The sequence below is a fragment of the Choloepus didactylus genome, chromosome 4 (assembly GCF_015220235.1).
Source record: "Choloepus didactylus isolate mChoDid1 chromosome 4, mChoDid1.pri, whole genome shotgun sequence".
Classification (NCBI taxonomy): domain Eukaryota; kingdom Metazoa; phylum Chordata; class Mammalia; order Pilosa; family Megalonychidae; genus Choloepus; species Choloepus didactylus.
Window position 1 is genome coordinate 65,498,113 of NC_051310.1, and position 72,089 is coordinate 65,570,201.

The 72,089-nt window shown below is 37.9% G+C and overlaps 2 pseudogenes; both read left to right on the forward strand.

Annotated features, from left to right (window-relative positions):
* The first annotated feature begins 31,115 nt into the window (after nucleotides 1-31,115).
* Nucleotides 31,116-32,897, forward strand: LOC119532670 (annotated as a pseudogene).
* Nucleotides 32,898-52,314: 19,417 nt separating this feature from the next.
* LOC119532671 lies at nucleotides 52,315-53,854 on the forward strand (annotated as a pseudogene).
* Nucleotides 53,855-72,089: the final 18,235 nt, after the last annotated feature.

Below are 72,089 nucleotides of genomic sequence, written 5' to 3' on the forward strand. Positions count from 1 at the left end.
GGGGAGAACAACCTCGATGCGGCCGTCAGGTACGGCTCCTTGTGGGCTGTCTCTTCGAGCTTTGCCCGGGAACTTTCTTATAAACCTTGCGTGTATCCAATGGGCTAACGCCACGCACACAAGCATGATTGGTGAATACAGCGGGTGGTTACATACATCAGAAGCCGGAAGCAGGATGTGGGCGCCATCTTGGCACCACTCGATGGGCGGGGGGACTTTGGAGCAGGTTTACAGCGCATGCGCTATGCCCGTCCCGGGAGACGGCTCTCCACAATATATGGGATGTGGTCTTTGTAGGTTGCTGGTCCTGGTTCAGACTGTTCATGAATATCATGTACTTTGTTAAGGTTCAAAAAGTGATTTTGATGACTGTGCTGGTTTGGATGTATTATGTCCCCCAAAACACCATGTTCTTTGATGCACTCTTGTATTAGGGTTGATTTGGTTGGAACCTAATAATTGAGTGTTTCCATGGAAATTGACTCAAATGTGGGCCAGACCTCTGATTGGATCATTTCCATGATGGTATTTACCCCTCCCATTCATGGTGGGTCTTAATTAAATCACAGGAGCAATATAAAAGAGCTGACAAACAGAAGGAATTCAATGTATCTGCAGCCAAGTGACATACTTTGAAGATGTATCTTAAAGAACATACAGGAGCCAATAGCGGAGCTGGAACACAACCTGGGATCAGCAGATGCCAGCCCCATGCCTTTCCAGCTAACAAGGATTTCCTGATGCCATTTGCCTTCTTTTGGTGAAAGTATACTTGCATTGATTGCTTCATTTGGACACTTTCATGACCTTTAGACTGTAACTTTGTAACCATATAATCCCCTTTTATAAAAACCGGCCCATTTCTGGTATTTTTCATAATGGCAGCATAAGCAAACTGGAACAATGACATTCTTGACTACAGTACTTGGTATTAACCCACTGGGCCTGCCTGGGTTGTCACTCTACAATTATGTACCAATTCAAACACCAAGGCTTCCAGCATGGAGTGTCTGTTGTCTGTTTTCACAGATACTGATGGAGAACCATTGCTGTCATTAGCTTTTGGATTTAACTAACACCTTCTCAATTTTAAGTTGATTGATGTTTAAAACAAGGCTGAGACATTGGGCTCCTCCATGCACTAGTATGATAAGTGCTGAAGGGGACCTCAGCAAATTCCGGCAGTGCAGCCCTTAATATGACACTGGAGAATGTTTTTAAAGTAAAGAATAAAATAAAAGGAAACTTTTTTACAAAGGAATTAATTAGGTGAGTATTCTAGTTTACTAATGCTGATGGAAAGCAAAACACAAGAAATGGATTGGCTTTTATAAAATGGATTTATTTGGTTACACAGTTACAGTCTTAAGGTCATAAAGTGCCCAAGATAACACATCAACAGTTGGGTACCTTCACGAGAGGATGGCCAATAGTGTCCAGAAAACCTCTGTTATCTGGGAAGGCACATGGGTGGCATCTGCTCCAGAGTTCTGGTTTCAAAATGGCTTTCTTCCAGGATGTAACTCTCTAGGCTTCAGCTTCTCTCCAAAATGTCACTCTCAGTTGCTCTTGGGGCATTTGTCCTCTGTTAGCTTCTCTGGAGCAAAAGTCACTTTCAAAGGCCATCTCCAAAATGTCTCTGGTAAGCTGAATGAAGCTCCTCTCTCAGATCCAGTGTGTTCTTCAAAGTGTCCCTCTTGGCTGTAGCAAGCTTGCTTCTTCTGTCTGAGCTTATATACCGCTCCAGTTTTCAAGGTCCGCACTGAATGGTTGGGGCCACACTTCCATGGAAATTATCTCATCAGAGTTTTCACCTACAGTTGGATGGTTCACATCTCCATGGAAACACTCAAAGGATTTCAATCTAATTAGCACTAAAACATCTGCCCCACAAGATTGCATCAAAGAATATAGCTTTTTCTGGGGGACATAATACATTCAAACCAGCACAGTGAGTGATTAAAAAAGACAGTGACTGTGAGTTATTTGAAGTTTTGTTTAATAGACAGTTTCAGGCCAAGTGGTTGAGGCAGTGTCATTACTTTGAGCATTAACAGGCTCTTTCCTATGCCTGAGATAATGATTTTTGTTCTGCTTTAAGCTCATAATGACTGTGTTGTCTTAGCACAGTTAAATAAAGCTAGAAATCAATGACAAATTTAAGTGGCATTTCTAAGAACCATGGAAGAGCTTTTGATTTCCTGAAGCCATCTGGAGCCAATTGTCTATCTGAAATTTCACCTGTGCTCCATTTTTTTTATGCCAAGGGTTTTCTCTCATGTCACTGCTTCCATACATTTTAAACTAAAACTGAACAAAGGAGGTGGGGCAAGATGGCAGAGTGGTGAGGAGCCGAATTTCATATCTCCCCTAGAGCAGCTGGCAATTACCCAAGAACTATATGAAACAGTGTTTTCGGGGTCTCCAGTAACCAGTCATGCATTGGACACAAGTTTGGAATTGGAGGAAAAGCTGAGATCGCAGCGAACATTGTAAGTTCCCTGGACCAGGGGTCTGGCGCCCCTCCCCACCCAGACCTCACAGACTGTCTTGCTGCCAGTTCCCTGAAAGGGGGGAAAAAGAAAACAAAAAACAGCAATCTGCTGAGGGCAAGAAGGGAGGCTCAATCCAGCCTCAACTGCAGAATTAATTAACAAATTAATTAAGAAATTTTGGGAGCTGGGGTGCTAAAGACGGGCTGGGCTCCGAGAAGTGAGGGCACGTAAAAGCGGGCACCCATTCCCAGATTCCAAAAAAGCCATCTTTTCCCCCCTACATTTTGTCCCTCCTGGGTTCTCACTGATCCCTTATCTTTTTGCATTTCAATAGCCCCCGGCAGGGGTGGAACTGAAGTGGTTGGAGAGTAATTATCAGACAATAGCCCAAAGCATATCTTTAAATGCTCTATTCTGACACTGACAAAACTTCCAGGATGGGGAAAGACTTTTAAAAGAAACTCTTTTTTTTTTTTTCCTTTTTTCTTTTCCTTGATTTCTTTTCTATTTTTTTGTTTTTTTTTAAATCTCAAAGTAATATATGTGGTTATTTTCTATCGGAAAGCCCAGGTTGAGGGACTAGGCTGGGCTTGGGGGAGACAGAGTACCCACAGTGTCTTTGAATTCTGTATTCACTACTGAAGGCCTCCACCCCCATCTTTAATTGGCAACTCAGGCTGACCAAGGAATCTACCTGGAGAGGCCCCAAAGAGGAGAAGGGAGAAGGGAATAGTGCCCCTGAGAGACAACTGGAGTTCTGAGGATTGGGAGAGTGGAGGGAGGTCAAGCTCAAATGGCAGTCTTCCTTCTGGGAATTCAGACCCCAGGGGCTGGAATTCAGATTCCGGCTTCAGTCAGCCACGCCCCCGACAGGATCAGAGTCACCAGGAGAACTGAAGTCTCCACACCTCCTTACACTGGTGAGGGAGCTGCAGGCTGAACAGTGCCACCTATTGGACAGGAGAGGAAAAGCACCAATTCTAAAGACCTCATAGGAGGGTCTCATTCTCAGGAAAGCTCCATACCCTCCCAATGAGACCTGGGCCTCACTAGACTGGGAAAATCTGACTAGGGTCGACCAAATCTGAGGAGACCCACTCACAAAAAGGTTACATAGAGGCAGAGCAAGAAACAGAAAAAACAAGAGGGGAAAATTTCTGATCAACTAAATAGAACCTAAGTTAGAGGTCTACAATAAGTTGAACTGAATAACAGAGGCCAGAGAACAAAGCCAACCAACAAGAAAACCACTAGGTAAAAGACAGAAAACAAGCTCCAAAATAAACTAATCAAGAGAATTAGATGCCTAGACAACTTAAGATAACAAGCCATACCAGGAAACACGAAACATGGACCAGCCAAAGGAACAAACTAATAGCTCAGCTGAGACACAGGAGTGGATGCAACTAATGCTAAATAAATTTGATGAAATGAAGGAAGATATAGCAAAAGAGCTGAAAGATATAAAGAAGACACTGGCTGACCATAAAGAATATTTCATAAACTTAAAAAAACAAATGGCAGAACTCATGGGAATGAAGACCACAATGGAGGAGATGAAAAACACAATGGAGGGACACAACAGTAGATTTGAACAGGCAGAAGAAAGGATCAGTGAACTGGAATACAGGTCATTCAAATTCATACACACAAAAGAACAGATGGTGAAAAAAATGGAAAAATATGAGCAGGGTCTTAGGGAGCTGAGTGACAACATGAAATGCACAAATATACATGTTATGGGTATCCCAGAAGGAGAAGAGAGGGTAAAAGGGGCAGAAAGAGTAATAGAAGACATATTCACTGAAAATTTCCCAACTCTTATAAAAGACAGAAAAGTAGAGATTCAAGAAGTACAATGTACCCCAAATAGAATAGATCCCAATAGACCTACTCCAAGACACTTACCGGTCAGATTGTCCAATGTCAAAGGCAAAGAGAGGATTCTGAAAGCAGCAAGAGAAAAGCAATCCATCACATACAAGGGAAGGTCAATAAGACTATGTACAGATTTCTCTGCAGAAACCATGGAGGCAAGAAGACAGTGGCATGATATATTTAAGATACTGAAAGAGAAAAACTGCCAACCAAGAATTCTACATCCAGCAAAACTTTCCTTCAAAAATGAGGGGGAGATTAAAACATTTTCAGACAAACAGACACTGAGAGAGCTTGTGAAAAAGAGACCAGCGGTACAAGAAATACTAAAGGGAGTGCTACAGGCTGATAGGAAAAGACAGGAGAGAGAGAGTTGGAGAAGAGTGCAGAAATGAAGATTATCAGGAAAGGTAAAAGGAGAGGAAAAAATAAGATATGATATATAAATTCCAAAAAACAAAACGGCAGTAGAAAGTACTGACCTTACAGTAATAACACTAAATGTAAATGGATTAAACTCCCCAATAAAAAGACACAGACTGGCAGAATGGATTAAAAAACAGGACCCATCTATATGCTGTCTACAAGAAACTCACTTTAAACACAAGGACAAACATAGACTGAAAGTGAAAGGTTGGAAAAAGATATTTCATGCAAACAACAACCAGAAAAAAGCAGGAGTAGCTATATTAATATCAGACAAGTTAGACTTCAAAAGCGAAACAATTAAAAGAGACAAAGAAGGACACTATATATTAATAAAACAGTCAATTCATCAAGAAAACATAACAGTCATAAATATTTATGCACGAAGCCAGAATGCCCCCAAATTCATGAGGCAAACACTTCGATCACTGAAAGGAGAAATAGACTCCTCTACAATAATAGTTGGAGACTTCAATACACCACTCTCATCAATGGATAGAACATCTAGACAGAGGATCACTAAAGAAACAGAGATGTTGAATTGTATGATAAATGAACTAGACTTGACAGACATTTATAGAACACTACATCCAACAACAGCAGGATACACTTTTTTCTCAAGTGCTCATGGAACATTCTCTAGGATAGACCACATGTTGGGTCACAAAGCAAGTCTCAACAAATTTAAAAATATTGATATTATACAAAACACTTTCTCAGACCACAATGGAATGAAGTTGGAAATAAATAAAAGGCAGAAGGTCATAAAATTCACAAACACATGGAGGGTAAACAACACCCTCTTAGAAAACTAGTGGGTAAAGGAAGAAATTACAAGAGAAATTAGTAAATACCTTGAGGCAAATAACAATGAAAACACAACTTATCAAAACTTATGGGATGCAGCAAAGGCGGTGCTGAGAGGGAAATTTATTGCCCTAAATGCCTATATTAAAAGAGAAGAGAGAGCAAAAATTGAAGAGTTAACTGCTCACCTGGAGGAATTAAAGAACAGCAAAATAACCCCAAAGCAAGCAGAAGGGAAGAAATAACAAAGATTAGAGCAGAAATAAATGCAATTGAGAACAGGAAAACAATAGAGAGAATCAACAAAACTAGAAGTTGGTTCTTTGAGAAAATCAATAAATTCAATGGACCACTGGCTAGGCTAATGAAAAAAAAAAAAGAGAGAGAGCAGATGCAAATGAATGCAATCAGAATTGGGAAAGGAAATATAACTACTGACCCTGCAGAAATTAAGGAGATAATGAGAAGATACTATGAGCAACTATATGCTAATAAACTAGACAACTTAGATGAAATGGACAACTTCCTAGAAAAGCATAAACAACCAACATTAACTCAAGAAGAAATAGATGACCTCAGCAAACCAATCACAAGTAAAGAGATTGAGTCAGTCATCAAAAAGCTCCCAAATATGAAAAGCCCGGGACCAGATGGTTTCACATTGTGAATTCTACCAAGCATTCAAGAACGAATTAGTACCAATCTTGCTCAATCTCTTTAACAAAATTGAAGAAGAGGGAAAGCTACCTAACTCTTTCTATGAAGCCATCATCACCCTAATACCAAAACCAGGCAAAGATACTACAAAAAAAGAAAATTATAGACCAATTTCTTTCATGAATATAGATTCAAAAATTCTCAACAAAATACTCGCAAATCGAATCCAGCAGCACACCATGACCAGGTGTGATTTATTCCAGGTATGCAAGGCTGGTTCAACACAAGAAAATCAATTAATGTAATACACCACATCAATAAATCAAAGCAGAAGAACCACATGATCATCTCGATTGATGCAGAAAAGGCATTTGACAAAATTCAACATCCTTTCCTGAAGAAAACACTTCAAAGGATAGGAAAAGAAGGGAACTTTTTCAATATGGTAAAGGGAATATATGAAAAACCCACAGCTAACATCACACTCAATGGGGAGAGACTGAAAGCTTTTCCTCTAAGATCAGGAACAAGACAGGGATGCCCACTATCACCATTGCTATTCAACATTGTGCTGGAAGTTCTAGCTAGAGCAATTAGGCAAGAAAAAGAAATAAAAGGCATCCAAATTGGAGAGGAAGAAGTAAAACTTTCACTATTTGCAGATGACATGATTCTATATGTAGGAAATCCAGAAAAATCTACAGCAAAGCTACTAGAACTAGTCAATGAATACAGCAAAGTAGCAGGCTACAAGATCACGCAAAAATCTGTAGTGTTCCTATACACAAGTAATGTGCAACAAGAGGAGGAAATCAAGAAAAAAATCCCATTTGCAATAGCAACCAAAAGAATCAAGCATTTAGGAAAAAACTTAACCAAGGACACAAAAGACCTTTACATAGAAAACTATAAGAAACTGCTAAAAGAAATTGAAGACTTGAAAAAATGGAAGAACATACCATGTTCATGGATTGGAAGACTAAATATAGTTAAGATGGCAATTTTACCTAAACTGATTTACAGATTCAATGCAGTACCTATTCAAATCCCAACAACTTATTTTACAGAAATAGAAAAACCAATAACTAAATTTATTTGGAAGGGTAAGGTGCCCCAAATAGCCAAAAATGTCTTGAGAAAGAGGAATGAAGTGGGAGGTCTCACACTACGTGACTTTGAAGCATATTACAAAGCTACAGTGCTCAAAACAGCATGGTACTGGCAAAAGGACACATATACTGATCAACGGAATTGAATTGAGTGTTCACAAGTAGACCCTTACATCTATGGACAACTGATCTTTGATAAGTCAGTGAAGCCAAAGCAACTGGGAAAGAGCAGCCTGTTCAATAAATGGTGTTTGGAGAACTGGATATCCATTTCCAAAAGAATGAAAGAGGATGTCCATCTCACACCTTATACCAAAATTAACTCAAAGTGGATCAAAGACCTAAATATTAACACCAAGACCATAAAACTCTTAGAAGAAAATGTAGGGCAATATCTTAAAGATCTTGTGAAAGGAGGTGGTTTCTTAGACCTCACACCCAAGGCAGGAGCAACCAAAGAACAAATAGACAAATGGGATCTCCTCAAAATTAAACATTTTTGTACATCAAAGGAGTTTGTCAGAAAAGTAAAAAGGCAACCTACACAATGGGAGATGATATTTGGAAACCACATATCAGATAAGGGTTTAATATCCCAAATATATAAAGGAATCCTGCATCTCAATAACAGAAAGACAAACAATCCAATAAAAAAAAATGGGCACCAGCAACCATGGAGGTGGGGCAGGCGAACACCCCTGCATTCCCCACAAGCTCCTCCAGGGGGCACTACATCTTTTTTTTTTTTTTCCTTGTTTTTCTTTTTTTTTTTTTTTTTTAACTTTCCCTTCTTTTTTAAATCAACTGTATGAAAAAAAAAAGTTAAAAAGAAAACAAACATACAATAAAAGAACATTTCAAAGAGACCATAACAAGGGAGTAAGAAAAAGACAACCAACCCAAGACAACTGCTTAACTTCCAACATGTTCCCACTTTACCCCAAGAAAGCTAAACAACACAGCAACATTTCAGTGAACTTGCCCCTACTACATCCATCAGAAATTAACAGACCAAAGTCATTTCTGGCCATCCCCAGAACGTCAAACAGCCTATCTGTTCTTCTTGGACTACCGCTCCCCCCTCCTTAACCGCTCTCTACTGCCAGTTCTCCCACAATCCACACCACAAACCATCTGTTATACATTTCTCAAAGTTCACATTAGTGGCAGCATACAATATTTCTCCCTCTGTGCCTGGCCCACCTCGCTCAGCATTATGTCCTCAAGGTCCACCCATGCCGTCATATGTTTCACCAGATCGTTCCTTCCCACTGCCGCGCAGCACCCCATCGTGTGTACACACCACATTCTATTTATCCACTCACCTGCCGAAGGACACCCGGGCTGCCTCCATCTCCCGGCAACCGCGAACAATGCCGCCACGAACATTGGCGTGCAGACATCCGTCCGCGTCACTGCCCTCCGATCCTCCGGGTATACACCGAGAAGTGAATGCCAATGTTCATAGCAGCATTATTCACAATTGCCAAGAGATGGAAACAACCCAAATGTCCTTCAACAGATGAGTGGATAAATAAAATGTGGTATATACACACGATGCAATACTACGTGGCAGTAAGAAGGAACGATCTTGTGAAACATATGACAACATGGATGAACCTTGAAGACATAATGCTGAGCGAAATAAGCCAGGCACAAAAAGAGAAATATTATATGCTACCACTAATGTGAACTTTGAAAAATGTAAAACAAATGGTTTATAATGTAGAATGTAGGGGAATTAGCAGTAGAGAGCAATTAAGGAAGGAGGAACAATAATCCAAGAAGAACAGATAAGCTAACGTTCTGGGGATGCCCAGAAATGACTACGGTCTGTTAATTTCTGATGGATATAGTAGGAACAAGTTCACAGAAATGTTGCTATATTATGTAACTTTCTTGGGGTAAAGTAGGAACATGTTGGAAGTTAAGCAGTTATCTTAGGTTAGTTGTCTTTTTCTTACTCCCTTGTTATGGTCTCTTTGAAATGTTCTTTTATTGTATGTTTGTTTTCTTTTTAACTTTTTTTTCATACAGTTGATTTAAAAAAGAAGGGAAAGTTAAAAAGAAAAAAAAAAGACAAACAAGGAAAAAAAAAAAAGATGTAGTGCCCCCTTGAGGAGCCTGTGGAGAATGCAGGGGTATTCGCCTACCCCACCTCCATGGTTGCTAACATGACCACAGACATAGGGGCCTGGTGGTTTGATGGGTTGAGCCCTCTACCATAAGTTTTACCCTTGGGAAGACGGTTGCTGCAAAGGAGAGGCTAGGCCTCCCTATATTTGTGCCTAAGAGTCTCCTCCTGAATGCCTCTTTGTTGCTCAGATGTGGCCCTCTCTCTCTGGCTGAGCTGGCTTGGGGGGTGGGGTCACTGCCTTCCCCCCTACGTGGGGTCAGGCGCCCGGGGGGGTGAGTCTCCCTGGCAACGTGGAATATGGCTCCCGGGGAGGAGTGTAGACCCGGCATCGTGGGATGGAGAACATCTTCTTGACCAAAGGGGGGATGTGAAAGGAAATGAAATGGGCTTCGGTGGCAGAGAGATTCCAAAACGAGCCGAGAGATCACTCTGGTGGGCACTCTTACGCACACTTTAGACAACCCTTTTTAGGTTCTAAAGAATTGGGGTACTTGGTGGTGGATACCTGGAAATATCAAACTACAACCCAGAACCCATGAATCTCGAAGACAGTTGTATGGAAATGTAGCTTGTGGGGGGTGACAGTGGGATTGGGAAGGCCATGAGGACCAGACTCCACTTTGTCTAGTTTATGGATGGATGTGTAGAAGGGTAGGGGAAGGAAACAGGCAGACGGGGGTACCCAGTGTTCTTTTTTACTTCAATTGCTCTTTTTCACTCTAATTGTTATTCTTGTTGTTTTTGTGTGTGTGCTGATGAAGGTGTCGGGGATTGATTTGGGTGGTGGGTGTACAACTATGTAATGGTACTGTAAACAATCGAAAGTACGATTTGTCTTGTATGTCTGCGTGGTATGTGAATATATCTCAATAAAATGATGATTAAAAAAAAATTAAAAAAAAAAAAAAAGATTGTATAACCCGTGGCTGTGGCTGTGGCTGAGCAGGCACTTCCTAAGTGTTCATTATTACATTATTATTACCTTGGGCATGCTATCTCTTGTTCTAAATCCTTACTCAGGTACAATTGCAAGATACAGAATTTTAAGAAATGATTTGTAACCATGTTTTGTTTCTGGACAGCAATTTTAAAAAAAAAAAAATGGGCAAAAGACATGAACAGACATTTTTCTGAAGAGGAAATACAAATGGCTCAAAAGCATATGAAAAAATGCTCAACTTCACTGGCTAGTAAGGAAATGCAAATCAAAACCACAATGAGATATCATCTCACACCTACCAGAATGGCCATTATCCAAAAAACAGAAAATGACAAGTGCTGGAGAGGATGTGGAGAAAGAGGAACACTTATTCATTGTTGGTGGGAATGTAGAATGGTGTAACCACTGTGGAAGACGGTATGCATGTTCCTCAGGAAGCTAAATATAGATTTGCCATATGACCCAGCTATTCCATTGCAGGGTATATACTCAGAGGAACTGAAACTTAAGACACAAACAGACATTTGCAAACCAATGTTTATTGCAGCATTATTCACAATTGCCAAGAGATGGAAACAGCCCAAATGTCCATCAAAGGACGAGTGGATAAACAAACTGTGGTATATACACATGATGGAATATTATGCACCTGTAATACAGAACAATGACATGGATCATGTAATAATGTGGATGAACCTTGAGGACATTATGTTGAGTGAAGTTAGCCAGAAACAAAAGGACAGATTCTGTATGGTCTCACTAATATGAACAGACATTAATGAACAAACTTTGGGAGTTAAAAGCTGACAACACAGTTGACCAGGAGATAGAAAGAGGGCAGAGATCAGCCATTTGATGCTGAAGGACTACAGATTGTTTAGGACTGATTGCATAGATCCAGAAATAGATAGCATAATACTGTGTGATGGTAGCACAGTATTGTAAGTACACTGAACAAAGATGTCTGTGAGTAAAGCTGAAAGAGGTGGGATAGGAGAATGTATGACACCAGAGGTAAAGATAGATGATAAAGACTGGGACTGTATAACGTGGCAAAAACTGGAGTGGCCAATGACTGTTACTAAATATACAAATATAAAAATGTTTTTGCATGTGGGAAAGCAAATGAATGTCAACCATGTATAAATTTGAAAAAGGGATGTTATTGAGGAAAAAACATAATCAAAGCAAACTGGAGTCTATGGTCAACAGCAACATTGTAATATACCTCCATTAAATGTAGCAAAGGCAATATGCCAATACTAAATGTGTATGAGAGGGGGATATAGGGGAGTAATATGGGATTCTTGGTAGTGGTGTTATTTGCTGTCCTTAGTAGTATATTGTATTGTATGACATGTTATTTTTCTTTTTATCATTTTTTCTTATTGCCAAAAAAAAAACAATTTTTCTTGTAATAAACAGTATGTTCAAGTGCTGATTGTGGTGATAAATGTACAACTTTATGATGATACCATGAACAACTGATTGTACACTGTGGATAAATGTATGGTATGTGAACATAACTCTATAAAATTGTAGGAAAATATATATATAGGAGTAAAAGTGTTGGAGAAAACATGGTGAGAGGGATGATGCCTCACCAATATGGACTAACTACAATGTGTAAACTCAGAATTGAATCTTAGAACATAGCCTAACGTGGACACAATAATTGTAATAGTCCCTAGATTGTAAGCTCTTACAGCAGTTAACTCTATCCCTGAATTGTAAGGCCTATCTCTAAACTTTGAGATGCTGATACCCTAGTGTATAACCTGATTCATCTCTGGAACAATGCATATCTCTGAGACACCTGAAACTCAGAGCTAGAGCTTGGCAGATATGAATGTCAGTATTAGTGCATACAGCCACTGTCAAAAAAAAAAAAAAAGAAAAAGCTGAAAAAGAGCCCAGACTTCAATTAGTGATATGAATGAAGCAGGTTTGGTTAAGCCCAGGGCAAGCCCAGCCAAAGGGTAAAGGTTGAAACTGATTGTGTTCTAAAACTTCAACTTTCATATGAGACCAAGGGAATAGATATCTATTTGGTAAAGGATCTAAATTTTCTAAATGGTACAACTCTGCAGTCGATTTTTTCAAACACCACAATTGCATGGAACTTTGAATAGGAAGTGAGATACGGTAGGTTAGTATAGGCTAGAGTGAAATAGTGACACATCCTAGAGTAATTTGGGCAGATAATAAAAAATATATTTACAGCCTCCCCCTTCCCAGCCCCGAGGATCTGGGGGAAGGTGCGGATGTGTTGGACATCCTCACCTGGACTGGTGTTGATGTTGTCACAAACATTGGGACTGGTGGTTTGATGTGCTGAGCCCTCAAGCATGAGACTTGCCCTTATGAAGCTCATTACCACAAAGGAGAGTCTAAACTTGTATATAATGGTGCCTAAGAGTCTCCCCCTGAGTACCTCTTTGTTGTTCAGATGTGACCCTCTCTCTCTCTAACTGAGCCATCTTGACAGGTGAACTTGCTGCCCTCCCCCCTACGTGGGACCTGACTCCCAGGGGTGTAAATCTCCCTGACAACACATGGTCTGAGTCCCGGGGATGAATGTGGACCCAGCATCGTGGGACTGAGAGTATCTTCTTGACTGAAAGGGGGATGCAAAATGAGACAAAATGGTTTCAGTGACTGAGAGATTCCAAATGGAGTTGAGAGGTCACCCTGGTGGACATTCTTATGCACTATATAGATAACACCTCTTAGGCTTTAATTTAATGGGATAGCTAGAAGTAAATACCTGAAACTACCAAACTCCAACCCAGCAGTCTGGACTCCTGAAGACAAATATATAATAATGTAGATTACAAGGGGTGACAGTGTGATTGTGAAGATGTTGTGGATCACACCCCCTTTATCTAGTGTATGGATGAGTGGAGGAATGGGGATAAAAACTAAAGGACAAATGGGGTGGGATGGGGGGATGATTTGGGTGTTCTTTTTTCACTTTTATTTTTTATTCTTGTTCTGGTTCTTTCTGATGTAAGGAAAATGTTCAGAGATAGATTGTGGCAATGAATGCGTAACTATGTTATACTGTGGACAGTGGATTGTATATCATGGATGATTGTATGGTGTGTGAATGTATTTCAATAAAACTCAATTTAATAAAAAAATAAATAAATGATTAACTCAATTAAAATTAAAAAAAAATGAACAAAGATGGCCTGGTTATAGAACAGAATGATACCTGCCATGGTCTTCATCATCCCAGGTGCCCACTCATCCTTGTCTGCACCTGAAATATGACTGGATCTTTAACAGAAGTCCTGCCTTGCCCCTCCAGAGTAACAAAAACAGTATTGTGAGTGTTTTATGTCATTCTTTTCTTTTGTTCCTACTCTTCATCCCCCTCCATGAATCACCCCACTTCTCTCCTTCTCCATTTTTTTTTTAAAATAGTTATTGAAAACACTGATGGGATGGTATTCAAAAAATGAGACCAATGTATTCCTTATTATTCACTGAACTGAAAAACTCACTCCCTGAAGTTTTAAGCAGAAGGGATAATTGTTAATGAAAGTACAGACTGATTGTATAACAGTACTTAGTGAAACTGGTGCTAGCCAAAAAGGGAGGGACAGGAGGGCTCTCCTTGCATCAAAAGTTTCAATATACAGAATACTAATTTAAATGATTTAAACAATTGAATTATGATGGATTCTGTTTATCTTAAGAATTGGATATTTTATTACCTATTGATATTTCATTAGTAATTGAACAAATATCTACCTATTAACTTCTCTTTGCTAACTTCTGTGCTATATATTCAAGTGATATAAAGTAAATATATGAATCCTTTTCATAAAAATAAAATATGTACTTGATCCCCTTATACTTTGGGTGTAATTCCAGTGATTTCTCATAGCATAAATGAAAGAGTATACAAGCATTTGTTTATGATTCGTCCGCACACCATATACTTCACACCTGAATATTTTGAAACATTGATTAACTTTATTTTAAATATTATATGGAAGTATGGGTGAAAAAAATTAAAAATTACCATAATGATTCTTCAGTCTGAAAATTGCCTCCTTCAAGTTTATGAATTAAAGTGAATAAAATTTGATTTTATATTGTGTGGGGTGACAGCACCTATGCAATATTCCAGATACACCAGGAAAACTTTACTGTGCAGTGATCCTCCTGCTACCTGACAATCTGCAAATAAAGAAATGGTCTAAGTTTTACAATCTCCATTTAAAACAATTCAGAACATTTCATAATGTCACAGTCTTTTTTGGGGGGCTTTTGTAAAGGAGGTTTATTTGGTTACAAAGTTACAGCCTTAAGTCCATAAATTATCCAGAGTAAGGCATCAACAGCAGGGTACCTTCACTGAAGGCTGACCATGGTGTCTGAACACCTCTGTTAGCTGGGAAGGCATGTGGCTGGCATCTGCTTGCACCCAGGTTGCATTTCAAAATGGCATTCCCCAAAATGTCAGTGTAAGATCCCAGTGGCTCTTCTTTTTCCTTTTTAATTTAATTTTATTGTGATTGTTCACATACTGTACAATTATCCAAGGAGCCAAAGTGCAAAATCAATTGCCCATGGTACCATAATAAAGCTGTGCATCCTTCACCACAATTACAGTTTTTTCAATTTTTAGTACATTTTCATTACTCCAGAAAAGAAATAAAGACACAAAAAATAAAACCCAAATCCTCCCATACCCCTAAACATCCCCTTCCATTACTGACTCATAGTGTTGGTACAGTACATTTGTTACTGTTGATGAAGGAATGTTAAAATACCAGTGTGTAAATGTCCATCCATCCCTGCTCTCAACTCTTCCAAGTACACACTCCATAATGAGGCTGCAGGACCTCATGGCTCCCACACACCCAGCTTCCTGTGGAACCACCACACTGACCTCCAGAAAGGCTGCACCATTCTGCCTCGCCATCAACAGTAAATGGGCACATCCCACCCTCCATGTTTTCTCCAGCACTTTTACGCATATTTATATTTTTTCCTATAATTTTATAGAGATATATTCACATACCATACAATTATCCACAGTGTAGTGTCAGTTGTTCATGGTATCATCATATATTTGTACATTTATCACCACAATCAGCAACTGAGCATATTGATTACTAAGAAAAAGCTTTTCTTGGTGAATAATATAAAGAGTAAAAAGAAAAATAAAATGTCATACAATACAATATAATAGTAAGGACAGAAAACAACACTATGATCAAGAATCCCATATACCTCCCCCACATGTCACTCTCATATACACTCAACTTTGGAACATTGCACTTGCCAGATCCATTGGAAGCACATTACAATGTCACTGACAACCACAGACTCCAGTGTGCTTTGGCTATGCTTTATTCCCAAATACCATCCCTTGTACAACACTCTGCAAGGTTGACCTTCATTTGTTCTACCAAAGGTAAAAACATTTTTATATTTCTACATTTAGCAACAGTCATTGGCCAATCCAGTTTTTGCCAGGTTACACAGTCCATCTCCATCATCCATCCTTACCTCTGGTGTCATACACTCCCCTGTCTCACCTCCTTCAGCTTCACTCACAGATATTTTTGTTCAGTGTACATAAAAAATTGTGCTACCTTCACACAGTATTATGATATCTATTTCTGGATCTATACAGTCAATCCTGCTGAATATTCTGTAGTCCTTCAGCATCAAATGCACAATCTCTACACTCTTTCTAGTTCCTTGTAGCCTGTGTTATCAGCTTTTAACTCTCAAAATTTGCCCCTGAATGTTAGTTCATATTAGTGACACCATACAGTATTTGTCCCTTTGTTTCTGGCTAACTTCACTCAACATAATGTCTTCAAGGTTTATCCACCTTATTATATGTTTCATGTCTTTGTTCTATCTTACAGCTGCATAATAGTCCATCATATGTATATACTACAGTTTGTTTATCCACTCATCTGTTGGACATTTGGGCTGTTTCCATCTCTTGGCAATCATGAATAATGCCATAGTAAACATCTATTTACAAATGTCCATTTGTGTCTTAACTTTCAGTTCTTTTGAGTATATACCTAGCAATGGAATAGCTGGGTCATATGGCAGATCTATACTTAGCTTCCTGAGGAAACCCCAAACTGTCCCCCAGAGTGGTTGCACCATTCTACATTCCCACCAGGAATGAATAAGCCTGCCTCTTTCTCCACATCCTTTCCAGCACTTGTAATTTTCTGTTGTTTGGATAATGGCCACACAGGTAGGTATGAGATGATATCTCATTGTGGTTTTTATTTGCATTTCCCTAATAGCCAGTGCAGTTGAGCATTTTTTCATATGTTTTTCAGCCACTTGTATTTCCTCTTTGGAAAAGAGTCTGTCCATGTCTTTTGCTTATTCTTTAATTGGGTTGTTTGTCTTTCTGTTGTTGAGCTCTAGGCCTGCTTTATATATTCTGGATATTAAAGCCTTATCTGATATATGGTTTTCAAATATTGTCTACCATTGTGTAGGCTTCCTTTTTACTTTTCTAACAAAGTCCTTTGATGTACAAAAGTGTATGATTTTGAGAAGATCCCATTTGTCTATTTGTTCTTTGGTTACTTGTCCTTTGGGATTAAGGTCTAGGAAACCACCTCCTTTCACAATATCTTTAAGATATTGCCCTACATTTTCTTCTAAGAGTCTTATGGTCTTAGCACTTATGTTTAGGTCTTTGATCCAATTAAAGTTAATTTTCATATATTTTCCGTTCTCTTGGAAATAGATATCCAGTTCTCCCAACACCACTTATTGAAGAGACTGTTCTGCTCATTTGCTTTGGCATGGCTGCCTTATCAAAGATCAATTGTCTGTAGATGTGAGGGTCTATTTCTGAACACTCAATTTGATTCCATTGGTTGGTACTTTTGTCCTTATGCCAGTTCCATGCTTTTTTGAGCACTGTAGCTTTGTAATATGTTTGAAAGTCAGTAGTGTGACGCTTCCCACTTCATTCCTCTTTCTCAAGATATTTTTGGCTATTCAGGACACATTGCCCTTCCAAATAAATTTGGTTATTAGTTTTTCTATTTCAGAAAGGTAAGTTGTTGAGATTTTAATTGGTATTGCATTGAATCAATAGATCAGTTTTGGTAGAGTTGACATCTCAATTATTTTTAGTCTTCCAATCCATGGACATGGTATGTTCTTCCATTTTTTAGGTCCTGTTCAATTTCTTTTAGCAGTTTACTGTAGTTTTCAGTAAACAGGTCTTTTTTGTCCTTGGGTAAGTTTATTCTTAAATACTTGATTCTCCACCAGGCTGATTGCTCCAGTGTCTGGTCTCAGTCTCTCTATGGTTGGAGAATTTTTTCCGGAGTCTGAGCTCAAGCAGAGCTGCAAATACAGTTCTCCATCCTGGTTCCCAGCATTGAAGGCCTCTCCTCCCTTGGGACTGTGCCTGGACAGGAGGGGTGCAGGATCCCTCTCCACAAGAACTCACAGATTTTGCTGATCTCAGCTGCTCTGCATATCTGTGTGTTCTATGAAGCATGCCCAAGCTCAAATTCCTCTGTGGTGTCTGTTCCAGGTAGTTCCTGGTTTCTACCAACTGTCCCAGAGGAGTAACTAAAAACACCTCACCACTCTGCCATCTTGCCCCTCCTGTATTTACTTATTTTTACTCAAAGTTGTAAGTTTCTGTGATGTGATAGGATGAATGCATTTGGTGTATGGAAAGATCATGTTTTTCTGGGGTCCATGGTGTGGAATGTCACAGTTTGGATACATTATGTTCCCTGAGAAGCCATGTTTAATGCAATCTTGTGGGGGGCTGATCTATTCATGTTGACTAAGTGGGAAAATATGGATTTGGTTGTTTCCATGGAGTTGTGACCCACCCTACTCTAGGTGATAACTCTGATTAGATTATTTCCATGAATGTGTGGTCCCACCCATATAGTAGCAGTGTTGATTAGTTTCCTGGAGCCATATAAGAGCTCAGAGAGAAAGAGCTCTGTGCTGTAGTTGAGAGACATTTTAGGGACAGCTGTTGACTGCATATTTTGCTGATGCTTAGAAGGTAGCAGACCAGAGTTTGTGCCAAGAACCTAAGACCAGAGACATTTTGGAGAACCCCATTTTAAATGGAAAATGGGATAAAGCACATGCTGAACACATGTCTTCTGAGCAAAGAGAGGTTTTACAGATGCCAGCAGCCTTTCTTCAGGGAAGGTACAGCTTTGTGGACACATTTGCATGGACACTGTTATGGTCTTTGAACTGGTAATTTGCAGCCAAATAAACCCCCTTTATAAAAGCCAATCCACTTCTGGTATTTTGCATAACAGCTGCATTAGCAAACTGGAATAGACTGTTACCAGAGAAGAGGGGTTTTTCTGACTTTGCAAATGCCAAACATTTTAGAATGGCTTTTTACATGGATAAGGGGAAGATTCTGGAAGAATTGTGAGGCATTTGATAGAAAAGGCCTAGATGGCTTCAAAGAAACTGAGGATAGGAATATAGACTTTGAAGAAAACTCTGATAAGACTTTGAACAGAAATGTTGAATATGATGTTGCATTCTGGCAGAATGGTGATCCTTGTTTCAAAACTTGTTTCAAAACTTGTTTCAAAAGTGAATTTGGCAGGACTGAAGCCTGGTGTCAGATAGAAAGCAGAATTTGAAAGTGGCAACCTGGGATACATAGCACAGGAGAGTTCAACCTACTTTTGTAAGATGTAGCCTGATTTCCTCTTGTAGCTTATAGTAAAATGCAGGAGGAGAGTAATACATTGAAAAAATGAACTCTCTGGTACATAGAAAACAGAAACTGATAGCTTGGCATATTCTGGCTTCATAAAGTTAGATCACAGAAGCTGCAGCCCTACATAAGGATTTAACCAAACATGGAACCCAACCATCATTTCAGCACAATCCAGAATTGGATATGTTATCCAGATAAGATTTTTGGAAAATCCTATTGTCTAATTGTTTTTTACCCTTGTATGCTTCAAGCCTAGCCTACACTTTGTTTTTTGAGAACTGTGTTACTGGAATCACTGCCAGTCTGCCCTGGAGAGAATTTAGTTGGGACAAATTGAAGGAAAATATTCTTGAAGGAAATTCATGGAAGTTGAGGTATGGAGTCAAGAAATCTCATGCAAGATGGTTAGGAGGGTAACAAATTCATATGGAAAGGGTAAGTGTGCCCAAGAATTAGTGTGTAGGTTTTCCACCTCAGAGCTCAGGAAATGCACTGCTACCTAAGGTCTCAGAGAGGGAGGAGCATATTCCACAGGGATTTGGGAGAAACTGGCCACCACCCCACTATTTGGAGAGAGCAGAATATTTGCCCTGGAGAGGCAGATTCCATGCTGCACCCTGATGTTTTTGGAAGGTGGGGCCATGTAGAAGGTGGTCTTTCCAGTGCATGGGTATGTTTGAGCACTCTTTCTTGTGTTTAGAGAAATAAGACTTCTGCATAAGTCTTTGGAATAGGTTGGACTCCTGTTCTGTCAAGCCCCAAGGATGTAACATCATTACTTAAATTACTCTCAGACTTTGTAATCTAATGAAGATTTCCCTGAGGGTTTTAGAAACTGTTTTGTTCCTGTGAACCCTGTTTTCCTTTCAGTTTCTACCTATGGCAATGTGAATCTCTTTCCTATGACTGTTCCTCATTTGTATATTGGCAGCAGATAACTTGTTCTAAGTTTCACAGGTCCACAACTAGAGGGGAATTTTGCTTTAGAACAAGAAAACACCTGTGACTGAATTTGATGGGATCTTGTACTTGCCTATTATTACTGAAAGGATTTAAGTTTCTGTGATGTGATGGGATGAATGTATTTTGTGTATGGATAGATGATGCATTTCTGGGGTCCAGGGTGTGAAATGTGCCAGTATGAATATATTGTGTCCCCCAGAGAAGCCATGTTCCATGTAATCTTGCTGGGGCTGAACTATTAATTTTGATTCAGTGAGAAAATTTGGCTTTGGTTGTTTCCATGGAAATGTGACCCACCCAGCTCTAGGCAATAACTCTCTTTAGATTATTTCCTTGGGGGTGTGGGCCCATCCAGATAGCACTGGTCTTTATTAGTTTCCTGGATCCATCCCTATAAGATCTCAGACAGAAGGAGCTCAGTGTTGCTGATGAGAGAATTTTAGACACAGCCACTGAAAGCAGAATTTTGCTGATGCTTTGGAGACACTAGCCCAGAGTTTTCCATGAGAAGTTAAGCCAATTGATATTTTGGAGGATGCCATTTAGAAATGCAACCTGGGAATGAGCAGTTGCCATCCATATGTCTTTGGAGCTAACAGAGATTTTTGGATGCTAACAGCCTTTCTTCAGTGAAGTTACACCCTTGTTGATATGATTGCATAGGTACATTTTTGGCTTTAGAATTGGAAATTTGTAGCCAAATAAACCCCCTTATAAAAGACAATCCACTTTTGGCATTTTGCCAAGCAGCAGGTTTAGCATACTGGAATATAATTTTTTACTAGATGAGAGGGATTTTGCTGCCTTTGCAAATACCAAACATTTTGAAATGGCTTTTTACATGGGTAAGGGGAAGATTCTGGAAGAATTGTGAGGATCTTGATAGAAAAGACCTAGAAGGCTTTGAAGAAACTGATGGCAGGTATATGGACTCTAGAGATAGCTCTGATGAGACTTTGAACAGAAATGTTGAATATGATGTTGCATTCTGGCAGAAAGGTGATCCTTGTTCCAAAGTGACAGAGAATTTGGCAAGATTGGGTCCTGGTGTCAGATAGAAAGCAGAATTTGAAAGTGACATCCTGGAATATCTCCAAACTACATGTGGAAGATGTAGCCCAGCTTCTCTTTGTAGCATGTAGTAAAATGCAAGAGAGGAGTAAGCTGAGAAATGTACTCCTAGGTTCAAAGAAAACAGAAACTGATAGTTTGGAAAATTCTGGCTTCCAAAAGGTTAGATCCAAGAAGCTACAGCCCTACATGAGGATTTAACCAAATATGGAACCCAACCATTATTTCAGTTCAAGCCAGGATTGGAGATGTGGTTATCAGATAGGATTTGTGGAAATCCATATTGTCTAATACAGTTTTTGTGAGATCTGTATAACTGTAATCACTCACAGTCTGGACTGGAGGGAATGGAATTGGGACAAATTGAAGGAAGATATTCTTGTAGGAAAAATCATGGAAATTGTGGTATGGAGTCACAAAATCTCAGACAAGGAGAGTGAGAAATCAATGCATATGCAAATGGTCAGTTTGCCCAAGAATTAGGAAGTAGCCTCTCTGCCTTGTTGCTCAGGAGCTGGGCTGCCACCTAAGGTTCAGAGTTGGGGGAGCACATTCCATGCAGATTGGGGAGAACCTGGCCACCACCCCACTATTTGGAGAGGACAGAGTATTGGCCTTGGAGATGCAGATTTCATGCTGCACATTGATGTTGGAGGAAGATCAGCCTAGGTAGAAGGTAGTCTTCCCAATGTGTGGATATGTTTGAACACTCTTCCTAGCATCTGGAGAAAAAGGAACTTCTGCATAAATCTTTGGAAAAGTTTGTGCCCCTAGTCTCTGAAGCCCCAAGGATACATTATTATATAAGTGACTCACAGACTTTCGATTCTAATGATAATTTCTTGAGGGTTTTGGAAACCGTTTTGGTCCTGTGGACCCTGTTTTCCTTTCAGTTTCTACCTATGGCGATAGGAACCTTTATGCTATGGGTGTTCCTCCTTTTTACATTGACAGCAGATAACTTGTTCCAAGTTTCACAGGCCCACAGCTAAAGAGGAATTTTGCTTTAGGACATGACAACACCTGTGACTGATTTTGATGGGATCTTGTACTTACCTATTGTTACTGAAAGGATTTAAGCTTATGTGATGTGATGGGATGAATATACTTTGTGTATGGAAAGTTCATGCTTTTCTTGGTTCCAGGGTGTGGAATGTGCCAGTGTGGATATATTATTTCCCCCAGAGAACCCATGTTTAATGCAGTTTTGTTTGGGCTGATGTATTAGTTTTGATTAAGTGGGAAATTTTGGATTTGGTTGTTTCCATGGAAATGTTCCCACCCATATAGCACAGGTCTTGAATAGCTTACAGGAGCCCTATAAGATCTAAGAAAGAAAGATCTCAGTGTTGTAGCTGAGAGAGACATTTTCAAGACAGCCACTGAAAATGGATTTTGCTGATGCTTCAGAGATGTTAGCCTAGAGTTTGCCATGAGAATCTAAGCCAGGAGACATTTTGGAGAATGCCGTTTTGAAATGCAACCTGAGAGTGAGCAGGTGCCATCCACTTGCCTTCAGAAGTAACAGAGTTTTCCCAATGATAGCAGCCTTTTTTCAGTGAAGGTACCCCCTTGTTGATGCCCTTGCATGGATACATTTTTAACTTTTGAACTAGAAATTTGTCACTAAATTAACTTCTTTTATAAAAGCTAATCCATTTCTGGTATTTGGCATAATGGCAGCATTAGTAAAAAGGAGAAAAGAATTTGATTGCTTTCCTTTCCCAATTTAATTTGAATTCTGGTGACTATTGGGGAGAATTTTTGCTCAGATTTCAGACCTCCCTTTTTTCATGAATTAAAATTTAGTCAGAAGATCATCATTTAATCTGACTTAGCTGTTTTTGGCAGACATTCTGAGGGTAAGTTAGGAGGTTGTAACTTGATATTTGTCTGTATTTACAATGTATCCCTAGTGCTCTAAATGACTCTTGCCAGATCTTAACATTCAACATTTTAATTTTTCTGCATTTAGACCAGTAAGGGAGAGAGACCATAGATAGGTAGTTGGATGGAGGTATACACTGATAGATTGTTTTCATACTGGCAAATTGGTGAGTTGGCTGAAGGAGTAATAGGATAGCAATTAAGTGGGAGAGGGAGGGCAAAGCTAACTTTGATTGTTGTTAATTGAAGAAATTTCTGAGGAATTTTCATTTAAACTGAAATTGAAAAGAGATGAGTGTAGTATGAGAAGGTATACTTGTGGACTGAGGTGGAAATGTAGGGTGAAAATAGTCCTCAGTAGAGATAATAGCAATGTTTATTTAGGCTTGGTGATTTCAAGAGGACATGTGAAAGATGAATCACTGAATTCCTGTTGGAGAATTTAACAAAGATTAGAGACAGGGGAAGGAGAAATATATATATTTTGGCTATTAAGAAAATAATATCTTGTGATATATTTCATTGTAGGCACACACAATTAAGCAAGTAGCCATGATAGCTCTGAAATGGAATCCAGAAAAGTGTTTTCTGAATTTCAGTTTAGAAATATCAATGGAAGAAACTAATGAAATTGAATAAATGTGATAACAGACCAGTAAAACACAGCAAATGAAGAGAGAAAGTGGTTAGGATTTAGTTTCAAGATGTTCTAATAGTGTTCTTTGAGGATTTATTTGCAGCAGACATGGGGAAGTGTCTAGAGTAGCTTGAATACAATCAGGAGATGTGATATCAGAAAAAGAAAGGAAAAAGGAAGTTCTAAAAAGGATATTCTGGTCCAGTTATTTTGTTCCAAGTAAGTATTTATGGGTAGATCATTAGTGATTAGTGAGGACACCAGCCTTGATTTGTGTGAGTCAAAAAGTGAGGTGAATGTGAGGCCATTATAGGTGCACTTTCAGTTTGTCAAGGGAAGATCTGGAGAGTTAGAACTTCAGAGAAAATGCATACACAGTAGATTTGCCTTGCTTTTATTTTTTCAAAATGGAAGAGTCCAAAATGAGCTTAAATGAGGAGATTGTGAAGAGAGCAAGAGTTCTTTGATAAAGGCAATTTAATTTATACTCAATAATATAGTGCACAACAGAACATGAGATTGAGATCATTTGGAGACATTGGACTTGGCCAGAGGTACCATGACTTTTCTATTTAATAGAGATGGAGTAACTAATAATGTATATGCATTCAGGGATATTTGAAAATATTATGGTATTATAGTGTAAGTTGGCAAATTACATTTTCCATCCACTTAGGAGGAGGTAATTTCATCTGTTAAAAATGAGGGTAAATGATAGAGTGCATGAGATTCAAAAGGTATGGAGAATGTATGGAGTAGTTATGGAGTATGCAGGAATGATTTAATTAGCAAGACGTAGCACAGTTCCCAGGTATATTTGAAAACCTCTAGAACTTGTGAATCTGTGCTTATTCCTGGATCAATATCTTACTCATGTATTGTGTAAGATGTAGTCATGGATAATTACAGGTATTTGAAGTCATTGAATATTGAGGTTTTTGTTGGTAAATGTAAACAGTCAGAGGGACATAATGTTTGCCTTGGTAGTATCTGTTGAAATTACAAACTCTGGAGTAAACTAGGCAGTAAAAATGAGAGCTAGCAAATGATGTTTGTTGAGAGGGGCCAGTGCAGTATACATTTCCATGTAGTACAAGAATCTGGGTATAGGGTGTATTTTTGTGGAGAAACTAGGAGAGAAGGTTGTAGCCCCAGAGTGGGAACTCTGATGTTTGAGTGAGAGGGACATTCCATGTAAAAACCTGTGAGTGATGTGTAAAACTCCAGTAATTTATGCTTGGGGAATAGCCAAGAAAAATTCTAATTCTAGCTGTGTAATTTTCTACCATGTAATTTTGTCATAACATTAAAATTTTCTGAAATATCTGAATCTGTGAACATATCTGCTAACTTTGTAAATAAACTGTAAATAAAATTGTTATGAAGATTAAATAAACAAATACAGTTAAACATAAATAGCATCACACATAATACATTTTTTTTTCTCTTGTTTTCTGGGCCTTGCATACAAATTGGTAAATTAAGCCTACCATTGTTTTTGACAAATTATCACCATTTGTCCATGAAATACATTCTTAACAGTGTTTTAGGTAAAAATTTACTGGTTATAAAGATGAATGCTTTCACACACACATGCAAACACACATATCACAGATAAAGAAAGAGAAATGCAGGGATGTTCCCACAAATAAAGATTAATATGGGGTACTACTACAGCAACTATTTTAAGAAATTATAAGATGGAACAACTGGATATCCTGACAAACCCATTCATTCTATATTTTCTGAGCCTCCACATTTCTGAGAACTGTGGAAGATAACATAAATATTATGACCATGTGTTCCTCTTACTTCCTGGTAAAGGGGATTTGAAGAATTGATTTGATGTATGGACACCACTGATATCTCCAAATGAAGTTAGTATTTGAACATGAAATCATTTTGAAGTTGAATGACAGATATTTGTTTTTTTTAAAAAAAATTACTGAGATTTATTCACATGCCATACAATAATACAAAGTATATAATCAATTGATCACACTACCATTATATAGTTGTTTATTCATCACCCTGATCAATTTTTTAACATTTTCCTTGTACCAGAAAAACTGAAAACAAGAATAAATAACACAAGAGTAAAAGCAGAATACCCAAATTTTCTCTCCCATTCTTCCTTTAGTTTTTTTATTTTTTTGCCCCCATTTTCCTACCCATCCATCTATACACTGGACAGAGGGGAGTGAGATCCACATGGATTTCTCAATCACATTGTCGTCCCTCATAAGGTACATTGTTATACAATCATCTTCAGGATTAAAGGGTTCCAGGTTGTAATTTGATAGTTTCAGGTATTTACTGCTAGCTATTTGAATTCATTAAAACTAAAAAGGGTTATCTACATTGTGCATAATAGTCCCCACCAGAGTGACCTCACCTCCTTTTGGTATCTATCAGTAACTGAAACTTATTTCATTTCATTTCACACCCCCATTTTGGTCAAGAAGATGTTCTCCATTGCACAATGCTGGGTCTAGATTCCTCCCCAGGAGTCAATTTCCATGTAGCCAGGGAGGTATATAACCCTGGTTGTCAGAAACCACATCGCGGGGAGGGCAGTGATTTCACCTGCCAAGTTGGCTTAGCTGGAGAGAGAGGGCCACATCTGAGCAACAAGGAGGAACTCAGGAGACCTTTAGGTACAGTTATAAGCAGGCCTAGCCTTTCCTTTGCAGTAACAGTCTTCCCAAGGGCAAGTCCTGTGAAAGAGGTCTTGGCACATCAAACTGCCATTCCCCAATGTCTGTGAGCATGTCAGCAATATTCGAGGTTGGGAAGCCCAACACCCCTGCATTCTCCCCCAGCTCCTCAGAGGGCTCTGCATATATTTTTCATTTTTGTTTTAAATATTAGCTACTAACTATGTCAAAAAAATTTTAAAACATACACTATAAAAACATTTAAAATAAACCAAAACAAGGGAGTAAGAAAAAGACAACTAACCTAAAATAACTTTACTTCCAGCATGTTACTATTCTACCTCAAGAAAATATACAGACTGTAACCAAGCAAAGGAATAAGAAAGACAGATAAACCTAAGATAGCAACATTTCCATAAACTTCTTCCTACCATACCCACCAGAAATTAACAAAGATTAGTCATTCCTGGGCATTCCCAGAATGGTAAATTTACCCAAAATAACTTATCTGTTCTTATTAGGTTATCATTACCCCTTTACTAATTGCTCTTTATCATTAGGTCCCCTACATTCTACATTATAAACCATTTGTTTTATATTTCTCAATGTTCACATTAGTGGTAGCATATAAAAATTTCTCTTTTTGTCCCTGGCTTATTTCACTCAGCATTATGTCTTCCAGGTTCATCCATGTTGTCATATGATTCATGACCTTGTTCTTTCTTACTGCCATGGGGTATTCCATCATGTGTATATACCACATTTTATTTATCCACTCATCTGTTGAAGGACATTTGGGTTGTTTTCATCTCTTCGCAATTGTGAATAATGCTGCTATGAACATTGGCATGCAGGTATCTGTTCATGTCACTGCTTTCAGATCTTGCAGGTATATACTGAGATGTGCAATTGCTGGATTGAAGGGTAACTGTATATCTAGTTTTCTGAGGAACTGACAGACTGTTTTCCAGAGTAGCTGAACCATTATACAGTCCCACAAACAATGAATAAGAGTTCCAATTTCTCCACATCCTCTCCAGCATTTGTAGTTACCTGTTTGTTTAATGGCAGCCATTCTAATTGTGTGTGAGATGGTATCTCATTGGGGTCTTAATTTGCATCTCTCTGATAGCTAGTGAACCTGAGCATTTTTTTTCATATTTCTTTTTTTCCCACCCTTTCACTTTCAAATTCTTTGTGTTCCCATCTCTAAGATAAGTTTCTTGTATGCAACTTATTGGTGGTTCATATTTTTTGATCAGTTCTGCCAATCTATATCTTTCAATTGGGGAGTTTAATCCACTTACATTCAACATTACTGTGAAGGCATTTCTTGAATCAACCATTATCTCCTTTGGCTTATGTTGTCAGATATATTTTTCCCTCTCACACTTAATGTACCCATAATGAATCTCTTTATACTGAAACTTTCTCCATTATCTCTCTCTCCTTTCTTTGTTTCTCTGTCAATAATATATCAAGTACAGCAGGTCTCCTGTTAGCAAATTCCCTCAGCATTTGCTTGTCTGTCAAAAGTTTAACCTGTCCCTCAAATTTGAAGGAGAGCTTTTCTGGGTAAAGAATTTTTGGCTGGCAATTTTTCTCTCTCAGAATTTTAAATATGTCATGCCACTGCCCTGTCACCTCCATGGTGCCCACTGAGTTGTCACTACTTAGTCTTCTGCTGTTTCCTTTGTAAGTGGTGAATAGCTTTTCTCTTGCTGCTTTCAGAATTTGCTCCTCTTCAGTAATTAATAATCTGATCAAATATGTCTTTGAGTGGGTTTATTTGGATTTATTCCACTTGGAATTTGCTGGGCATTTATGATTTGTGTATTTATGTTGTTTAGAAGCTTTGGAACATTGACCCCCAAAATTTCTTTGAATACTCTTTCCAGACTTTTACCCTTCTTTTCCTCTTTTGGAAAACCAATGACTCTTATATTTAGATGTTTTATATCATCTATCATATCCCGTAGGTCCATTTCAATTTTTTCATTTTTTCCCCATTCTTTCTTTGGTTCTTTCACTTTCCATTCTGTCTTCTTTGAGGTCACTGATTTGCTTTTCATCTTCCTCTAGTCTTGTACTGTGAGTATCCAGAATCTTTTTAATTAGGTCAAGAGTTTCTTTTATTTCCATAAGATTATCTTTTTTTTAATTTACTCTTGCAATCTCTTCTTTATGCTCTTCTAGGGTCTTCTTCATGTCCTTTATATCCTGTGCCATATTCTTATTGTTTGTCTTTAGTTCTTTGTTAATTGCTCTGATTACTGTGTCTTCCAGATCTTTTGATTTGCATGTGTGGGTTTGGGTTATCTATGTCGTATGATTTATATGCTTTAGAATTTTCTGTTCTTTTTGGCCTCTTAGCATTTATTTAAATTGATATGTTTATTTTAGTATATGTAAGCTTATGCAAACATTTACCCCTAATTTGTCAGATCTACAGCTTGGTGGCATACCCTTTCTCTAACTAACCAGCAGATGGCATAAATGAACCACCTATTCCCCTCAAGCCAGGATTCCCCAAATTTGTCTTTGTGGTGAGTGGGGGTCTGAATCTTATGGGAGTCTGATTGGTATGCCAAGTTTGCATGTGCAGTTGGTGCTGCCCACCCTGAATATGGGGCATGTGTCTTAGTGGTTAGGGAGGGAAGACACATTTAATAATTAAAACTCCCAATAATTAAACTTGAGATTTAAAGCTGTTGTAAGAGTCTAAACCTTCAATTGAGTCTCACCACAGTTTGGCTCTGCCACTGAATAGAAGTCCTTGGTATTGGCATATGGCCCCTGGGACTTCTGTGTGGGCCCCTCTTCCAAGCCATGCCCTCCCAGGGCCTGTGCTGAGGGAAGATTGTGCTACATCACAATTCAGCACCATCCCCAAAAGGAGGTCCTGGGCCACAGGGCCATGTAGGTGTTTTCCCAGCCTGCTGAAAGGATGGCTGTATGTGGCATGTTAATTTCCCCCTTTTTGCACACCTCTGCCTTCCTAGCTCCAGGACAATTAGCTGCAGATGTGCAAAAGCCTATCATCCATGCCAGATATTGTTCCATGTGCATGCATTGATTGAAGCACTTCCCATTGTGCCAGGTTCTTTGGTACAGCTCTGGTCTGTAGTGCTGGCACTGGACAGGAGTGTTCCCAGCCTACTGGTCAGATGGCTGTATGGGGTGGGTTTATTTTCCCCTTTTTGCTAACCTCTGCCTTCCTAGCTCTGAGACAATTAGTGGGTGCCTGAAAAGCTATTGTCCACACCAGACATTGATGGATGCCCACAGGTGAGGATGCAGTTCCTGCCACACTTCACTGTTCAGTTCTTGCTGCCATATCTGCAGCTACTTTTGGGTTTTTAAAACTAGTCCAACTCCAAATGCCAACCCCAGTTCCTTGAGACTTGATCATGGCTGCTGTTTATAGCAGGCTCCCTCGGTTGTTTCAGGATGCAGATTCTCAGTTTTACCTAGTGCATGGTCCCTGTGGATTTAGAAGACTGTGTCCAGCTGGTGCATCACTGAAACTGATGTTCTGGGTCACTTTATGTCTTTTATCTAGTATTTTTCATGGAGATGTTTTTGCCATGTCTCTCCTAACTGCCATCTTCCAGAAGCCTCCCTGGATTGGCATTTATAAATGGGATTCATTAGGTTACAAATTTGCAGTTCTAAGGCTACCAAAGTGTCCAAACTAAAGAATCAAAAAGAGTATACCTGCACCAAAGAAAGGTACATGGTATCCAGAACACCTCTGTCAGCTGGAAAGGCACATGCCTGAAGTCTGCTCTTCCTTTGCTCCTTGGTTCTGGTTTCAAAATAGCTTTCTCCAGAATGTCTCTGGGCTTCTGTCTCTTGTAGTTTCTCTCTCTCAACTCCTGTGCATCCTTGCTTGCTCTTCTAGGGCATTTCTCTAAGCATCTGGGAATGCTGTCTTAGCATCTTTGGTATAAACTCTATGCTTCATCTCTCATTTTAGCATCTTCAAATACACATTTATTTGCATCTCCAACAACACAAGTTTCTGGGTCTGTGTGGGATATCAGCTACCTAGAGGTCTCTGGTGATCTAACTAAGACCTACTCTGAATGGATGTGGTCACACATCCAGGGGAAAAAAAAAACAATCAAAAATCTCACCCAACAAGACTGTATTAAAGATTGTGGCTTTTTTGTGGTCCAAAACAGTTTCAGTCTTGCACAATATCCAAATCCACCAGGGAAAGTTCTGAAAATCTGTGTCAAGGGGGTTGAGAGAGTGATCTTTCCAGAACCCCAAGGAGTTGAACCAAGATGATATCCAGGGATGGATAGAGCAGGAAAGGAGTGAGGGTCCAGAGGGCATGGATAGGTCTTGGAGGACCTATGCTAGAGCATAAATGAAGAATACATAAATCTGAGAAGTTGCACAATATTTATGTGCATGGGAAGACAAAATCCACATGCAGTATGAGTTAGATACCTATTTTTTTACTATTCTAATTTGCATTTCTTTCACTAATAAAGCTATATTTTTGTTTTTCCATTTCCCATTTATATTTTTTCTTCTATTAATCCTTTCCTTATATCATTACCCCATTTTTCTATTACAGATTATCATTTTTTCCCTCATTGATTTAAAAGAACACTGTAGGCCTCTGCTGCCTCTGCTGTCACCTCCTCCACCAGAGCCATTCACTGCTGTGTGGGGAGAGTGAGGCAGGGCTGCTGGGGCCACCATGGAGCCTGACTCAGTGAATGAGGACAAGACAATTGTGCTCGTGTTGCCAGAGTGTATTTTTGGCATTTTGTTGAAGAAAACTGGATACCATAAACAGAAAGAATCTTGAAAGATGTTTGACTGCTGTCTTTTCTCAGACTAGTCTGAAAGAGAATACACCCATTTATTATGGATTTGTGGATCTGAAGTACAAAATATTTTCCAGATAATTAATGATACATCATCTGTGATCATCTCCAGAAAGAGGCCATCAGATGGAAACTATCAAAAAGAAAAAAAGACGTGTATTAAATATTTTGATCACTGTTCTGAATCAGAACTAGTGGAATTTGTGGAACATTTTATTTCATGAATGTGTCACTATCAGCATGGACATATTAACTCTTATCTGAAGCTGATGTTGCAGCAAGACTTCATTATTGCTTTACCAGATCAAGGCTTAGAACACATAGCAGAAAACATTCTTTCCTTCCTGGATTTCAGGTCTCTGTGTGCAACAGAGCTGGTTTGTAAAGAATGGCAATGAGTGATCTCAGAAGGAATGCTTTGGAAGAAGATGATTGAATGAATTTTACACACAGATTCTCTATGGAAGGGACTTTTGGAAAAAAGAGAGTGGGATCAGTGCCTGTTAAAAAACAGACCCACAGATGGCCCTCCCAGTTCATTTTTTAGGTCATTATACCCAAAGATTATCCAGGATATAGAGACTATAGAATCTAACTGGTGATGTGGATGACACAACTTGCAGAGGATTCAGTGCCACTCTGAAAATAATAAAGTTGTCTACTGTTTACACTATGGTGATGAAAAAATTTATCAGTGGCCTATGAGATAATTCTATTAACATTTGGAATAAAACCAGCCTGGAATGTTTGAGAGTGTTAATGGGACATGCAGGCTTGGTCCTTTGTCTCCAGTATGTTGAACATGTCATTGTAACTGGCTCTTCAGTCTCTACAGTAAGAGTCTAGGATGTGTACACAGGTGAAGTTCTGAGTACACTGATCCACCACAATGAGGCTGTATTGCATTTACACTTTAGCAATGGACTCATGGTGACCTGTTCCAAGGACCACTCCATCACCATGTGGGACATGGCTTCTGCCACTGATATCACTTTATGTCATGTCCTGGTTGGCCACCGCACTACTGTCAATGTGGTAGACTTTGATGATGAGTACATCATGTGTGCCTCTGGTGAAAGAATCATCAAAGCATGAGGCTTGAGTACCTGTGAATTTGTACTCTGAATGGGCACAAGTGAGATATTGCCTACCTCCTGTACAGGGATCAGCTAGTTATTAGTGGATCATCAGATAATATGTTTAGGCTACAGGATATTGAATGTGGCACCTGTTTAAGAGTCCTAGAGGGACATGAAGAATCAGTCCACTGCATCCACTTTGATAACAAGAGGATTGTCAGCAGGGCCTGTGATGGGAAAATTAAAGCTTGGGACTTGCAAGCTGCTCTTGACCACTGCACACCAGCAAGCACTTTGTGTTTGTGCATGTTGGTGGAACATTCTGGTCATGTGTTTCAGCTTCAGTTTGATGAGTTTCAAATCATCAGCAGCTCCCATGATGACACTGTTTTGATTTGGGGTTTCTTAAATGTGCCTCCCAGTGCCCAGAAGGAGATGCAATCTCCCTCCAAAAAGTACACTTACACCTCCAGATACAGTTTGCACTTTTACCCACTTCAAGGATTCCTAGTCTTGAAATACTGGCTACATGGCTACCAGATGCCTGAGGGAGTTCATTCACAGCTGAGTTAAGTAGGTGTAATTGGTTCTAGATGTTAGGTAGATGCAAAGCAGCCTAATTCTTCAAGTGAGATATCTATTTTTTGAATCATGGAGAGATTGAAAGACTTTGAGCACCAAGGGATAACACATGAAACACAATGATTTTTATGTTATTATTTATAAGATATCTATAGTTACATTTTCATTATTAGCAACATAATCCATAGCTTTCTTATATATGAGTTTAGGAGATGAGGGCCTTCCACTGTTTCTTTTAGAGTAGATTACATGTTTCTCTTGGTTGAACTGGGGTGCATATTTCCAGGTGAAGGATTGGGTATATGTGATAGGAAAAGATTTGATTCTCATGGCTTCTTGCTCCATCCTCAGCTTGGATGCTTAGTGCTTGGACTGTCTGAGAGTGAAAACCCAGAGGAAGATAGTTGATGGCAGAACTACTGACAATGAAACCAGAGGTGAGTAGGGAATTGCTATTTCTACTGAAATTTAACCCTTTCCAAGATATGCAGATTTCCCATACTGGTCTGGCACATTCTAAATACATTCATGGGATACTTACATATTTTAAGATCCACTGTGTATACCCAGGACTCTGCTATAATTATGGTGGTCAAGGGAGTGGGTAAGGAATAATCTTCTTTCCACCATTTACACTAATTTGTCCAGCCTCTATTAAAGCTGTGTATTCACAGAAGAGATATGAGAAGATTTATTTTCTTCATGCATCCTATGGACTCAGTGTGGAAGTAATTCACTCATTCACTATTTTAGTGATAGTGTTGCGCTTAGGATTGTGGTGAACATAAGGAATATAGATGAGAAATTGCACAACTTAGTCCAATAGGGAGGCAGATAGTTCATAAGATGAGCTCAATGAGTCCAGTGTTATGAATGCTGGGGTCAGGACTATGCCCTGTTCAGGAGAGCACAAGAAAGAGGACAGTAAAGGCAATGAAAAGGAATATATTTATTTTGTCCAATACTTACAGTTTTGAGAGAATATTTTCACATTTTGAAAAGATATTTGAAATTCTCATTACCATCTTGTCCCCAGTTAACCATTTTCTGTCTTTTAAAAAATATGTGTACAACTTTGTAAGTGGAAGCAATGAACAGGTAGTATAGTTTCCTTATTTTAAGCTGTGCACACAGGAGGGGTATTGTATATATAGTAAAATTTTAGGACCAGTGAAAATATTTGAAGAACTATCAAGAGAACAAAACAAATAAGTCTATTTTCCCTGAGCAGAATCAAGATGAGTATACAAGAGACACAATGTAAGCTCCAGTTTGGAGGTCCAGGTAATTATTGAGTATGGGAGGACTTCTACCATAAGAAGAATTACCCTAGGACTGTCCTTTAGTATAGTAGTCTCAGGGTGCCCTGGTTTTTCCTACTAAACAGCATACCCTCATATCTCATTAAAAACCTGAGTTTGTTAGGGGTGAAAGAGGAATAATATTGTTCTGAAGTTCTGTATAAAGACTATACACTTTTGTAGAATTATGTACTTTGCTTCAGTTATATCTTCCATTTTAATGAATAATAGATTTATCACTTTTACTTAACAAGTGTTGGTTACATAGGAATCATCAGCTCATTGGATTTTTCAAAACTTGTTGCATTTTGTTAAACCATTTCCTAGACAGGGAAACTGAGGTCATTGCAGATGCCTCAAATTGGTGAAGTTGGATTTTAAATTTATATCTGAGTGCATATAATGTATTACATAATTGGGGAGTGCAAGGATAATATGTGAAAAATTAGTTCATTTCTCCAAGACCCTAGGTAGAGAACGTTGCCATGTAGAGCCAGTGAGAAACATGAAGAGCCCTGGTTTTGTGTGGGCAGCACACAGCCACACAAAAGGGACACTTGGTATTGTGCTTTTAATATGGGCCAAAAGTGTAAGTTAGTAGATTTTCCACAGGAGTCAGTGATTGATTAGTTAAAAGCAAAAACCTGTGAAAAGGGACGTGTACTCAAGGACCCAGGTTTGTGGGGATATTTACCTTACAATTTGGGACAACCTGTGTATTCTGGGTGAAGTATGTCAGTGATGAGGCAGATGACCAGAGTTAAGTATGAAACCTGGGGAGTTATGTCTGCAGGGATTGAAAATTCTTAGCTAGCCCAAAGGTCCATGTTGAGGCAAGTGTCTTTGCCAAAATAAGATGGATTCTGAAGCATGACACAAAATATCCCTTATGATGAATCTGTGGATTTACTTGAATTTGATGAAAGAGATTTAGTTATAAATTCTCAAGAGAAGATTTTATGATCACTATCTGAAAGTTATTATTATCAGATTTTTTGGCAAATTCTCAGGTTATATCATTCCACATGTTATGCAATATTGCCTTATTGTGAAGTTTTATGTATTCAGAGTGTATATGTCTCTGTGAGTATATCTGATAGATGATGGGTAAGCAGTAAGAATGATCTAACTGGAATCCCAAAAACAGTTTGAGCATTTTGTATGCAACCACTACCCTTCCTCAGGGCTCTCATTTCATCCAATGTAGTCTGGATATTGATAGGGATGGCATTGACTGAACCAAAATGTCTATGTCATTTTAGGAATCAGTAACCTTCAATGATGTAACCATCAACTTTACCAAGGAAGAGTGGGCCATGCTGGACACAAACCAGAGAAAGATGTTCAGAGATGTTATGCTGGAGAATATTAATCATCTGGTGTTCATGGGTTAGTTTCTCAAAATACTCTGTCTATATACAGCTTTCTATCTATTCATCCATCCATTCATCTATTTAATCTAGCATCAAGTTGTTCAAGTATCTAGACAATGGCCCCATGTGCCACACTGACCTCTACTCTGATTTTTTCATAACTCTTATGGGTATTTAAAACAAACTTTGTGTTTTTGTTTATTCCTTATGTCTTATGAGTCCCATCAGTGGCATGTGATTGTCTGCTCTGAAATTTCAGGTCTTTCTTGCTGCTCAATCTCCAACAATAATAACAATGTGAGAATGCAATACATTTATATCTATTGACAAAATAAATATTCTGTAGATAATTATTATCCACTAGGGAATGTAGTGAAGTTTTGGAACACGGAAGCCATACTGTTTTCCACATAGAACATAGATTGTTTTGGTTGAGCTTATGTCTACTGGATGCTTTTACAAAATATACTTCAACCATTTTGAAATCAAACTTTCTCCTGGTATGAAAATATTGAGGATACTGTAGTCCATGAATTTAGGCATGGGCATTAATATAGCCTTAGTGTTTAGACTGAAGGTCAAGAATCAGCATTTGCAGGAAAAGGATTTTCAATATACTGTATTTAAATTATACTTCCTTGTGCTCTTCATAAGAGCTTACCTTCTGTTCCTCATAGTCTGCCCTGGACTTGATGATCATGAACATATATCAGTTTAGATCTCAAAATCTATGCTTCTGTTTCTCATAAATAGGGTATCAGGTCTGCATATCAGATGTGCATTCACCATCAGAACAAAGAGAACTGTGGAGAGAAGGATTAAGATTTCTCCAAGTACAGAGTCCAGGTGAGTTCTAAGACTCTGTGCTTCACTATGAGGAGGGCATTGTCACTGAATGAGCAGGTCCTTAGAAGTATCAACAGAAGATTTCCTGAACTGAATGAAATTCTCTCAAATGTAGGCTATGAATTTGGGGGAAAATCTCCTCAATTGTGTAATTTTTCTGTACATGTGTCAATTTCTATTCAAGAATCCATCAGTGATTGTCTTTCACTTAGGGAAAGGATGTTTGTTTACTTACAGGAATTAAACTTTCACATAATGGCCTCCTGTTCTGGTCCTCATGTTTGAGGATTTTCCCTCTCTTTTCTACTGAACATCCCATCTTATCTTCTTATTTTACCTTACTTTAAGGCTGAAAACATTTTGTCAATTTCCAGAAAAGTGTTTCCATCTCCTAAAGTACATCTTAATTTTACATTGTTATCCAATCTAAATGACAATATTTGAAAAATAATCACATGATAATTGAGGGTTTTCAAATATTTCATTCTGCTTATGCCACTCTATAATGCTTTTAAAATTGTTCCAGGCAGGGAAAATGACCATAAAAAAGAAGAAATGATAAACATGCAACATATCTCTAAGAAGGACACATCTACCAATGAGACAAAGGTAAGTTTCATGATTGTGAGCATTTGTCTCCCAATTAGAGAGATAGGATTTAATAATTTAGGAGATCATCACAATCACCTGAGTAAATATAGCTGATATTATTCACTCTCCCATCAAAAAGTTGTGGATAGTTTCAATTAAGCAAAAAATTAACCTGAGCTCAAAATCATTACATGAAGTCTTATAAAAGGACAATTGCTTAAACATGGTTCATATACCTATTCTTTGAAACATAATGAAGTTTTCAAAATTAATTAGATAGCTCTGCAGTTGAGATGATGCAAAAGAGAAATTCTGTGCATACAAGAATGTAGTACCCTATGTACATGGAACTATTATAATGAAGGAAAAACTAGAGACTCTCTGAAGGATTAGACTAGAGAATTATGCTAATAAATATATGTGGACACATCATTAACAGTCTTTCTTGTCATTTATACCAGCAGATTTCTCACAATGCAGAGGATCCCCTTGAAAGTAGTGATTTGGGAAAATATTTTACTGACTCCAAAATAACTGACATGGGAAAGAAACCCAATGTAAACAAACAATTTCAAAGAGTTCTCAATTATCATTCAGTCATTGGTCAAAATAAGAAAATTCAAGCTGGATGTAAGTCATACAACTGTCATCTATGTGGCACAGTCTTCAGAAGTAGTTCTGGTCTTATGCAACATGAGAAAATACACACTGGAGAACAGCCACATGGCTACCATCTGTGTGGGAAAGATTTCACTGGTAGTTCTACTCTCAGACAACACAAAAGAATTCACACTGGGGAGAAACTATATGTCTGCAGTATGTGTGGTAAATCCTTCAGTCATTCTGCTACCCTTAGGCGACATGAAAGAATTCACACTGGAGAGAAACCCAATATCTGCAATATATGTGGGAAATCCTTCAGTCAATTTAGTAACCTTAGGCGACATGAAAGAATTCACACTGGAGAGAAACCCAATGTCTGCAACATATGTGGGAAATCCTTCAGTTTTTCTGGTGCCCTTAGGAGACATGAAAGAATTCACACTGGGGAGAAACCATATGTTTGCATTATATGTGGGAAATCCTTCAGTCAACTTGGTAACCTTAGGCAACATGAAAGAATTCACAGTGGGGAGAAACTCAACATTTGCAATATATGTGGGAAATCCTTCAGTCAATCTGGTAATCTTAGGAAACATGAAAGAATTCACACTGGGGAGAAACCATATGTCTGCAGTATGTGTGGGAAATCCTTCAGTCAATCTGGTACCCTTAGAAAACATGAAAAAATTCACACTGGGGAGAAACCATATGTCTGCAGTGTGTGTGGGAAATCCTTCAGTCGTTGTGGTAACCTTAGGCAGCATGAAAGAATTCACAGTGGGGAGAAACCCAATATCTGCAATATATGTGGGAAATCCTTCAGTTGTTTTGGTACCCTTAGGCAGCATGAAAGAATTCACAGTGGGGAGAAACCATATGTCTGCAGTATGTGTGGGAAATCCTTCAGTCATTGTAGTCACCTTAGGCAACATGAAAGACTTCACAGTGGGGAGAAACCATATGTCTGCTGTACATGTGGGAAATCCTTCAGTTATTGTGGTACCCTTAGGAAACATGAAAGAATTCACACTGGAGAGAAACCATATGTCTGCAGTATGTGTGGGAAATCCTTCAGTTACTGTGGTACCCTTAGGAAACATGAAAGAATTCACACTGGGGAGAAGCCCAATACCTGCAATATATGTGGGAAATCCTTCAGTTGTTTTGGTACCCTTAAGCAACATGAAAGAATTCACAGTGGGGAGAAACCCAATGTGCCAGTTTGAATATATTGTGTCCCCTAAATCCCATTATCTTTGATGTAATCTTGTGTGGGCAGATGCTATCAGTGTTAATTAGATTGTAGTTCTTTGACTGTTTCTATGGAATGCACCCCACCCAGCTGTGGGCAATGACTGTGATTGGATAATTTCCATGCAGGTGTTGCTCCACCCATTTGGGGTTGGTCTAAGTTGAGTCACTGGAGCCATATATAAATGAGCTGATGGACAGAGGGAACTCAGTGCATCTGTGAGTGATGTTTTGAAGAGGTGCTACAGCTAAGATGGACACTTCAAAGAATGCACTGGAACTGAGAGTGGAACTTCAGCTTACAGAGACATTTTGGAGACAGTCTTTGAAAGCAGACTTTTGCTCTGGAGAAGCTAAGAGAAGACAAAAACCCCAAGAACAACTGAGAGTGACATTTTTGAGAAACTGAAGACTAGAGAGGAACATCCTGTGGGAAAGCCATTTTGAAACCAGAACATTGGAGCAGACACTGGCCACTTGTCTCCCAGCTAACAGAGGTTTTGTGGACACTATTGGCCATCCCCTAGTGAAGGTACCCAATTGTTGATGTGTTACCTTTGACACTTTATGGCCTTAATACTGTAACTGTGCAACCAAATAAACTCCCTTTTATAAAAGCCCATCCATTTCTGGTGTTTGGCATTCCAGCAGCATTAGCAAACCAGAACATCCAATGTCTGCAATATATGTGGGAAGTCCTTCAGTCTTTGTGATACCTTTAGGTGACATGAAAGAATTCACACTTCAGAGCAACCACATGTCTGCCATCTATGTGGGAAATCCTTCTATATACATGATAAACTTAGGAAACATGAGAAAGCACAATGAGGGGAAACCATAAGTTGGCCATCCATGTGGGAAATCCTTCGATCTACATGAAAAACTTAGGCAACATGAGAGAACACACACTGGGGAGAAACTACTAAGCCTGTCATATATATAGGAAATCCTTTCATTTATGTGGTAAACTTAGGTTACATGAAAGAACTCCCAGTGAGAAGAAACTATACACTTGCCATGTGTGTGGGAAATGCTTCACTGATAGTCTCAGATGACATAAGGTAATTAACACTGGGGAGAAAACATTTCTCCCATCTAAATAGGAAAACCTTTAGACATTATTCTGCTATTGGTCATCAAAGAACTCATTAAATATGCTTTGCTTATGGAAGAGTCTTCAGCCATAGCTTTAACATTTAAAACAAAAGAATTCACATAGGAGTGTAATAAATTTCTCTGAATGTAATAAGTGGGTTAATGCTTTTATTTACAATCTATCTTTAAACAACATGACTTTGCTATTTTAGGATGAACTCTAAGTCTGTAATTACCTATACAAAATTTCAGCTTAGCTCCACCTTTGGTATACAAGTATTGCTCAGAGTGGGAATAACTCCTAAACCATAAATATGGACAGAAATATCCTTACCAGGAGGAGGATATTCTAGGGGAACAAGATATAATATTTGATGGAGTGACTACTCAATGAAAAAATGTGAAAAATTCTTTACTTACAAAGCAATGTGTAGAATATATGTGAAGTTTCACATTGTATAATACATTCTATGTATATGTAGAATGAAGAAAATTCTTTGTGTATTTAATTTACCCATCAATGTTAAATTTCTCTTACTGAGGAAACATCAACACTAAAATCAAGGTGAAAAAGTGTTCAGCTGGAGTTCACACCAGGAATATCAGAATGGGAAAAATAACTACCAAGAATGCTTTACAACAAAATTCAGAGATGAATTCAGAGTTTTTCCTTTTGACATGTTAATGAAAAATAAATTTAAATGTAGGATTGTGAGGTGATCTGGAACTGCTGAATGCAGACTTTTGTAATGAGTTGTAGGCAGGGAAATCAGAATTCTTGTCAACAGATTAGCACATGTACATATTTATGAGGTAACAGCTGTGGCTGAAAATTCTAATTTTCAACTTCTATTTCTTCATACAACTCTAAACATAATTATGATGACTAGGTTAAATCAGAAAAATTTTAAATGCTAATTGACAAATGTACAACCAAAGAGGATCTGTCATAATTCTTATACACTGTTAAACAAGTATGTACAGAGCAATAATGAACAGAACATAGATAAACAGACAGACAATTTGGGAGTCATTTCTGGTGATGAAGACATTTTCCCTTTTAAATGTTTTTATTGGTCTTTCAACTTAAAATGAAAGTAAAATTAGATCTTAGAATAATAAGATTGTAAGTCCGGGCGTATTTGGGGACATGGGAATGGAAAATCTCCACAGTCCTGATAAGGCATTTGCTCATGCCATACATTCAAAATATGGTGCCATTATCTCTCTCCAGGAGGGTGGCTCAGGCAGTGGCAATGATGGGACACTTTCTAAAGGAGCTGAGGTAATAGGTGTTTGGGCAGTTCTGGGCATGACTTGCCCCATGACATTTCCCAGCCATGGGCTATGTTCTGGTTTGCCAATGCTGTCAGAATGCAAAATACCAGAAATGGATTGGCTCTTATAAAGTGGGTTTATGTCCTAAGGCCATAATCATGTCCAAGCTAAGACATCAGCAATAGGGTACCTTCACTGAAGGATGGCCAATGGCATCCCAAAGATCTTTGTTAGCTGGGAATGCCTGTGGCTGGCATCTGTTGCTCCCAGGTTGTGTTTCAAAGTGGTGTTCTCCAAATATCAGCATCAGCTTTCAAGAGCTGTTTTTAAAATGTCTGTAAGCTGCAGCAGAAAGCTCCTATATGAGCTCTTATAAAGGGCTCTAGCAAACTAATCAAGGCCCATACTGCATTGGCATGGCCACATCTCCATGGAAAATGTCTAATCAATTATCCACAGTTGGGGTCACATGTCATTGGATACAATCTAATCCAAAGCTTCCAACTCCATCAGCAGTAATACATCCTCCCCCAGAAGACTGCATCAAAAACATGGCATTTTTGGTGACATAATACATTGAAACCAGCACAGGCTCCAAGAGTAACTCCATATCCCTGAACTCTGGAGATACACAGGGCTGCACCAGATACCAAGAGCTGCACCAATGATGGTGCCCAACTAGAGGTTTGAGGAATACCAGACTGAGCATGTTGGACATATGCAGTGGCTGCTGTGGCTGCCACCTGGGCAGTCCCTGCAATCCCCCAGTTGCCTGCAATGCTCCTGCAGGTAGTGCTTCTTTCTCTCCCTGTGCCTGGAAAACAGAAGGAGCTTGGGCACATCAGCCACCCAGAGTGAAGCCAGCATTTCCACCTGCCTGCTGCTTGAAGTTTGGTCACCAGTTCACCAATATGGCTTTGAAGAGACTGTGGCTTGAAATATGGACTCTAAAGATAGCTCTGATGTGGACTTGAACAGAAATGTTGAATGGAAGAAAGTCTATCTTTGATTTAAAGTGGCAGAGAGTTTTGTAAAATGAGTTCTGCTTTTGGAAGGAAGGCATAATTTGAAAATGATGAACTTGGATACTTAGCTGAAGAGATTTCAAAACTAAGAGTTGAAAATGCAGTCTGATTTCCCCTTGCAGCTTATAGTAAAATGTGAGAGGAAAGGGATATGTTAAGAATTGAAGCCTTGGGTGCAAAGAAACAAGAAATCAATGGACTGCAAAACTCTGGGCTACCAGGACATGATACCCCAGAGGACAGTGCCCCATGTGAGGATTTAAAAGTACATGGAAACTGACTGCCATTTCAGTACAAGCCAGGATTGGAGATACTGTTTTCAATTAAGGATTTGTGGAAAGTCTGATTTTCTGGTGGTTTTGACCCTAGGATGCTTGCAACAAGCCAACAATAGCTTGCAATATGTGTATAAATGGAACCACTGCCAGTTTGGGCTGGAGGGAATGGAGAAGAAAAAAATTGGAAGAAAAATTTCTTCAAAGACAGAACCATGGAAATTGAGATCTGGAGTCAAGAAATCTCTGGGAAGGAGAGAAGAAAAACAGAAGCATGTGGAAAGTGTGTTTGCCCTGGAGTCAGAGTGTGGGGCTTCTGCCTCAACACTTAGGAAGAGTGCTGCTGCCTGAGGCCTCAGAGAGATTGGAGCACACTTCCTGGTGATTGTGGTGGGCCTGTTCAGATAAGGTTGAAAATGTTCCCTGGAAATGGAAGAGAGTTGGGTGCCACCTTGGTGCTTATGGAGGGTATGGCTGAGAAGGATGTGGTTTACCCAGTGCATGGATGTGTTGAAGTTCTCACCCTAGCATTTGGAGGAAAAACGGCTGCTATATAAGACTTTGGAAATTGATGGACTCCTGCTGTCACAAGCCCCAAGGATGAAATATCATTTGATAAATGACTCTCAGACTTTGAAATCTAATGAAGCATGCCCTGTGTGTTTTAGTAACTGTTTTGGTACTGTGAACCCTGTTCTCCTTTTAGTTTTTCCTTAGGCAATGGGAATGTTGATCCTGTGACAGTCCCTCTTTTATATGTTGGAAGCAGATAACTTGTGATAAGGTTCACAGGTCCACATCCACAAAGGAAAGAATTTTGTTTTAGGACAAGATCACATCTGTGACTGATTTTGATGGGGTCTTGTACTTACCTATTGTTACTGAATGGATTTCAGCTTTTGTGATATTGTGATGGAATAAATGTATTTTGTATTTGGAAAGACTAGGTCTTTTGGGGATCTAGGGGTGCAATGTGCCACTTTGGATGTATTTTGTCCCCTCAAAAGCCAAATCATTTAATGCAACCTTCGGGGGGAAGATGTATTAGTGTTGGTTAGCTTGGAAACTTTTGATTGTGTTTCCATGGAGATAGGATTCAATCAACTGATTAAATTTTTTCCTTGGGTATATGGACCCTGCCATTCAGAGCTGGTCTAGATTTAATCACTGGCATCCTAGAAAAGAACTCACAAATAGAATCAGCCCAGAGTAGCAAAGAGGGACATCTTGGAGGGAAGATAAGAGCTAAGAGCTGACACCAACACTTACAGATATTTGGAGATGCAGACAGATGGATGTTTACCTACCAGATGAAGCCCAGAATTTTCCCTGGGATATGCTAACACGGAATCCCCTGGTGCTTAGAGAGAAATGTCCTAGTAGAAAGAACCAAGGATGCATGAGAGCTGAGAGAGAAGCTAGAACAGAACCTGGGATCAAAAGGTGCCAGCCACCTGCCTTCCCAGCTAATGGAGGTTTTCTGGAAGCCACTAGCCATCTTTCAACAATGGTTGTCTCACTTTGGACACTTTTATGTCTTTAAGACTGTAACTTTGTAACAGAAGAAAATCACCTTTATAAAAGACAATCCATTTCTGGTATTTTGCATAATGGCAGAATTAGCAATCCAGAACAAGTAAGATGAATCTCACAGTATATTTTAAAAATAAAACTGCCCTTGATGGTCTCATATATAAAGTATACTTTTCTGGCTTCTCTTAACACTTCAGTCACAATGTTTTTGTGAAAGATTCTTTATTAATTTAAATTGATTTAATTTGGGTATCTCTTATATCTCCACCATTTTACTGTAAAATACTTTAAGTTCACTCAATGTGTTATTGTACTAAGACCAACCTAGATGCAATATATGACATATTTGAAATCCTGAGAAAAAGACTCCTAGAAACATCTCCAAACCATAAATTTAACATTTTAAAAATATTTCAAAATTAAGGTCTCTTCACATACATTATAAAAATTCTAAAAATTGGTTGTTTTGTGGGGGTTTACTTGATTGATTTATTTCTGCATTATACTTTTATTTGTACTATGTATATTTTTAATTGTTACTCATTTTATTACTATCAATTTGCATTTCTATATTTGAAAGTAAAAAGTAGCTGCATTTGATGACCTTATCTGAAAATGTGATGGACTGATCTACTGATTAGGTGATTCATGCATTCATTAATTTCACCACAATGTACCTTCACAGGCCTATAAAATAAGAATAACAGCTGCTGGCATCTTTCCTTTCTACTTATGGAATTTGATATTATTTGTGGGACTCAGTAATTTAATAACATTGAAAAGTTGTAAAAGACAAAATGTATTGAGTCTTCTGTGTTGTGTAAGATATTATGCTTTACCATACAAGCTGAACATAATTCAGAATGTGAATAAGCTGAGACATAAAAAGACTGTCACCTCATTTCTTGGGATTCCTGACACACTTCCTCCAGGCTCTCCCCCATTAGAAGCCCCCATGACCCCAGTAACAGATGACTCACCCCAGAAAAATATGCCTGGACAGAAATGAAGTCCACAAACACAATAATGGTGTCCCAGAAGGAGAAGAGAAAAGTTAAATGCTAGGAGAAGGATTTGAGGATAAAATTGGGAACTTTTCCCACCTTGCAAAGACATAAATATACAAAGAAGACTCCCAACAATCTCCAAATAGATTAAATCCAAATAGAAACTCTCTGAGATATATACTAATCAGATAATCAAATGTGGAAGAGGAGAAAGTCCTGAAAGCAAGACAGAAGTGATTCACTGCATAAAAGGGAAACCATGTAAAACTAAGAATTGCTACTGAACGGGCACCATGGAGGTGAGAAGGCAGAGGTATGACATATGTAAAACTCTGAAAGAGCAGAAATTGACAACAAAGAATACATTATCCAGCACAGCTGTACTTTAAAAGTGAGGGAAAGTTTAAAATTTTCACAAACAAATGCTGATAGAATTTGTTGACAAAACACCTTCCCTGCAAGAAATACTAAATGGAGTTCTGCCCACTGAGAAAAAACTCAGGAGAGAGAGATCTGGAGAAAGGTACAAAACATAAGAGTATTTGAAAGCATAACTTGAAGAAAAGAAAGAGGAGAGAAAAACAGAACTAAAAAAAAGATAAGGTGTTTAGTTCAAGAACTGCCTTCACAGTAATGAATTTGAATGGGGATGGATTAAACTCCCCAATTTAAAGACATAAACTGACTAAATGGATTAAAAAGTATAATCCATTGATTTGCTGTTTACAAGAGACTCATCTTAGACCTAGTGGCACAAAGATTGAAAGTGAAAGGATGGAAAGAATATTCCACAGACACTGTAACCAAAGAAAACATGGATAGTCATAGAAACATCAGATGAAATAGGGTTTAAATGCAAAATCAATGTGATAAATGAAATACACTTAATATACATGTATATATATATATAAAGAAATATGTGATTGCATTCAAAATAACAGTGTATACATTTTCTCCAGTGCTCATAGAATGTTCTCCAGGAAAGTAAAATGTTGGGGCACAAAACAAGTCTCAATTTAAAATGACTGAAATCATTCAAACCACATTCTCTCACCATAATAGAATGCAGCTTAAAATCAATAACCACCAAAGAACAAGAACTTTCAAAAATACATAGAGGTAAGTTGTAAATCTCCCATGCAACATGGGACATGACTCCTAGGGATAAATCTGGATTCGACAAAAGAGATGAAGCATATAATGAAAGCACTGGATATACATAAGGTAGGAATTGAAAGTTCAAAAAAGCAACTGGCAGAATATATGGAAATGACAGGCACAATGTAAGAGATGAAAGACACAATGGAGAAATACAAAAGCAGATCTCAAGAGGCAGAAGAAAACATTCAGGAAATGGAGAACCAGAGATCTGAAAGCCTACACACCAAAGAAGAGATAGAGAAAAGCATGGAAAAATATGAGCAACATCTCTGGGATTTGAATGACTACACAAAATGCAGGAATGTACATGTCATGAGTGCCCCAGAAGAAGAAGAGGAGGGAACAGGGGCATAAGCAATAATAGAGGAAATAATGAAAATTTCTCATCTCTTATGAAAGATAAAATTATGTATACAAGAAGCACATTGTACCCCAAACAGAATAGATCTGAATAGGCCTAGGTCAAGCCACTTAATAATCAGATTATGAAATGCCAAAAATAAAGAGAGAATCCTGAAAACACTAAAAGAAAAGTGATACATCATATACAAAGGAAGCTTGATAAGACTATGTGTGGATTTCTCAATAGCAACCATGGAAGCAAGAAGGAAGTGGGGTGATATATTTAAGGTACTGAAAGAGAAAAACTACCAAGCAAGAATCCCATATCTGGCAAAACTGCCCTTCAAATATGAGGGAACTTGGGATTGAAAAAGCCTTCTTGACCCAAAAGGGGAAGATAAATGAAATAAAGTAAAGTTTCCAGGGCTGAAAGTTATCAAATGGTGTCAAGAGGTCATACTGGGTATTATTCTTACACATGATAGAGATATGCCTTTATAGCTTTTAGTATATTAGAATAACTAGAGGGAAATACCTGAAACTGTTGAACTACAACCAAGTAGCCTTGTTTCTTGAAGAAAATTGTGTAACTTTATAGCTTATATAGTGTGATTGTGTGATTCTAGAAATCCTTATGTCTCACACTCCCTTTGTACACTGTATGGACAGATGAGTAGAAAAATGGGAACCAAATGTAAATGAATAATAGGGGAGTATGGGGAGCATGTGTTGTTTTGGATGTTCTTTTTACTTTTATTTTTATTATTTTAATTTTAATTTTTGCTATTTTTTGGAGTAGTGAAAACAATCAAAAATTGATGCTGGTGATGAATACTCATCTCTAAGATGATACTGTGAACAATTGATTGTACACTTTGGATGATATTATATTATGTGATTATACCTCAATAAAATTGCAAGTAAAAGCATATATTGGGGGTTAAACAACCCACTCTAAACAATCAGCTGGTAAAAAAAAAAAAGAAATTGCAAAATAAATCAGTAAATAACTGGAGAAATCAAAATGAGAACACAACACTTGAAATCTATGGGATGCAGTGAAGGAGGTCCTGAGTGGGATATTTATAACTCCGAATGGATACATGAAAAAGGAAGTTGGAGCTAAAACCAAAGGCCTAACTAAACAAAAGAATAAACTAGGAAATGAAGAGCAATTTAACACTAATGCAAATGGAAGAAAAGAAATAACAAAGATAAAAGCAGAAATAAATGATCTGGAGAACAAAAAACAATAGAGGGAATAAATAAGACCAAAAGTTGGTTCTTTGAGATCAATGAGATTGACAAACTCTTACTAGACTGTCAAAGATAAAATAAAGAAGATGCAAATAAAATCAGAAATGACAGAGCAGTCATTATTATGGATCTCAAAGAAATTTTTAAAAATCATAATGGGATACTATGAACAACTTATGGCCACAATCTATACAACTTAGAAGAAATGGACAGTTTCCTGGAAACAAACCTAGACTGACCTGAGAAGAAATAGGAGACCTCAATAAACAAATCACAAGAGATCCAATCAGTCATCAGGCATCTTTTATAAATACAAACTAAGGGTCAGTTGTTTACAGGGGAATTTTACAAAACACACAAAAAAGAACTGGCACCATTCATGCTCAAATTCTTTCAAAATATTGAAGAAACATTGGTACCTAATTAATTTTATGAAGCTAACATCACTCTGTCACCAAAACCAGATAAAGATACTGCAAGAAAAGAAAACTTCCAGCCAAGCTCCCTAATGAATATAGATGTAAAAATTCTCAAAAAATATTGCAAGTTGAATCCAAAGGCACATTAAAGAAATTATACACCACAGCCAAGTGGGGCTCATTCCAGTTACACAAAGGTGGTTCAACATAAGAAAATCAAAGAAATATAACACATAAACAAACTGAAAGGGAGAAAAGAAGCGATAAGTTGATAGATGCTGCAAAAGCATTTGGCAAAGTTCAGAATCCCTTTCTGACAAAAAAAAAAAATACTATTCAAAATGTCAGAATTGAAGGAAACTTCTTCAACATGATAAAGGTCATATGTGAAAAACCCAAAGGCAACATGGTCCTCAATGGTGAGTAAATGAAATCATTTTCTTAAGATTGGGAATGATATAAGGATGCATAATGTCACCACTACTATTCAATATTATGCTAGAAGTTTCAGCCAGAACAATCCAGTAAAAGAAATAAGTGCATCCAATTTGGAGTGGAGGAAGTAAAACTTCCATTAATTTTAGAGGATATGAATTTATATTTGGAGAATTCTGAGAAATTGACAACATAGATGCTTGAGCTAATAAATTCAACAGAATGTGTGGGATACAAGATTAATATGCAAAAATCAGTAATGTTCCTTTAAACTAGTAATGATCTAACTGAATAGACAATCAACAAAAAAAATTCCATTCACAGAAGAATCAAGTACCTAGGAAGAAACTTAACCAAGGGTGTAAAGAACCTCTACACAGAAAATTATGAAATTTTATTAAAAGAGATCAAAGAGGGCCTATATTGGTGGGAAGATATCCCATGTTCATGGATAGGAAGGCTAAACATCATTAAGGTGTCAATTCTACACAAACTGATTTTCTGATTCAATGCAATCCAATAAAAATTCAAACAAGCTACTTTGCAGACTTGGAAAACTAGTTATCAAAATTATTTGGAAACAGAGAGGGAACTTGAATCACAAAAAAAAAAAAAAAAATTCTAAAAAGAAGAATGAAGTGGGAGGACTTATATTTCCTGACTTGAAAGCCACAGTATTCAAAAGAGCATGGATCTGGCACAAAGATAGACATATTGATAATGGAATAAAATCTTGAAATAAGAAATAGACACCCAGGTTTTTGGTCAGCTGATTTTTGACAAGGCTTCCAAATTCATTGAACTGGGACAGAGTAGTATCTTCCCCAAATGAGGCTGGGAGAACTGGATATACATATCCAAAAGAATGAAAGATAACCCCTACCTCATACTCTATGCAACAATTAATTGACGTTGGATCAAAGACCTAAATGTAAGAGCCAGTACAATAAAACCCCTAGAAGATAATATAGGGAAACTTCCTCAATACAATTATTATAAGAAGTAGCTAATTAGACCTTAAACCCAAAGCACAAGAAACAAAAGAAAAAAAAAAATAGATAGATAGGAACTCCTCAAAATCAAAAACTTGTGTGCTCTAAGGATTTTGTCAAAAAGGCAATGAGGCTGACAATTCAACAGGAGAAAAGTTTTGGTAATCATATATCTGATAAGAGACTGATATCCAGCATACATAAAGAAATCCTACAACTCAAGAACAAATGTACAAACATCCCAATTATGAAAGGAAAAGTGATATGAAAACACATTTTTCCAAAGAGGAAACACAATGGCTAATGTTCACATGAAAAAATAATCATCTTGATAGCAATTAGGGAAATGCAAATCAAAACCACAATGAGGTATCATCTCACATGAATAAGAATGGCTGCCATTAAACCAACAGGGAACTACAAATGATGGAAAGGATGTGGAGAAGTTGGAATTATTATCCACTTCTGGTGGAAATGTATAATTTTACAGATGCTGTGGAAGACAGTTTGCCAGCTCCTCAGAAAACTAAATGTTAAGTTACCCTATGGTCCTTCAATTCCAGTACTCTGTATATACCTAGAAGATCTGAAACAAGTGACAGAGACATTTTCACACTGATGTTTTAGTGGTCTTTTCACAATTGACAAAAGATGGAAACAATCCAAGTTGCTTCAACAGGTGAGTGTATAAATAAAAGTTGTATATATATGATGGAATATTATACAAAAGTAAGAAGGAATTAAGTCCTGAAGTATGTGACAAAATGGATGAAGACTGATAATATAATGCTGACACAAAAGGAAAGACATTGCTTATTACCACTAATATGAACTTTTGTATAATAGAAAATCATTGTCTTAAAATGTAGAATATAGCGGACCAAGATATAGACAGAAGTTAGAGAAGGGGAATGATTACCTAATATATACAGAACTGTTAATGAGGTTGAACTTAGAAGGAATGGGAAAGGATAGGGGTGACAAAAATCTCACTGAAGGGATTAAAAGTATCAGTGGTGTATTGAAGGTGAACATGATTGAAAGGGGTTGTTTAATGCCATGTATCCCACAGATAAGCACTAGAAATATAAATAAGTGATTGCATGATGTGCTTATAAGAAATGATACTGGTACAGAGTTAAGAAAATAATGGTATATGGGGAAAACTAGCCATGGCATACAATGTACTATATTTAATAGGAATACCTTCCTAGAACCATGATAATATTAGGAATAAATAATTAGGGCATAATAAAAGCTTTGGGGTGATTTAGGTTATGATTTTTTTTTAAAAATGAGAGTGATGATTGAACAACAAAGTGAAAATAATGTGAGACGATGCTTATCTTGACAGAATGTTCTGTGTGAAAATAGTAACCCCCCATTTAATAAGTCAAACCTTTGATCTTGAGGCTTGCTGTTGTGAAATTTATGGCTGTAAAGTGAAGGCTAATTCTACCTATAATTATTTCTAACAGTCACTTCCAGAGAGCCTCTTTTGTTGCTTATGTGTGGTGTTTCTCTAGCCCAAATCTGCAAAGAAATTCATTACTCACCCTGCTACATGGGACATGTAGTGAATCTTCCTGGCAATGTGGGTCCCAGGAAGGAGCTTGACCCAGACATCAAGAGACTGAGAATGCATTCTTGCCCAAATGGGGGGAAAGAAAGTTTACAGAATAAGGGTTCAGTGGCTAAGATATTTAAAATAGAGTCATGAGTTTGTTCCTAGATGTTACTATGGTGCAAGCATTAGCTAAATATTTCAAATGGTCACAGTATGCCAAGCCCAAATAAATGTCAGTCCTAAACATTCTAATGAATACACAGGCCCCAATCTGAGACTCTTTAAAATTTCACTCACTAGGTTTACTTCTCAGAAATTTAAATCCTCCAGAGTATTCCTATACCAGATATGTCCCCAAACCCAGAGGTAACAGCCTCTTCAAAACATCAACCTGATGCACCCCATTCCCCATACTACTGACACCTCTTTAAAATATGAAAAAATTAGGGTGGTCAGTGCCCACATATCCCTGAAGATTGAAATAGTGGTCTAATGAGAGGGAGAAGTAGCAACAGATAAGATAGGATTTAACAAAAGACCAAGAATACTGGATCATATAAATATATTTTTAGTCTCTAGTGTATTAGAACAGCTAGAAGGAAATAACTGAAATTGTAGAACAGTAGCCCATAAAATTCTTTGTAATTTGCTCTTTAAATTCCTGCTTAGTTTTATTTTGAAAGTTATCATTTTCTAGTACATGTATTACATTTCATAATAAAAATGCAAAAAAAAATCAGTTAGCCATAAAAAATTGGCTCAAGTATATGCTGTCTGCAAGAGACTCACCTTAAATTTAAAGATAAAAGCAAGTTGAAAGTGAAGGGATAAAACAACATGCAAGCATTAGCTAAAAGAGATCCAGGTAGCTACAGTAATACCTTAAATATTAGACATTAGGGTCTTTGCCTGGGTAGTGCCATAATGCTGGTGAGCCATTGGGAGCTCCAAGATCACCATGGATGTGGACAAGATGTGACCTGCCTGAAATATTTCAATTTATTTAGAAGTATCAGTGCACACTTGAGGTTGCATTTTATGTAAAGGAAGCACTTGTATGTGTGTACAAGAGCCAGAACCACAGAAAAGTGTGAAAGAAACCAAACAAATGGATGGTGAAGACCCTGAGATGACCTTTGTTGGGGTGGAACATGTAAATGAAGATGCTGAGCTTATATTTTTTGACTGACTTCAAATTCAAAACTGGCTGTTTCAAACATTTTTAACAGTATCATCCCAGGTCTAATTCAAGGAGAAAATAGTATGGTCACCTCTGACAAGGTGCTTGTCATGCTTTGCAAGCTATAAGTCCTGTGACCCTTACATCAAGAGTGGCCATCTTGCCAGTTTCTCAATCTGAATCCAGAGCAGCAGGTAGTCCAATTATTATTGAGACTTTGTCTGAATCTGATTATAAAATTAATTCACCCCAAGACATGCCTAATAACTTCAGAGCTATTTTCTCCTGTGAGTTCATTGGAGCATCCAGGAAGAGCAGCACTTTCTGTAGGATGTATAGATGAAAATCCTTGTATATCAAAGTTGCTTTCCACTTCTGAAGTAAATATCATTCATCCCAAAAGGCCTAAACTCAGTGATGGACATTCTTTAGCTTTGTCCCCCTTGGGTATATCTCATACAAAAAGCAATCAGCAAAATATACCCTCCAAAGATTGTCATACTTTGTTAAACCATGTTCAGAATGGAGCACTTTTTACAATGTTTTGCAGAGGACAAATTAAAGCCTGTAAATCCATTCAGGGAAAATGGAGGATGGGCAAAATAGATTTTTAAAATATAGCAGGTCAAGAAACTGCTTATTCCAAGAAAGGAATCATGACTGTGTTACTTCATGACTTTTACTACGAACAACATAAAGAAAATGGGCAGCCAGAACAGAAGACTGACACAGACCTTAAATGCCTAAGTGGCTTTATTTATATTTGGAAATATAATCAAATCAAATCAAATCAAAACCCCCCACAGAAACCCCCACAAGAAGGAAAGGGGTGATAGCTGGGAAAGGCACAGCACTTGCCAACATGGCCACAGGCAATTCCCCTCTCCTTTCCAGCTACAGTGCCTTATAGAAAATGTGCACACCCTCAGGAACCCTCCACTCTCTGTAAACTCTGAATTGTCATTTGAAACAGACCAGGTTCTCTTACAACACTGGAAAGACAGTCACAAACTTGGTCAAAAACCTTACATTTGACAGGCTTGCAATTATAGATCATCAGCCTTTCCTGATGTGGAAACACATTTTAGAATATGCCATGAAATTCTAAAAGTTTACTTTGTCTTTTTTTCTAAAACTTTAAAAAATAACCTCACCATACATTAGCCATTGCAGAGGGCACTGAGAAAAGAATGCTCACCAGTGTTCCAAATGCTGTCTATGGTTTTTAACTTTCAAGAAGAAACTGTAGCACAAGACCTAGTATCATCAAATGTTTAAGAAGCCTATGCTACTGGAAGCATTGTCTTCTGAAACAAAAGTTGATATTCAAGTGTCCCTGGGACCTCTTCAACCAGGATCAGTGGAAGAAGCATCAATTACTGTGAGCATGTGTGACTTGGAACCATCACTCCTCTAAAAATAGAATTCAAAACCCCTCATTAATTCTAGTTTTAGTGAATTTTCTAAAGCAGATATTTTAATCCAAATCAAAAACCCCCACAGAAATAAAATGTTCAAACCAGGTATTTGTCAATAGCACCAAAAAGAGTGACACAAATGGATCATTCATGAATTTCTTTTAATTAATGATCTACAATATGATTTGCTTTGAAATATGAGATGTTACTTTAAAGTATATTTTTAGTTTTCATGTAATCATCTAGTTGAAATTATAAAAGGTGCTTGTGTGTGCAAGAGAGAAAGCAAGAGGCAAAAAAGGGAATACATTTTTAATATTTTCTTATTCTAAGTTTGGAAGTTTATCCATCTGTATATAGAATGGCTAAGGTTTTTGGAATACTTAATTTTATTTTCATCTTTTTCCATGCATTGAAGATTTCAACATTAACTCTTTTCCAACTGAAACTGTTTTGTTATGGGAAAAGACCTGACCCTGTTCACTGCTGAACTCCCAATAATAGATGGAAAAATGTAAAATCCACAAATATGTGGAAATTAAAACCATACTCTTAAAAAGTGTGTTAATGAGTGTATTAGCCAGCATTCTGTAGGGAAACGGAAACAATAGGAGGTATCTGCGAATATTAGGAGATTTTGTCAAAGTGTCTCACACAATTGTGGGTATGCACATGTCCAAATTCCATAAGGCAGGCTGCAGGCTGACAACTACAATGACAGTTTTCAATGAATTCCCCAGGAGAAGTTGGCTGGCTGAAGTAGAGATGAAAATTCTCCCTTCTGACTGCTGAAGACATCACTTCTCTTTTTAAAGCCTTCAACTGATTGGATGAAAATATCTCTTTGCTGAAGAGACCCTCCTTAGTTTGTTGGAAATATAATCAACCTAAATGCAATCAACTTGATTTGAGTCCATGAAATGTGCTCACAGCAACAGGCTTGTGCTTGTTTGACCAGACCACTGGGAACTAATACCTGGCCAAGTTGACATATGAAACCTAGTGATCAGAGTCCACCCCTTGTCAGTTATGTATCACTTTAAACCATACTTGATCTCTAAATGAAAAACAACAGATTTTTTGCCTAAAAATACTCAATAGTCTTGTGTACAATAGGGAATGCACTATATCTCTTCAGAGTAGGGTGCACATCCTTGAGTAATATACACTCTTAAATTTGATATCCTACAACTCAAACACTATGAAATGAACAGTACAACTTGTGTCAGATAAGGGGATAAGATAGAGAAGAAAACAAAGATCTTTTCTTTATATGCATATACAAATGTACTCATAACAAAACAAGGAAGAAATATTCATTTCATTACGACTCACATTTCTGTAACTGGTCACATGTTTGTGGTTCATATTTATCACTACCTTCTTCCACTACACATTCCATGTCCCTTTTACCCTCAGCAAGCACCTCAATAGGCTGTTGCTCTATGCCTGGTAGGGTCAACCAAATCTTCATTCCTGAACTTTCTGGGCCAAGGGTAGCCCTGCCTTGATTGGGTTGTTGCAGCTTTTCATTGATGAAATCACAGGGCATGGTGGTACTAAGAGATGCCCTAGGGAATCAACTGTATTCCAGACAAACCCTTATTTACCTCAATTGTGTAGTTGCAGTGCTATTTCTCCTTGAGAGTCAGGATCAATCACCCAATCCGGTACAGCAATCCCCTTCTTTGCTTGATGACTCAGAGGCATAAGAAGCCCAAAGTGGGTATGTGGCCATCTTAACATCCAATTCAATGGAATCATTGTGTTTCCTGGTGGAAGCTCTCCTCCTTTTGGAACTAAGACTTGTAGACCAGCAGAGCAGAAAGCAAAAGTTTTCTACTGGATCACTAGGGGTAGTAATGAGTGATGCAACTGCTGTTTTCAACTGTTCATTCCTGGACCCATGAATCCCAGTAGGGATGAGACAGCTCCTTATATTGGATGTTTGTTTAGAACATACACTAGCTTCCTGGAGATAACTGCCCCAGCCATGCAAGGTATTATTAACTTGTTCATGCCATAATTGAGGCTTAATCATGATTATGAGGCTTAATAATTCTATCAATCTAGCTGCTTCAGGAGGATGAGGAATGTTGTAGGACAAGAGAATTCCATGAGTGTATGCCCATTCCCACACTACATTTGCTATGAAGTGGGACCATTGATCAGAAGCAATGCCATGTGGGATACCAAAATGGTGGATAAGGCATTCTATAAGACTAAGGATGGCAGTATTTTCGGAAGCATTGTGTGCAGGGAAGGCAAACCCATATCTGAAGTATATGCCTATTCCAGTTAGAAGATGTTGCTAAACCTTCCATGATGGAAGTGATGCAGTGTAATAAACCTGTCAACAGGTAGAAGGCTGTTCAACTTGGGGAATGGTGCCATATTGTCTCCCTGCTGGCAGATTGGGCACTCAACAATGGCTGTAGTCAAGTCAACCTTGGTGAGTGGAAATCCATGTTGCTGAGCCCATGCAAAACCTTCATCCCTACCACAATGATCATTTTTTTGTGAACCCATTGAGCAGTGGCAGGATGGGCCAGGGAAAGAGACTGACTGGTATCCATAAAATGTGTCATCATATCCACTTGATTATTGAAATCTCCCTCTGCTGAAATCACCTTCTTGTGAGCATTCTCATGGGATGCAAACACCTTCATGTTTTTTGTGCACTCATAAAGGTCTGTCCACAGATCTCTTTGTCATCTATTATCAATCATGTTCCTTTCAAGTCCCTGACTATCTAGTCAGATCATTAGCAACTGCCCTTCAATCAGTATGCAAATGTACCTCTGGTCAGTTCTCCTAAGCAAAATGAACAACCAGGTGCACTGCTCAAAGTTCTGCCTACTGGGAGGAATGTCCTTCAGGGACATCCCAGAAAGTGGTTGCAGTGCTGTAGCTGTCCACTGTTAGGAGATAACCTGCATACCATGCAGAACCATCTATAAATCAGGTCCAAGTTTTCTACTCTTCAGTAAACTGCTTGTAATGAACTCTACAAGAGGCCATAGTTTTGGGCTGAGAAAGAAAAGATAAAGTGGCAGGAGTAGAGGTTATGAGCATATAGGTCATTTCTTCATTTAACTTTCTTGTGCCTTCAGGACCTGCTTGAGTCCTATCTTGAATACCACTTCCATTTTATGGTGAAGCACTTCTGTGCCTGCCCAACATTATAGCTTGGTTGTCAGACAACACCCAGCTCATGATAGGCAAATCTGGTCTCCTGGTAACTTGGTGTCCCATGGATAAGCATTCAGTCTCTATTAAGGCAAAGTAACAGGCCAAAAATAATTATCTGTAGAGGATAGCAAGGCTTTGCTCCAAAATCCTAAGGGCTTGCATTGTGATTATCCTATAGGGCCCTGCTAAAGTCTTTAGACAGTGTCTCTACTTGCCACTGACACTTCCAACACCATTGGATCTGCTGGATCACATGAGTGAAGTGGCAGAGCAGCTTGCACAGCATGTTGGACCTGTTGTAAATCCTCCTCTTGTTCCAGTTCCCACTCAAGGTAGAGACATTTCTGATTAATAAGTACTTGGGCTAGAGTAGCACAACTAAATGAGGAATATATTATCTTCCAAATCCAAAGAGACCAATTAGGCATTGTGCCTGCTTTGGCAATAGGAGAGGACAGATGTTGCCACTTATCCTTCACACTGACATGCCCACTACCAACGAATACCTAGAAATTTCACTGAGATGGAAGGCCCTTGTATTTTCTTGATTTATCTTCCATACTCTAAACCATAAATGCCTTTCAAATAAGACTACAGTAGTTGCTACTTCTTGCTCACTATGTTAAATCAACCTGATACCATCAATATAATAGACTAGGGTTATGTCCTGTGGGAGGGGAGAATGATCAAATTTCCTGCAGATAAGATTATGACATATGGTTGGAGAGTTGATATATCCATGAGATAGTACAGTGAAGGCATACTGCTGGCTCTGCCAGCTGAAAGCAAACAGTTTCTTCTGGCCCCTACTAACAGCAATTATGTAAAAGCCTTTTCAAGACCAATAGCTGAATACCAGGTACCAGGAGCTGCATTTGTTGTCACCACCTGGTTAAGTTTATTATAACCCACTGTCTTTCTCCAAGACCCATCTGTTTTCTGCACAGGCCAAAGAGGAGAGTTGAAAGGGGATGTGGTGAGAATCAATAGCCCTGAATCCTTCAGGTACTAAAGAACTGCACTAATATATTAATTATCCCCATGAATCTGTTACTGATTCTGATTTAGTATTTTGCTTGGTAGAGGTCATTCTAGAGGCTCCCACTTGGCCTTTCCTACCATAATATCCTTCACTTAATAAGTCAGGGAACCAATGTGGGGATTCTGGCAGTGGCTGATTATGTCTATCTCAAATATACATTCTAGAACAGGGGAAATAACCACAGAATTGGTCTGGAGACCCTCTGGACCCAATGGGAGATGGACCTGTTATAAAACCTCATGAGTCTCCTGACCTCTATAAGCCCCTACTCTGACAGGTGGGTAACAGTCACATTGTAACTGAGTCCTTCCTCAAGAAGTCCTGGCTTTCCCCTCATTCAAGGCTATGAGCCTGAGAGTAAACTGTCTCAAGTCTGAGAACTGATTAAGGGACCATGATTCTCTCATTCTGTAATTCAAATTAGTCTTATTCACTTGACCTAGAAATCTTCTGCTAATACAGATCAAGTAAAAATTTAGTAGACTATCCATCTATTTTCCTTCTAGGTAATCCATGATCTATTAGCCAACACTACATGTCTCTGCAAGTCAGACTATTTGATTGCTGCTTTGAGACTTCTGTCCATTATGTGGCCATGACCTCCTTGTCTTTGGAAATTAGGGGCTTCCATGTGGCTTCCGCCAACTTGGGATCTGATCATCCCCATTGTGTTTAATGATTCCAGTTCAGTGACAGAAATTCCCACAGTAATATCTGTCCTTCAGAAAAGAGTGACTACAGAGCTCTTCAGAGATGATGGAGGTAGTCTCACAACTTTATTCTTCACAGTTCTGGTGAAGGATGTGCACTCTGCACATTCCTGGGGCAGGTGAATAGGTAAAATGATAAATCCATCCTAACATTCTAATCTCTGTAGGCTCTTGCATCCCCTAACCTAAAGTATACCATGGCAGTTCTGACATATTGACCTCATGTAATTGAAGCCACATTTGGAACCATATTTCAACCACCCACCCAGATAAAGCCCTTTCTAAACACTCAAGCTACAATATTGAATCCAGAATCTCTTCTTTGTGGGCCCATATCTACAAATGCTCATTCCAGCATTATCCCACATTCTGAATATCCTTTCCACACATATTACCCCAATTTCTGCCTATATAAACTGCAGTTCTTTTAGAGTAGGGTACCTCTTCATGGGTCACAATTTGTACCTCACTTTTGGGGCCTGTTGGGACTTAATCTTGTTATAGGTCTGGAAGAAGTGGTGATGGTTAGTTCCATGTGTCAACTTGGCTACATGATGGCACCAAGTTTTCTGGTCAAGTATGCACTGGTCTGTTCCTGCAAGGACATTTCATGGTTGGTTAATAAACCAGAAGTGTGGTTTATGAAATCATCAGTTGATTGCATCTGTGTCTTATTACAATGGTCAACTAAGGGAGTGTCTCCTGCAATGAGAGAACCCAATCACTTGGATTTAATCCAGTCAGTTGAATATTTTAAGGGAGAAGAAAGAACTGTCACTTCTTCAGCCAGTCAACCTCTTCTGCAGAGTTCATTAAGGTCCTTCATTAGAGTAGCTAGCTTGCCACCTGCCTTATGGAATTTGGACAAATTTGAGACACTTTTATAGAACCACATAATTACAGCTATTCCCTGTTGGTTCTGTTTTCCTGGAGGACCCTGACATGCAGAGGGGTTGTGGGAGTGGGTCATGAAAAGAATTAGAAGTGTCTTTCAAGCCAATTAATTCAGTGCGTTATGTTGAAGATTCAAAAGCTGAAACAGGATTAATCTCTCCTTTTTCATCAGGGGAGGTGGTAACAGGTATATCAAGCACTATAGGGTTAACCTCTCCAATGGATGCTGGATGGGAGGGTCCTCAAAGCAGGCTGGAGGACAAGTTGCTGTCTCCTCAAGGCAGGCTGGAGGCCAGGTAGTTGTTTCCTCAGGGCAGATCATTAACGGGTTTATTTAGTGAAGACTCAAAAACTCAGCAGAATCTAGGGTTTCAATGTCCCCACTGCCATCATTATCACCCACATATCCTCATTCCAATTTTTAGGATCCCATTCCTTTCAAATTAATGCCCTCTCTTTAACAGCAGACACCCTGCAAGGTTGAGATTTTGGTTTACATATAGGTTGATTGTAAAGTTTTCAATAAGGATAATGGTTATGGTCAAATATTAATGTGAGTGAAATTAACAATTCTCTAGTATGTATAGGAATGTGTTTGAAAGGGGATATGTTGGATCATGCATGTTAATAGAATGAGTTTGAAGATAAAAATGGAAGAGTATAACAAAATGAATCCTTTTTTTGGACAATGGGCTGGGGTTAATAAAACAAGTATAAAAATATTCTTTCCTGAATTATAATGGATGTACAACATTAAAGAAGATGTTAAAAATAGAAATGAAAATCATCCAACATGGAAATGACAAAGAAAATTTCATTTTTAGCAGATGACATGATTCTAGATACAGGTAGTCCCCAAAAATATACTGCAAAACTCTGAGGGCTAATGAACAAATTCAGCAAAGTGGCAGGGCACAAAAATGCACCCAAAGAATCTGTACTATTTCTATTCTTCAGTAGAGAGTGCACAGAAGAGAATCTCAAGGAAAACTTCAATTTATAATGGCAAATAAAAGAATCAAATTCAAATCAGCTGTGTGCCAAAAAAAGCCACACAGAAAACCAGGCACCAATTCTGGTTTTTGACTGGTAACTGGGTGGCTGTGGACTGGCCCTGTAAAAGGGATTTCTTTATTTTTTCCTTTTTTCTCTCATTTGAAGTAGGTCATTAGAGGAAGCCTCAGGCATTTTCAATTGTCAGAGCTGACGTAGGGAAGGGTGGATTTAAGATAGAGAGGAAAAGAAAGAAGTCAAATGTTGGAGGTAAATTCCTAAAGGTATTATCTTCCCTAAGAAAAGGAGTAGGTGGGGCCTAGCTCAAGTGGTTGCTCTTCCTCAGAGAACTAGATCCTAGGGCCTGGGGAAAAAACAGAAACAGCTTATGCTTGGCTTCTGAAGTTTTCAGTCCCTGGCAGGGAGTGGGTCTAATGAGAATTAACAGTAACACATTTCTTTATGCCAGTGGGAAGCTGAGGGCTGACAAGCAATACATTCTGGGCAGGATATGAAAAGCACAGTGTCTAGAGTCCTCACAGGAAAGTCTGGCAACTTTCTATGTCTCATTCTCAGAGAAACATAATACTGATTATACCAGCTGACTGAGAATTGGGTCTGCCTGGTCTAAGAAAATCTGAGTGGGGTAATCAATGAAGCCAGATGCTTAGACAACAAAAATTTATGACATACTAGAAAAAATGGAGACATGGCCCAGTCAAAGGAACAAACTTACACTTCAAATGAGATACAGGATTTGAAACAACTAAAGATCCTCAAATGAATATGCTAAATAAATTCAAAAATCAAATCAATGAGGAGAGGGAAGATATTGCAAAATAATTGAAGAATGTAAAGAAAACACTGAGTGAACATAAGGAAGAGCTTAGAAATTTGGAAAAAAACAATAGGCAGAACTTAAGGGAATAATATCTATGGTATTGAAAAGATGGAAAACACAATGGAGATATACAACAGCAGATTTGAAAGGCAGAAGAAAGGATTCAGGAACTAGAGGACAGGGTATCTAAAATACTACACAAAAAAGAACAGATGGGGAAAGAATGGGAAAATACGTGCAGTGTCTCAGGGAATTGAATGACAATATGAAGGACATGAGTGTACATATCATGGGTGTTCCAGAAGAAGAAGAGAAGGGAAAAGAGGCAGAAAGAATAATGGAGGAAGCAATCACTGAAAACTTCCATTCTATTATGAAAGACATAAAATTGCAGACCCAAGAAGCACGGAATACCATAAACTGAACAGATCTGAATAGATCTACTCCAATCAGGTTATCAAATGTCAAAGATGAAGACAGAATTTTGAAAGCAGCAAGAGAAATGTGATCCATCACATACAAAGGAAGCTCTATAAGAGTACATTAAGATTTCTCAGTAGAAGCCATGTAGGTAAGAAAGCAGTGGTAAGATATTTTGAAGGTACTGAAAGAGAAAATCTGCGCACCAAGAATTTCTATATCTGGAAAAACTGTCCTAAGGGAAAACAACAAGCAAATAGGAAAGGACAGGAGTGAGAGCTTTGGAAAAGAGAGTAGAAATGAAGGCTATCAGCAGGGGTAAAAGTGAGAGAGAGAAAATAAAATAAAATAAGATATGACATATAAATTACAAAAGTAAAAATGATAGACAGCAGACATTACTTTGAGTGAAATTAGCCAGAAACAAAAGAAGTGTAGCCTATGGACTCAGTAATATGAAATAATATGGATGAGAGAAATTTGATAGTTCAAGTTGAGAACACAGACCATCATGAGTTAGAAAGAGGTTAGAGATTGTGCATTTGATGCTGAAGGAGTACATAATGGTAAACAGGATTTGTTGCATAGATCCAGAAATAGATAGCATAATACTGTGTGAGGGTAGCACAATATTGTAAGTATTGTAAGTACCCTGAGCACAGATGGATATCAGTATGGTTGGATAGAGGAAAACTAGGTGCATATATGGCACCAGAAGGAAAGATAGAAGATAAAGACAGGGATTGTAAAACTTAATGTAATCTAGAGTGGTCTTTGATAGTGATTCAATGTACAACTATAAGAAAGTTTTTAAAAGAGGAAGAACAAATGAATGTCAAAATTGCAAGGCATTGAAAATTGGATAATACAAGAGAAAAAGTACAATCAATGCAGACTAAATTTTATACTTAATGGCAACATTGTAAGATGCTTCCATTAATTGTAAATAAGGTAATATACAAAATCAAAATGCTTTAGATAGGGAGTTATAAGGGAGTGATATGAAATACTTAGTGGTGGTTTTGTTGTCTGACCTTATTGTATTTTATTTTAGTTTTTTCATCTATCTTTTATATTTTTATTCTACATTTTTCTCCTTTTCCTCTTTCTTTACAGAAGAAATGTCCTCATGTAAGTTGTGGAGGTGAATGCATAACTATGTGACTATAGTGGGAATCATTGAATGTTTACTTAGAATGGATTGTTGATGGGTGAAAAAAACATTTAAAAATAAACAAAGGGATTCAAGTGCCAGAGAAAATTTGGAGTGAAGGATGTACCTATTCTCTGTTGGTAGGGAAGTAGAGTGGTGCAGCCTATCTGAAGGGCAGTGTGGTGCTTCCATAGGAAACTAATTATGGGGTGCTATATGGTCTTGCAACCCCATTATTGAGTATACACTTGGAAGATCTGAGAGCAGGGACATGAATGGGTATTGCATATTGGTGACTATCATGGCAGTATTCACAACATGCAAAGGATGGTGGTGACCTAAGGGTATATCAACTGACAAATGGAATGGTAAACTGTGTATATACATTCTATGGATTATTGAGTGGTGCCAAGTTGTGAGATATGCAAGAAAGTGAATGGACCTTGAGAACAGTGTGTTGAGTAAAATAATCCAGGATCAAAAAGATAAATATAACATCTCACTAATATGGACTAAGTATAATGTGCAAACTCTGAGAACTGAATATTAGAGTGCAGGTTACCAGTGATGACTTATGCTAAAAATCCCTCTATTGTAATCTCTCACAGCAGCACATGTCTTCATTAGCTCTAATGTTTTCTTTTCCCTAAATTCTGAGATGAGGTATTTCTGTATAACCTGGTTAGTCCCAGGAATTTCAGATATCTGTTTGACACCTGAGAGTTCAGCAGCTATGAATGGCAGCATTACTCCATACAGCAAAAATAAAAGAAGCTAAAAAGAGATCAGATCTTAATTACAGATATGAAGAAAATGGACTTGTTTAGAACTAAGGCAAACAAGACAAAAGGGAAAAGGATGATATTGACTATATTCTGAAACATCAACTTCTATGTGAGACCAAAGGAAGAGACTTTTATTTTGTGGAAAATCTATGTCTTCTGTAGCATGCTATATAATTTAACCTGTATTATCAGTTTATTCAAACACCTTAATTACATAGAACCTTAAATAGGCAGTAAGAACTTGGTTTGTACAGGTTAGTGTGATGCCCTGACCATCCTTATGTATTTGGGCAGAGAATATAAAGCTATTGGCAAAGCCCCATTGAGGGACTTGGGAAATCCATGGAAATATTAAACTTACCCTCCTGGGGAACTCCTGATATTTTTGCAAGCATTGGAGATTAACAATTTAATATGTGAAGCCCATGATCTTGGCACTTGCCCTTATAAAACTTGTACTGCAAAGGAGAGGCTGAGCCTACTTATAATTGTGCCTAATAGCCACCCCCAGAGAACCACTTTAATTGCTCAAATGTGGCCACTCTCTCTAAGCCAACACAGCAGGTAAACTCACTGCCTTCCCCCTTACATGAGACTTGACTTCCAGAGGTGTAAATCTCCCTGACAACATGGGACATAACTCCCAGGTATGAGCCTGGACCAAGCATCATGGGATTGACAAAACCATGTTGACACAAAAGAGGAAGAAAAATGAAGAAAAATAAAGTTTTAGTGGATGAGTGATTTCAAATGGTGTTGAGGGGTCATTATGGGGGTTATTCTTATGCATTTTATAGATATCCCTTTTTAGTTTTTTGTGTATTTGAATAGCCAGAAGGAAATACCTGAATGTGTTGAACTGCAATCCAGTATCCTTGGTTCATGAAGATGACAATATAACTATATAGCTTATATGGTGTATTTGTGTGAATGTGAATGCATTGTGCCTTACAATCCAGTGTGAGGACAGATGAGTAGAAAAAAGAGGGACAAAAACCAAACAAATAATGTGGGAAAGCAGCTTGAGCTATTCTGGGTGAACTTTTATACTTTTAATTTTAATTTTATTCTTATTTTCATCTTTATTCTTGGATTAATGAAAGTGTTCAAAAAATTGAATGTGGTGATGAATGCACAACTATATGATACCATGAACAATTGATTCTATACTTTGGATGATTGCATGGTATGTCAATATAGCTCAATAAAATTGCATTAAAAATGGCTTAAGTATTTAATAGACATTTTTCCAATGAGGACAAACAATGGAAAAAAAGCACATGAAAATTTGCTCAATATCACTTGCAATTAGGGAAATGCAAATCAAAACCAAGATGAGATATCGTTTCACACACAGCAGAAAGGCTACTATTTTACATATTTAAAAAACAGTAAGTTAGAAGTGTTGCAGTGGATGTGGAGAAATAGAGACACTCATTATTTGCTGGTGGGTACATAAACTGGTGTAGTCTTGTGGAAAAGTTTGGCACTTCCTCAGGAAACTGTCCATAGAAGTAGCATATAACCCAGAAATCCTGCTACTAGGTATATACTCAGAAAAACCGAAGGCAGGGACATGAACAGATATTTGTGCACTGATGTTCAAGCAGCAACATTCACAACTGCCAAAAGATGGAGCCAACACAGGAGACCAAATGATGAATGGAAAAACAGAATGTGGTATATACATAGGATGAGATATTACTCATGTGTAAAAGAATTAAGTCCAGATGCATACATCAACATGGATGAAACTCAGGACATAATGATAAGTAAAATATGCCTGGCATAAAGGGACAAGTATTGTATGATCTCACTTATATGAATCTATTAAAATAAGCACAATCACAGAGTTAGAACCTAACATAGAGGTTACCAGAAGATAGTCTGGCATAGAGAATGGGGAACTGGTGCTTAATACGTACAGGACTTCTATTTAGGATGATTGTGTAAGTTTGGAAATGGATGGTAGTGATAGTAGCATACTTATGTGAGTTGAATTATGTATGTGAATGTGACTGAATAGGGATATTTTGTGTGGTGTACATTACTAGAATGAAAGGTAGAAGTCAAAACATGGGACGGATAATACAGTGAATGCTGTTTTGGAAAATGAACTGGGGTTAATAGTACAAGTATAAGAATGTTCTTTCAAGAATTATAAAGAAAGTACAACACCAATACAAGATGTTAATAATAGGGGGGTAAATAGGAAAATATATCTAATGTGAACTATGGACTATATTTGATAATTCTATTTTACTATTCTTGCTTCAGTTGTAACAATGGTATGAAACCAATACAGAATGTCTACAAGAGTTGGTTATAGGAACATTGTATATTTTACATGATTTTCTGTAAATATACAAATTCTCTTATATAAAAATATAGTTTAAAATCATGCTAAATGAAAATACTCCAATGCAAAATTCACAGCTTTTGAAAACTGACAGAATTAAATATGTGAAAGAAACCCCAAATCATAATAGGAGATGTTGGTACCACTCTATCAGAAGCTAATAGTATAAGAAGAAAAAAGTTCAACCAGACTAGAGACAAATTATCATAAATAATAAAGTTTACTTAATGAATGTGTAATGCATAATACTACTTACTATTACACTGTAAATATCAAAAACACATATTTTTCATTCCCTAAAGAAACTATAGGGATAAGAAAGAAGAAGCAGGTGTTCAGGAGCCAAGCATAGTCATCCTGAAAGATACAGTTTTTCTGACAAGATTAGCAAGGAGGACATAAAGGCAAAGTGGTCAGACAAGGAGGGTTTCTGAAGATGCCTTATCAGTAATTTATCAAAGGTGAATACCACAGATGTTCTTGGGGTCACTAGTTGGTTTTCCCCATTATCATTAGTAAACTACTGTTTGTGCAATCCACCACAGGGACACCATTTAAAACTAAAATTACTTATTCAAGGATGACTACAGTTTCCCTGAGAGAGGAGCTTATTGCTGCCACCTAAGCTTTCCATTGAGGGAATTTCATGGGTAGGGAAAAAGGGACAAGGGATGGGGTAGTAGAAATTTCATTATATTTTAAAGTGGGATTTCTTCCTCCCCAGAAAACTCATATTTCACTACTCTTCCACTGGAATGAAAACAACTACATGTGAAATTTTCACTTCAACTTTATCCTTTTATATCTCAGAAGATAACATTAAATTACATAAAGTTCTGTATATATATAATCTCCTACTATAAAGATCCATACTCCTAGTATTTTATTTTTTTCACTAATACATACTTACATAAAAGGTTATTACTTTTACTTTATGACTTAGGAACATTGGGAATATACTGGCAAATGAATACTGCTTTGAATTAGAAAAGTCTCATTTTTACACAGTTTATATACTCAAATTACAATTATATATATAACAGATTGGGTGCAAAATATTAGTATATAATAAATAAACAGACAAATAATAAACAAATTAGTAAACACATAAATACATATAAATATGTCTCTCATGTAGTCCCTTGAATATATTCATAATTTCTTACAGTAGCATCCTTTTTCCTGTTGAGTGATTAAGTTTGTGTACAAAGAAAGCCACACATTTCTGGGTGTGTTCCTGAAAGTCCTATACTCTGTGACTGCAGGATGAACTGACCATGGAGGACAACATTTGTGTGTCCAGTAGGTGAAGATAGAGCAACCCCAGGCCATGGTAGGTTCACATGTCTCCTGTTGCCTCAATTACATGCAGATGGACAATGGGGCAGATGAATGCACAAGTGGTTCAGGATGCATCAGTGGAGCTGATGGTCATTGCTTCTTCAAAAACCAGGCCCACTCCTGGAGGACAGGCCATCAGGGAGAGAAAGGAGACCACACTCTGTGTATGGAAATGAGTCTTGTGCTCTGTTGGTTCTCATGGCCTTATCTTGTGATGCCAGTGACATTAGCATCTTCCCCATCTCATCTTGTTTGATGCATTTGGAGGCCTTTTCCTGTAGTTCCAGAATGAGCAAAGTGAAATTCTCCATCAGCATCACTCTCAACCTCTTCACATTTCTGTAGGTGTCAAACAGACAGGGAATGTTTAAAGACTCTCTGTAGCCTGGACTTCCCTTAATATGATTCAGTCTCTGCATACCTCTTTGGAACTGCATTATCCTTGGCAAGGTGTTGACATTTCTTGTCTATCAGTGCAACCAGTGTGCCTGTAAGCTGTTTTTCTTGTCTTATATTAAGATGACTTCTAACAGGCCACACAAGTCTGAACAAGAATAGGAGACCACGAACAACCTGATAAATCGTGGACAGACTCCTGACTCCCACAGAAGGCTGTGGAATGTGAAGTCTAGACTCATATCATTGGGGAGCATTTCCATCATACCCTCTCATGGGTTCCCAAAGATGGTCAAGAAACAAGCTCCACAGAAAATTAAAGGCCCTTCATGGCACTGAGACCACCACAGGACTCTGCCCAGTAACTCTGAATCCACAATCCTAAAATAAACCCCAGAGAACTCACCAAAATTCTGTCTGTAACCCACCAGAAATGGACAGCCTGGACCAATCATCAGTGAGGTTGACAGTGGGGGCAAGATTCTGAACATAAAATGTCCTTCTCTCCATTATATTCTTATGATCATTCTTTCTTTTTTTGTGCTTTTTAAATTGAGGAAAATTTGAAATACAGTGAAATGTAATGTTCTTAACTGAATGGTTGCTCAGTTTTTCAAATATTTCTTTCCCTATCCCTGAAAGTATCCAACAACCATGTCAAGATAGGAATCATTTCTGTTAATCTAGAAAATAACCCCTAATGCTTCTGTCTGTAACCACTGTCCACCATATTCAACTTTCTTCTGATTTTCTATCATCATACATAATTTTGCAAAATCTCCACATTCATAAATATGAAATAAATCAGAATTTATCCTTTGTGACTGCTTCTTTTGGTAAAAATATAATTTGGGGATTAATTCATCCTGAAATGGATTGTTTTTGTGAATCAGTTTTTATCTTCCTTTTTATCACTGAGCCCTTTCACATTGAATTATTATATTACAAAATGTTTATCCATTTTCCTCTTGGTAGCTATTTGGATTGTTCATGATTGTTGTATTATGAATAAAGGTATTATTATCATGAACATATTGTTTATTATCCATGAACATATTTTACTGAGGTACAATTTACATGACCTAACATTCACCCAGTTTATATATAGAAGACACTGATGTGTTATAAAAGTACACCATGGTGCAACTATCACCATTTCCTTTTTATGGACATTTCCACCACCTCAGAAGATCCTTCACATATTTCTAACTGGTCCATCTGCTGTATTTGACACAGTTGGCTCTTATGTATATATTGACATGCTTACATTTCTTAATTTCAGGTTCACCATATACTTCTTTTTCTTTTCTCATCACCTGCACTGTCCTATCCACCTCTATCTGCCTTCTTTGTTACTTTTTCACTACAACCTCCCAGCATTAGTGCTTCCATATGTTAGGGCTTGAATTTCCAGATTCATGTCCCCAGTCACATCCATATCATGGGAAAGAAGAGTATGTAGACACAAATCCCTAGAAAGAGCTGAAGAATTAGTCTAAACCCTTCCACAGAGTCATTTTACAGGTAGAAAATGCTGCTTTTGCACTTGTATATAGAAAGGTCATGCCCACAAATGTTTTAACAGGGAGTGCTGATTTACTGTCTCTGGGATTGGGCTTTCATATCTGGAGATCTGACTTCAGGAGGCCTGTGTGAATATCATGGAATTAATAAACAACCCACCAGTCCTCATTCTTCTGAAGGTCATTCCCAGAATATTCACCCTATGCCCTTTGAATCCATTACCCCCACTTTCCGGGACTGAGTTTGAAAAATAGTTAAGCTGGATCTTCTTAGCCCTTCAAACATGTGTTCCTCAGGTTTGCCAGGAACTTAGGCTGGCTGCTTATTCTAGTCCTGAAAAAAAAATTGAAGATTAATCATATATTTGTAATAACACAGTCACTCATCATGATGACAGTAGGAGGTAGTAAGTTTTATGACAATTTCACCACTTTCATGAGGAAGGTTCAGTATTCACATGGCTCCCCAAGGAAGATGCTGGGTCAGAATTTGGAGCCCTTTTGTCCAATGGGAGCCAGAGGAACAGGGGATCAGTCATTGGCAGCTGTCCTGACTGCACAGTTGGGCCTGAATCCATTTTTGCTACTGAGCAAATGTGGGTCTTACTATGATATTTTAATGTAAGTGTTTTAGGGGTGCACTTTCCAGGGAGCAGGAATTTGATTGTTCTGTTCATATTACTTCAAGAGTTGATATATGAGCTTCCCTTTCTACTATCTTCAGTACAGCCATGATATGAAAACAATAAGCCTTGTGGTGTATTCATCAGGATAAAGGTACATGCATCAACCTCTCTATACCTATAAAGTGTCCATGTACACATATGCATATGAATACATATGCATATATGAATATATATACATATCTATTTATAACAATATTTTCTCTTATCACACTGAAGTCATGAATATAAATTTTAGCTATGTCCACCCTATAATTTTTCCCTTTACATCATTCCCTTCCTTCACTATGTGTGTTTTGTTCTCCATTTTTCATGCTAGAGTTTCCTCATATATCCTGTTTTCATGGTTAATAAATCATTCTTATGTACTTAGGGTAAACAGATGACTAGAAGCTGTGTGCAGGCAGATCTGTGAATTTTACAGCCTTTCTGTGGTTTAACTGGGGCAGTTTACTTTTGTATTAGCACATACACATTTTATCTTTTAGCAGTTTGGACAGGGACCTTTTGTTTTCAAATCCTCTAATGTTTGCTTCCTTCTTTGGGACTTAATCCTTAGTTATGCTTGTAGCAATTTGCTCCTGGAGAAGAGGAAAATAAGTGATTTTCATGTTCAGTTGTGAGAACAGAAATCAGCACAGGCAATTCAAACAACGTGGGAGAATGTGTGACCATCAGAATAACAGGATGTGTTATTGTCCACAGGTGTGCATCACTCTTATGTAGAAAATGAGTTCCCATCCACTAGAACATCACAGATTCCTCAAAAATAGGTGGGCAAAAGAAGAATTCTAATGGGAAATTAATATATTTAAATAAGTGAAATGAAAGTACAACATACTAAATAATGTAGACAAACTAAGGCAGACTTAGAGAGAAATTTATAGTATGAAAGGTGTATATCAGGAATGAAGAAAGATCTAACAGTAGTAACCTAAATTTTCACTTAAAAAACTAGACAAAGAAGAGGAAATTCAAACAAAAGAATAAAGGAGAAAGGAAATATAAAAATTTAGAACAGTAATCAAAAATTGAAGCCACTAAATCAATGAAGAAAATGAATGAAATCAATAGCCTCTTCTTTGAAAACATCAATCAAGTGATAGAGCTCCAGCTATGATAACAAAGAATGAAAGGAATAAGACTCAAATGCCAATATCAGAACTGAAAGGAGGGTCATCAGTATTTATCAAAGACATTAAAATGACAGTAAGAGAAATCTACAAACCATGATAGTCCACTTTGTAGTAAAGAAATTAAATCTATAGTTAATAAATCCCCCTAAATTAAACCCTTAACAAGAATATTTGCACTGGCAAAATATATGAAAATATTGAGGGAAAAATTATATCATTTTACATAATATGTTTTAGAAACAGAAGAAAGGGGAAGAAACTTAATCTAATTCTAAATCCAGGGAAAGAGAATTCTTGTAATAGAAAAGTATATACCAATATACCTCATGAAAATAGACATTTGAAAGTACAGTAAATTACAACCAAGTGGCTTTCACCAAAAATACAAGAATCTTTGATTTTTAAATAGTTCAATGGTAAATAAATGTAGAAACAAAGCCTTCATGAATCAGATAAGGTCTTTTTTCCAAAGAAACCCAAGACATCTTCATACTTGAAACACTGATAGTTTTTACCTAAGATCAGGAACAAGACATGGATGCCCACTCTTGGCCCATTTATGCAAAGTGAACTGGATTATCTAGCCCAAGCAATTAGGCAAGAAAAGGAAAAAAATCACCCAAATTTGAAAGGAAGTTGTACAACTATCTCTATTCGCAGATGACATGATACCATATATGCAAAAATCTTAAGGAATTCACTAAAATACTATTAGGAGTAATAAAGGAGTTCAGCAAGATAACAATGTATGCATCAATAATTAACC